This window comes from Rhodamnia argentea, chromosome 9 (genome assembly GCF_020921035.1).
Source record: "Rhodamnia argentea isolate NSW1041297 chromosome 9, ASM2092103v1, whole genome shotgun sequence".
NCBI lineage: Eukaryota > Viridiplantae > Streptophyta > Magnoliopsida > Myrtales > Myrtaceae > Rhodamnia > Rhodamnia argentea.
The window spans coordinates 3371448-3443536 of NC_063158.1; the positions used below are offsets into that span (position 1 = coordinate 3371448).

General features: G+C 39.5%; 4 protein-coding genes across 5 annotated transcripts; all 4 read left to right on the top strand.

Moving 5' to 3' along the window:
- The first annotated feature begins 29306 nt into the window (after window positions 1-29306).
- LOC115737109 (geraniol 8-hydroxylase-like) lies at window positions 29307-31268 on the top strand. Its single transcript, XM_030669084.2, has 2 exons — window positions 29307-30291; window positions 30502-31268. Exons 1-2 carry the CDS (start codon window positions 29353-29355, stop codon window positions 31105-31107), a joined length of 1545 nt encoding a protein of 514 aa, XP_030524944.1. The 5' UTR covers window positions 29307-29352; the 3' UTR covers window positions 31108-31268.
- Window positions 31269-46189: 14921 nt separating this feature from the next.
- LOC115737110 (geraniol 8-hydroxylase-like) lies at window positions 46190-49509 on the top strand. The gene is made up of 3 exons (XM_030669087.2): window positions 46190-46316; window positions 47069-47982; window positions 48702-49509. The coding sequence occupies exons 2-3, from the start codon at window positions 47092-47094 to the stop codon at window positions 49305-49307; spliced, it is 1497 nt and encodes a 498-aa protein (XP_030524947.1). The 5' UTR covers window positions 46190-46316; window positions 47069-47091; the 3' UTR covers window positions 49308-49509.
- A 16639-nt stretch (window positions 49510-66148) lies between these two features.
- Window positions 66149-67943, top strand: LOC115737118 (geraniol 8-hydroxylase-like). Its single transcript, XM_030669100.2, has 2 exons — window positions 66149-67093; window positions 67209-67943. The coding sequence occupies exons 1-2, from the start codon at window positions 66200-66202 to the stop codon at window positions 67812-67814; spliced, it is 1500 nt and encodes a 499-aa protein (XP_030524960.1). The 5' UTR covers window positions 66149-66199; the 3' UTR covers window positions 67815-67943.
- Window positions 67944-69969: 2026 nt separating this feature from the next.
- Window positions 69970-71667, top strand: LOC115737014 (probable sugar phosphate/phosphate translocator At1g12500). Of its 2 annotated transcripts, none has more exons than XM_030668957.2 (2): window positions 69970-71202; window positions 71239-71667. In XM_030668957.2, exon 1 carries the CDS (start codon window positions 70119-70121, stop codon window positions 71178-71180), a length of 1062 nt encoding a protein of 353 aa, XP_030524817.1. In that variant the 5' UTR covers window positions 69970-70118; the 3' UTR covers window positions 71181-71202; window positions 71239-71667. The 2 variants fall into 2 exon arrangements, with proteins under 2 accessions (XP_030524817.1, XP_030524819.1); XM_030668959.2 differs by having other exon boundaries at window positions 69970-71196; window positions 71233-71667.
- The last annotated feature ends 422 nt before the right edge of the window (window positions 71668-72089 follow it).

Below are 72089 nucleotides of genomic sequence, written 5' to 3' on the forward strand. Positions count from 1 at the left end.
ATTGGATTTGCCAATCAAGAGAATTTTCACAAGAATGGTACCGAAAGGGTGTTAATTGAAAAATTAACATAATCAAGTCTCCGAACCTAAAAGTCTGGTTAGCAGAAAATAAAGTATTCTCCCATACTTTATTTAGGTATCTAATCTACTTTCCGAAAAAGATTAGTGGCGGCTCCAAAGATCGAAAATATTTTGAGTGAAATCATATGAACCTAAGTTACGAATTGGTAGAGCTTGGGAGAGCTCGGGCTAGGTTAATTAATTCATTTAATTAATTTGGTAATCCATTAACCCGAAGTTCAATCACAATTTTAGGTCACGACAGCCTTGGCGACTCCACTAGGGATTGAAATGGAAATTTTTCGAAAGAGTTGATCTTAATGGTTGATGTTTGAATTTTCGAAAATTTCATTGTTTTTCAAGAAGACTTAGGCCGAATTCTTGCGATGATTTTCTTTTGATTGGCTTTATTTCCTTGATTATTTAGGTGTTATATGGTTTTGCGGGATAAATTTAAATGTTACTAACCTTTGTTTTGCAAGGTAGTATAATTTAATTTTATCCCCGATTTGTATAATATGCCATATGTCCGCATTCCATTTGCATTGCATTGTCACCGCGATCGAACCTGGATTGCTAGTAACTAGGAAGGTATCGCGCGGGTATCTCCTTGACCTCACCGCCGAGGTACGGGCGACCCCGTCCCCGATCCCGACAATTTCTTTCGTGTTGGAGATTTCTCCCCTCACTATACCCCCATGGCACGGGTAGAATCTTGACCACAGCCGAAATTTTGGAAATTAGACCCGACCAAATCCCATTGGTACGGTCCATTTTTGGAATCTCATGTTGAAAATACCATTAATCAATTAACTTGCATCCATGCGCATGTGGTTGTGATTGTGGTCCCTCGTGGCAAATTCTTAGGTTTCGTCTTGTAATTTACTCATTTTTCATTTATTATTTTGGGTTGGTCCATGGCAATTAGGGTTGTCGAGTCTCTGTCTTGATCATGGGAAGCAAGGATAATCCTAAGAATATCCGGATTCTGGATGCACCAAAGTCGGACTTGAGCGAGTGGCCGACCCGACTCGACCGCACCGCCCGTGCATATGTCGAATCCCGAGTTGGGCGATCGATGCCGATATTGGATATCAAGATTCGTGTGGGGATAGTTCATGCGTTCACTCACTTCTGGAGTCCCGATACCTCGATGTTTATCTTCGGTAAGCATGAGCTTACCCCTACTCGGGAAGAATATGACATGCTTATTGGAAAACCTGTGGATGCGGAGTTGATTAGTCCACCTATTGGGCTAGATCCTGCTATAGCACTAGCCGATTTTTTGAGAATCAAAGTAGAAGAAATTCGTAAGATTTTGAAAGGCGGTCGTGGGAATTGCCCGTTTTTTTTCGTAGAAAAATGCTTCAATGAGGCATCTCCTATTCAAAAGGGCAGAATTTTTCTATTGGCTTTCTTTGGAATGGTCATTTTCCCATATTTTCAGAACTTCTTCAATCCTCATGTTGCTTTTGTTGTTCAGCAAATATGTGATGGGGGAAACTTAGTCCATGCTGTCTTGGCTGAGACTTTTATCTCCCTCACGAAATTCAAGCAAAAAAAAGGAAACATTTTGCAAGCATCGGCCGATCTCTTGCTTTTCTGGTTTTTATCACATATTAGGCCTTGCAAGTATCTCGTCTCAGTTGAGAAAATTAGAAATTTTTCCCACCCCATTACTATTTTTAAAAATAAACAAGAGGAGATTCCGGATTATCATTTTTCGGATTGGATATTGCTTTTAACGGATCCGAGTCCAAGGGGGTTCCGATGGCAAGCTAGTTGGTTCCAAGTAGAGAATGCTAGAATGGTGAGTGGGGGCCAAAAACCCATCACTTTGCTCGGATTTACCGGAGCGACCGAGTATCACCCCATTCGTGTGGCCCGCCAATATGGAGTGGTTCGAGACGTTGCCACCACCTCTTGATGCCGACCGGGTCCAGTTCGATTTTACTCGAGTGTCCCGGAACATGAGCAGGCAAGTGATCACCGTCCGTTCCCTATGGGACTTTTGCCGACCGACCAAGCTCAAGCTACCGACGAAAGCCTTATCGGGCAACGAGAAAGCATATCATGCTACGGCGCTTTACATCAAGAAGCACGTGATTCCCAAGGCAATCCAACCGAAGATTCCTACAGTGTCGGTCACAACCTCTCGTCGGGCCGAGAATGAGGAGCTTAAGCGGAAGTTGGAGCAAGCCGAGGGCACTATCTCAAAGTTAACCACTGCAAATAAACGTTTGAAGAATAGACTTGCTTCCCTGAAGTCATAGATCGAGATGGTCTTGTCGTCGAGTCGTTCAATTATTGGTCTTGCATTTAATTATTTTCTTTCTAATGTCTTGTCATGTTCTTTATTTTCCTAGGTCTTATGTTAGGGGAATCTCGTCAGATGTCAGGCTTGTTATCCTTTGATTACACTCTCAGATTAATAAAACAGTTTTGTTCTTATTCTGACCTTGCTGAGTTGTACGAATTTTTATACCCCTTTCAAGTTGGATTCAATTTCTGTGCTTCAAATGAAAAGTGTTTGTAAGATCTTGAACCATTTATTCAAAAAATTTCGTGATGATCCATCGTGTTTTCTATTTTTTTATGGAATTAATGGCCGGAGTCAGGCAGGCTGGAATTTGACACGTTCTCAGACTACAGATTCATTTTGCGATTTACTACTAGTAAACGTGCCGTATTGTTAAATTTCCAAAAATGAAAGTTGTTGATCTATGTTTCAATTAACAGCCTAAAAAATTTAGGAATTAAATTCACCATTTAAAGGGGTCCTTCGTTCTTTTAACAACAGGTGGACGAAACAGTTTTCTGAATGTAATTTTTCTCAAAGATGCATTAAACTGATTTGATCCACTTAGATCTAGCTCGATCGTCCAACACAAAAGTTGTTAATCAGCCTCTTGTCTATAAGATGATAAATTTTCACACCATTTTCACAATCGGATGATTTTTCATGAATAATTTCCCGAAACCCGACGAGGCTGGAACCTGCAGGTCAAGGCCACGAGTCAATTGCTCATGAGTCTAGTATAGCCATGGATCGACTCGACGTCTCTCATGCATTATACTCATCATATGACCCTCCTTTTTAGGTAATTTATCACGGATCCTCCACACATTACCCGATCGGTGGCTAAGAAAATGGCGGACAAGGCTGAAATCAACAACGCGGTCCAAGAAGCTCTGCGAGAGCAATTCGAGGCTATGAACCAGACGTTTGAGAGTATGATGAGCCGGATGATGGAACGTATGATGGCTGCTACTGTTGCTTCTGCTAAGGACCCGACCGGTCTAACACCTCAGAACGTCGCCTCTCCGACCCTTCCCGCAAGCAATCCCGAGAAGGCTTCCGACCGTGTCCTTGGTTACACCATGCCGCTAGAGGATGTTGTCATTGCGGGCGCTAGCTCGAGCGCCCCATCACCAGCTCTCATCTCCCAAGCCAGCCCCGTGACTATGGGACCGTCCGATGAAATGGCCAAGTTATTGGCCCAAATGGAGCAGCGGATCCATGAGGTGGAAGGAACACACAGCATACCCCAAATTGACCTGTCTGTCTTTTCAAAGGTCACGGTGCCAGAGAAGTTCAAGATGCCCGATTTCGAGAAGTATGATGGGACTTCTAACCCGGTCCAAGACGTCCGGATGTATTAGGCAAGAATGAACAAGCATGCGACCAACGGCCCCCTAATGGTTCGGACTTTCCAGGCTAGTCTAAAGGAAGCTGCCATGAGATGGTATACGGACTACGAGATCTATCGGATGGATGATTGGGAGAAGGCAGCTAATGCTTTCGTCAAACATTTTAGCTTTAACTTGGACGTGCTCACCACCAGAGAAGATCTTGAGCAGCTTGAGATGAAGAAAGGAAAAATGATCAAGTAGTATGCGACCAGGTGGAGGAACATGGCATCTCAGGTGAAGCCGGTCCCTCCCGAGCGAGAGCTCATAAAGTTGTTTGTCTCCACTCTACCTCGGACAATGCGGTCGCGAATCCTTGGATCTGCTGCAACGTCGTTCGGTCACCTCATTGCGATGGCTGAAGAGGTGGAAAGTGGTATGAAGAAAGGTTGGTATGAGGATGTTGGTGCACCCGCTAAACGGTTCGCGGTAAAGAAAGACAAAGAACTCGCCCCACAAGTAAATGTCACGTATACTCAGAAGCCTCAAGTCCAAACACCCAAAGTTCAAGTCCCTAATCAGCAGCCGGAGAATTTTAGTACTCGGGGACAAAGAGGATACAAGTGCAACCGGCAATTTACTCCTTTGCCTGGTACTCTTTCGCAGGTCTTGGCCATCCTACGTAAGAAGGACTTATTGTCAACAGAGTTTATGCGGCCGAATTATGCAACCTTTGCAAGGTACGACCCGACTAAGAAATGTGACTACCATCGAGGAGAACCCGGACGTGATACGGACGGCTGTTATGTACTCAAGAATCGCATCCAAGACTTGCTCGACTCTGGGGCATTCTCGTTTCTGCACAAGCAGCCAGCCAAATGTTCAAAACAACACTCTACCGAATCATTTAGGCGATGTTTGAAGAATCATCATTGAGGATGGGCTCTGGCCCTCAAGAGTAATCATTTTTCGGTTCTTTCATTTCCCCTGCGTGAGAATTTTTACTATTTCTAGGATTTCCCTTTTCATTCCATGTTGCACTTTAGGATTTCAATTTCAATAAAATGTAATTTGATTGATTTAATATCAATAAAATTACAGATGTTTTTCATTATATTTTGAATCTTGTCGAAGTATCTTAAACCGACCCAATGACGATAACCAACGATAAAAAATATGTCATCTATGGTAAGCACCGAGGGTTGGGCTTCTTCAAGATATTTCGTCCCGAGGTTTTCTAAAATCGAAATGTTTTGTAAAGTTTTCGAAATAATATTGTGTGCTTAACCCTGTTTATCTATTTGATTCTTTATTAGATGTTCAGGAATTTCCAAGGGGCAAGCGACAAACCATGCATCAAGCCATTAGACAGTCGAAGCTTAATCATTGGACCATGATCAACGAAAGAAACATCTATCATGAACTCCCAACTTGGGGCACATCCGGGGGCACTTCCAAACCCTAATCGTGGCAACACCACGATCATTGGACATGATCCATTTTGATAGAAAATGGGGCAAATCAACAGCAAACTCCGACTTGGGAAGGGAAGTATCTTTTTCTCTATCTTATATTATTCTCAATATGATACTCTTTTTCCTCCTTGCGGGAGCACATGATTAACGCATGGTCATCTTCGAACAACTGGAGCATGTTGAGTCCTCAATTGACCGATCTCATGCGCATTTCTCTTTATACGGGGGCAATCCACTCTCTCCCCATTCCGTGAGAATTCTTTCACGTTTGAATATGCTTGATTTGCACTTTTTTATGAAAAATTAAATCAAATTGAATTTCATGAATTTCATTTCATCAAATTTTTGTCTGCATTGGTAATTTTCATTGGGAGATAATTTAAATCGGGCAATCTCTGTGGTCCAAATGATCATACTGAATGAGAAAACCTCGGGACGACGAAAGGCAAGCTATTTCCATACACGTCATGCATTTCCAATCCCCAGTGAGCCGAGTGAGGATTTCCATGCCCACAAGGTAAAAGGGTTATCTCGCGAAAAGTATGACGACCAAAATGATGAAAGGCATTCATTTCATCTACCCATACACTACAGGTTTCCCTTTGCTTAACCCCTTTGAACGGTGGTTTTATTTCATACCCCTGTCGAGAACAACCCCACACCGGGGCAATTCTCGGATCAAGGAATGAGTAAAATTTTATTGCTCTCACTTGCATCAATCTTTGAGTGTATTTATTGCATGCGAATTTTGTATTAGTCCAAGTGCCTTAGACATGACGAAGATCGTTTCATTCTCTACATCATACACATTTATCCCTTTGCAAACCCAATTTGAGCGGCGGATTCATTTCTCATAACCCAATTGGTGATCATCCTAGCAAGGAATCATTTCGGATCATCTGACGAATGAGCAAAATGCCTTGGGGCAAACTCGAACTCGAAAGATTTGCCAGCAAAATATGCAGGGCCTGGACGAGACCCCTTCCTTCCTTTTGAAAAAAAGAGAGGCGAGAGAAGGAAGTAAGAAAAGCAAAGGTTTACCACTAAAAAAAAGAAAAGAAAACAGTGGGCAAAATTTTGAACATCCCAAAATCCCAAAAAAAAGGGGAAAAAGAAAAAATGAGAAATGCGGCCCAAAAAAAAAAAAAAAAAAAAAGGGGCCATTTCCCGTAAAAGAAAAGAGGAAAAACTCCCGGAAAATCTCTAAAATAAAGGGGTGTCTCAGTTGGACGCATTAGAATGTTCCCCGGAGAGTCCGCAAGAATACAATTCTAAGCAAAGAGATGGTCACTAGTCTCATCATTATGCACCCTTTGTTGCAAATAAGCCTTTCATTTCTAGGCCTACCCCGAACCTACATTACAAAGGTTACCAAAAGTCTCTTCAGATTAGGGCACTTGGGTTAATGTAGGATTTTGAATTGCTTATAAATATCGCTCAAAGAAGTGTGGGCAAGATCATTTTACTTCATTTTGCGGGGTTCCCGACTTGTAAACCCGATGCGAGCCGACAAGAATCTCATTTCATTTCAAAGCCAAAAATGACTCATATGAGTCCCCTTTGATAAACCTCTGACCAAGCCTAAATTACGGTCCCTATAAAAGACCTCACGGATTGGTCTAGTCATACTGATTGCGAGAATACCTGGACCCTTGTCAAGTGTGATGATGGCAAATTTTTGAGTGATTCTCGTACCAGCATCAATGGTCGGGTTTCAAAAGCCTTTTCATGAGAATGAGTGAAAGTCCTTTCTGATTGAAGGTTCCTCATTCAATTTGTTCGGATTTATCAAAAGAATCAGACAAGCTTGCCTCATTGATAGAATTCCCCAATGAAGCTTTATAATGCAAGCAAAAAGCTCACAAATTTTGTTAACATATGATGTTGCATTTGCTCATAATTGCACCACAAGTCATTAAGTAGGTATGATGCGCATCGGCCTAGCCCATTCATATTCATTGCTCGGAAAATCCAGGTAAGTTTTTCGAACCATTTTCAAAATTGACTTTAGTTGTCATTTTGATCTCTTGTGTATTGACTTGATTCATCTCGGGTGACACATTTCTTCAATACCGATTCGGTTCGGGTAATACACCTCTTATACTTATGCTTTTAGTCCATGATTGACCTGCTCTCATGGTACCTTTATCCAGTTCATAATCTCGATTTGCTCTTGTGGTCTGGGTACATATCTTGCTCATGATCGACCTGCTCTCATGAGGTATTTATCAAACCATGGATGGATTTGTTCTCATGGTTTCAATAAATCTTTATCAAGTTCATTGATGGATTTGCTCTCGTGTTCTTGATTTCTTTTATTCATATCATAATCTCGATTTGCTCTTGTGATCTGAATAGTTTTCCAATCCATCATCTCGATTTACTCTTGTGGTCTGGATATTTATTCAACTCATGATTAACTTCATGAGACAATTTTATCGAACCAGGATGGATTTGCTCTCGTGGTCTCGATAAATTTTTGTTAAAGTCATAATCTCGATTTGCTCTTGTGGCTTTAATATTCATTTAGTTCATAATCTCGATTTGCTCTTATGATCCGAATACTTTCCACTCCATAATCTCGATTTGCTCTTGTGGTCTGGATCTTTATTCAACTCATGATTAACCTCATGTGATAATTTATCGAACTAGGATCGATTTGCTCTCGTGGCCTCGATAAATTTTTATTAAAGTCATAATCTCGATTTGCTCTTGTGGTTTTAATATTTATTCAGTTCATAATCTCGATTTGCTCTTGCGATCTGAATTTTGTTCCGGGTTCATAATCTCGATTTGCTCTTGTGATCCCGAAAAACATATCTTTAACACTACACATATCTTGCATTGTCTCGCGTCGGGGAGAGGTCTCTGATAAGAGATGGGCCCAGTACCTTGAAATCCTCGCATCAGAAGCTTGGAAATTAAGAGAATCATCAGCTTATGAGGTATCTGGTGAAACAGGTATTCTCGTATGCGATCCGTGTGCAAGTTTCTCTAATATGGAAAAAAGAGAAGTTTTGGCACACGTTTTCTATAGTCCCGCATATCATGCATCACTTTCGTTGCTTTAGAAAGAAAAGGGATTCAATCCCACCAAAAATTGCTATCACTCGCATTAGCAAAATTTAGGTTGCAATCTTTGGTCTTTGAGCGAAACCTCTACGAGCTTCCACTCAAAGAGGGGTAGCTGTTGACACCTAAATTTTAATTTTTAGAAAATCATTCATATAAGCATAAAATGAGAGTTATTCATAATTCTCACAAAAAAAATAAATTTTCATGCATTGCATATTTAATTTTCACCGGTCAAGTGTACGTCATGTCAGCTAGGGTCAGAGAAGAGTCAATTGAGCATGATTCCAACGAACGACCGAGTTAAAATCGACTCGAAAGTCACTAGAGAGGTGCAGAATTTTTTACCATAATTTTGGACTCAAAACAGCCCGTTTGAGCTCTTAAAATTGCAAAAAGGCCTTAATTAATTGCCCATTTTATTATTTAAGGTCCAAGTGAGTCCGGGATCACAAAATGAGCCCATAAAACATTGAAAAGTAGCCCATTTCGCCCTCCTCATTCATTTGGCCGAAAATTTGAAGGAATGCAAACCAAGTGAGACTCCTCAAAGTGCAGATTTTTTAATCCAATAGTTAAAAACTCAATCAAAGTCCTACTAGGGCTCCCAATCTAACGGTCAACGTTCAATCCTATCTCCACTAGGTTTAGAATACTTAAGCTCTCTATAAATAGAACCCGAAACCTAGGTGAACAGGGGCGATTTTATTCTGAAAATCAAGAGGGACACACGTGAGATTGAGAGAGGGAATAAGGAGGAAGTATTGGTCATAAGATCGGGAGCTTTCCCACGAGGAGGTTGCGACGACACCCATTGATCTTTGCAGGTGCTGCATCAAAACCGGAAAAAGTACGGCCTCGATCGCATGCTATTGGCCTCGGTTCAGCTATCCCACCAGCGTTAGGTTGGCTTCCCCGTAAAGAAACGAAGATCATCCAAACACATCAGATCAACTTGTTGTCTTCTAGTTTATTGATTTCTTTGCAGGAGACAAATTCTGCTAGAAAAGGACAAGGGGGATTGGCAAGACATGAGGACAATTCCTTGAAGTGGTGCCCTTTCTTTCTTTTTTCTGGTTGCACGTGTTACAGCCCATAATACCAAGAAAAGTCTTCAAGTCCAGTGTTGCAACCGTGTCCTTTGCAAGCTGAGCGTGACTCCCCTTCACGGGCCAGCTGTGATTTTCGGAAGATCGGAGCACAAGACTCAGTGCAAATTCAAGTTTGGGAAGGCAACGTCGCAATCAAGATTGGTGTTGGCTGAACCATCATTGGTGTGCAACATCCCGTAGCCGATTGGTACAATCATCCAAGTTTGGTGTGCAAGTTTTCAATTCAAGCTTGAATTAGGTAACATCTCTATCTCAAGATATTCTGAAAGTTGATTGCATAATTTGAATTTTTAGATGAATGAGACTTTCGGATATGATGAGATTATTATCTAATTTTAAAAAAATCTAAATCGAAAGTTATCTTGTGAATATCTCGAGTATCATTGAATTCGGCTTTGGGATATTGGCATATCTTTGTATATCACGTGATTTGATTTGAATATAATTTGGTTCCCGATCATATCTTTTAGGTTTGGATAGTTATCCAAAAAATCTTTTTTTTTCAAATCTCAAGAGATAATTTTCTAAGTTTAAAAGATATGTGAATCCTTTGCGGATAGGGGCCTATCCTCTTTAAAATTTCGGCACCTACCCCTAGTTGGCCGAGAATTTTTTTTTTTTATACCTTAGTCTAATTCAAATATTTTTATAATCTACCTTGAGTATAATACGTGCTCCCTTGTACCTTGTCCCTCGGAATATGTGCATTGTGGATGACTATCTGACTTCACCCCCGAAGTACGACGTCATCCGCACATGAATTTGTCTAACCTATCCCATAACTTTGGGACCGGACTGACAAATTTCATAATATATAAATTCACTATCCGACCCCACCCCGGGAACGACGTGAATAAATTACCTTCTGACCCCACCTCCCGGGTACGAAGCGAACTCATCGGAAAAATTCGGACTATAAGGTATATTATGCTCAAGGTTTATTATATTCTTATTTGATTCATTTTTTCATTAAAAAAATCATAAAAAAATCATCATATCTTGACCTTAAATGAATTTTTTCGGAAATTATATCTTAAGATCACTCTTAATATAAATTGGATTTTGATTAATCAATTTGTGTTAATTGTCGGACCAAAAATCATAAAACCGAAAATTCATTAAAGGGTTATGACATTCCATGTGCATTTCACATAGTCTAATTCGTCATGCATTATTGTATGTCATTCATGCATTTTCATGTCATCAATATAATCCATATTGCATGCCGTGTAGTTCAAGTTCGAAGTTCATGTTCACGTTCCATCAAATTCAATTTTTCCAAAAGCCATTCATGCAATTTTTTTTATACCACATAACGTAAATAAATCATCTTGCATGTCATATAGGTTAGTTTTCATGTTACACGTCATGTAGTTAGAATTCACTTTCCTTTATATGCATCAAAATACATTTTCTCAATATCATCATTACTCATTTCATATAGTTGCATAGCATTCATCTAATCAAGAAAACCCAAAAATAAATTGCACCTTAATTCATTCATTGAAATCAATTGGATTTGCCAATCAAGAGAATTTTCACAAGAATGGTACCGAAAGGGTGTTAATTGAAAAATTAACATAATCAAGTCTCCGAACCTAAAAGTCTGGTTAGCAGAAAATAAAGTATTCTCCCATACTTTATTTAGGTATCTAATCTACTTTCCGAAAAAGATTAGTGGCGGCTCCAAAGATCGAAAATATTTTGAGTGAAATCATATGAACCTAAGTTACGAATTGGTAGAGCTTGGGAGAGCTCGGGCTAGGTTAATTAATTCATTTAATTAATTTGGTAATCCATTAACCCGAAGTTCAATCACAATTTTAGGTCACGACAGCTTGGCGACTCCACTAGGGATTGAAATGGAAATTTTTCGAAAGAGTTGATCTTAATGGTTGATGTTTGAATTTTCGAAAATTTCATTGTTTTTCAAGAAGACTTAGGCCGAATTCTTGCGATGATTTTCTTTTGATTGGCTTTATTTCCTTGATTATTTAGGTGTTATATGGTTTTGCAGGATAAATTTAAATGTTACTAACCTTTGTTTTGCAAGGTAGTATAATTTAATTTTATCCCCGATTTGTATAATATGCCATATGTCCGCATTCCATTTGCATTGCATTGTCACCGCGATCGAACCTGGATTGCTAGTAACTAGGAAGGTATCGCGCGGGTATCTCCTTGACCTCACCGCCGAGGTACGGGCGACCCCGTCCCCGATCCCGACAATTTCTTTCGTGTTGGAGATTTCTCCCCCTCACTATACCCCCATGGCACGGGTAGAATCTTGACCACAGCCGAAATTTTGGAAATTAGACCCGACCAAATCCCATTGGTACGGTCCATTTTTGGAATCTCATGTTGAAAATACCATTAATCAATTAACTTGCATCCATGCGCATGTGGTTGTGATTGTGGTCCCTCGTGGCAAATTCTTAGGTTTCGTCTTGTAATTTACTCATTTTTCATTTATTATTTTGGGTTGGTCCATGGCAATTAGGGTTGTCGAGTCTCTGTCTTGATCATGGGAAGCAAGGATAATCCTAAGAATATCCGGATTCTGGATGCACCAAAGTCAGACTTGAGCGAGTGGTCGACCCGACTCGACCGCACCGCCCGTGCATATGTCGAATCCAGAGTTGGGCGACCGATGCCGATATTGGATATCAAGATTCGTGTGGGGATAGTTCATGCGTTCACTCACTTCCGGAGTCCCGATACCTCGATGTTTATCTTCGGTAAGCATGAGCTTACCCCTACTCGGGAAGAATATGACATGCTTATTGGAAAACCTGTGGATGCGGAGTTGATTAGTCCACCTATTGGGCTAGATCCTGCTATAGCACTAGCCGATTTTTTGAGAATCAAAGTAGAAGAAATTCGTAAGATTTTGAAAGGCGGTCGTGGGAATTGCCCGTTTTTTTTCGTAGAAAAATGCTTCAATGAGGCATCTCCTATTCAAAAGGGCAGAATTTTTCTATTGGCTTTCTTTGGAATGGTCATTTTCCCATATTTTCAGAACTTCTTCAATCCTCATGTTGCTTTTGTTGTTCAGCAAATATGTGATGGGGGAAACTTAGTCCATGCTGTCTTGGCTGAGACTTTTATCTCCCTCACGAAATTCAAGCAAAAAAAAGGAAACATTTTGCAAGCATCGGCCGATCTCTTGCTTTTCTGGTTTTTATCACATATTAGGCCTTGCAAGTATCTCGTCTCGCTTGAGAAAATTAGAAATTTTTCCCACCCCATTACTATTTTTAAAAATAAACAAGAGGAGATTCCGGATTATCATTTTTCGGATTGGATATTGCTTTTAACGGATCCGAGTCCAAGGGGGTTCCGATGGCAAGCTAGTTGGTTCCAAGTAGAGAATGCTAGAATGGTGAGTGGGGGCCAAAAACCCATCACTTTGCTCGGATTTACCGGAGCGACCGAGTATCACCCCATTCGTGTGGCCCGCCAATATGGAGTGGTTCAGACGTTGCCACCACCTCTTGATGCCGACCGGGTCCAGTTCGATTTTACTCAGAGTGTCCCGGAACATGAGCAGGCAGTGATCACCGTCCGTTCCCTATGGGACTTTTGCCGACCGACCAAGCTCAAGCTACCGACGAAAGCCTTATCGGGCAACGAGAAAGCATATCATGCTACGGCGCTTTACATCAAGAAGCACGTGATTCCCAAGGCAATCCAACCGAAGATTCCTACAGTGTCGGTCACAACCTCTCGTCGGGCCGAGAATGAGGAGCTTAAGCGGAAGTTGGAGCAAGCCGAGGGCACTATCTCAAAGTTAACCACTGCAAATAAACGTTTGAAGAATAGACTTGCTTCCCCGAAGTCATAGATCGAGATGGTCTTGTCGTCGAGTCGTTCAATTATTGGTCTTGCATTTAATTATTTTCTTTCTAATGTCTTGTCATGTTCTTTATTTTCCTAGGTCTTATGTTAGGGGAATCTCGTCAGATGTCAGGCTTGTTATCCTTTGATTACACTCTCAGATTAATAAAACAGTTTTGTTCTTATTCTGACCTTGCTGAGTTGTACGAATTTTTATACCCCTTTCAAGTTGGATTCAATTTCTGTGCTTCAAATGAAAAGTGTTTGTAAGATCTTGAACCATTTATTCAAAAAATTTCGTGATGATCCATCGTGTTTTCTATTTTTTATGGAATTAATGGCCGGAGTCAGGCAGGCTGGAATTTGACACGTTCTCAGACTACAGATTCATTTTGCGATTTACTACTAGTAAACGTGCCGTATTGTTAAATTTCCAAAAATGAAAGTTGTTGATCTATGTTTCAATTAACAGCCTAAAAAATTTAGGAATTAAATTCACCATTTAAAGGGGTCCTTCGTTCTTTTAACAACAGGTGGACGAAACAGTTTTCTGAATGTAATTTTTCTCAAAGATGCATTAAACTGATTTGATCCACTTAGATCTAGCTCGATCGTCCAACACAAAAGTTGTTAATCAGCCTCTTGTCTATAAGATGATAAATTTTCACACCATTTTCACAATCGGATGATTTTTCATGAATAATTTCCCGAAACCCGACGAGGCTGGAACCTGCAGGTCAAGGTCACGAGTCAAGTGCTCATGAGTCTAGTATAGCCATGGATCGACTCGACGTCTCTCATGCATTATACTCATCATATGACCCTCCTTTTTAGGTAATTTATCACGGATCCTCCACACATTACCCGATCGGTGGCTAAGAAAATGGCGGACAAGGCTGAAATCAACAACGCGGTCCAAGAAGCTCTGCGAGAGCAATTCGAGGCTATGAACCAGACGTTTGAGAGTATGATGAGCCAGATGATGGAACGTATGATGGCTGCTACTGTTGCTTCTGCTAAGGACCCGACCGGTCTAACACCTCAGAACGTCGCCTCTCCGACCCTTCCCGCAAGCAATCCCGAGAAGGCTTCCGACCGTGACCTTGGTTACACCATGCCGCTAGAGGATGTTGTCATTACTGGCGCTAGCTCGAGCGCCCCATCACCAGCTCTCATCTCCCAAGCCAGCCCCGTGACTATGGGACCGTCCGATGAAATGGCCAAGTTATTGGCCCAAATGGAGCAGCGGATCCATGAGGTGGAAGGAACACACAGCATACCCCAAATTGACCCGTCTGTCTTTTCAAAGGTCACGGTGCCGGAGAAGTTCAAGATGCCCGATTTCGAGAAGTATGATGGGACTTCCAACCCGGTCCAGCACGTCCGGATGTATTAGGCAAGAATGAACAAGCATGCGACCAACGGCCCCCTAATGGTTCAGACTTTCCAGGCTAGTCTAAAGGAAGCTGCCATGAGATGGTATACGGACTACGAGATCTATCGGATGGATGATTGGGAGAAGGCAGCTAATGCTTTCGTCAAACATTTTAGCTTTAACTTGGACGTGCTCACCACCGGAGAAGATCTTGAGCAGCTTGAGATGAAGAAAGGAAAAATGATCAAGTAGTATGCGACCAGGTGGAGGAACATGGCATCTCACCTGAAGCCGGTCCCTCCCGAGCGAGAGCTCATAAAGTTGTTTGTCTCCACTCTACCTCGGACAATGCGGTCGCGAATCCTTGGATCTGCTGCAACGTCGTTCGATCACCTCATTGCGATGGCTGAAGAGGTGGAAAGTGGTATGAAGAAAGGTTGGTATGAGGATGTTGGTGCACCCGCTAAACGGTTCGCGGTAAAGAAAGACAAAGAACTCGCCCCACAAGTAAATGTCACGTATACTCAGAAGCCTCAAGTCCAAACACCCAAAGTTCAAGTCCCTAATCAGCAGCCGGAGAATTTTAGTACTCGGGGACAAAGAGGATACAAGTGCAACCGGCAATTTACTCCTTTGCCTGGTACTCTTTCGCCGGTCTTGGCCATCCTACGTAAGAAGGACTTATTGTCAACGTAGTTTATGCGGCCGAATTATGCAACCTTTGCAAGGTACGACCCGACTAAGAAATGTGACTACCATCGAGGAGAACCCGGACGTGATACGGACGGCTGTTATGTACTCAAGAATCGCATCCAAGACTTGCTCGACTCTGGGGCATTCTCGTTTCGGACAAGCAGCCAGCCAAATGTTCAAAACAACACTCTACCGAATCATTTAGGCGATGTTTGAAGAATCATCATTGAGGATGGGCTCTGGCCCTCAAGAGTAATCATTTTTCAGTTCTTTCATTTCCCCTGCGTGAGAATTTTTACTATTTCTAGGATTTCCCTTTTCATTCCATGTTGCACTTTAGGATTTCAATTTCAATAAAATGTAATTTGATTGATTTAATATCAATAAAATTACAGATGTTTTTCATTATATTTTGAATCTTGTCGAAGTATCTTAAATCGACCCAATGACGATAACCAACGATAAAAAATATGTCATCTATGGTAAGCACCGAGGGTTGGGCTTCTTCAAGATATTTCGTCCCGAGGTTTTCTAAAATCGAAATGTTTTGTAAAGTTTTCGAAATAATATTGTGTGCTTAACCCTGTTTATCTATTTGATTCTTTATTAGATGTTCAGGAATTTCCAAGGGGCGGGCAGCAAACCATGCATCAAGCCATTAGACAATCGAAGCTTAATCATTGGACCATGATCAACGAAAGAAACATCTATCATGAACTCCCAACTTGGGGCACATCCGGGGGCACTTCCAAACCCTAATCGTGGCAACACCACGATCATTGGACATGATCCATTTTGATAGAAAATGGGGCAAATCAACAGCAAACTCCGACTTGGGAAGGGAAGTATCTTTTTCTCTATCTTATATTATTCTCAATATGATACTCTTTTTCCTCCTTGCGGGAGCACATGATTAACGCATGGTCATCTTCGAACAACTGGAGCATGTTGAGTCCTCAATTGACCGATCTCATGCGCATTTCTCTTTATACGGGGGCAATCCACTCTCTCCCCATTCCTTGAGAATTCTTTCACGTTTGAATATGCTTGATTTGCACTTTTTTATGAAAAATTAAATCAAATTGAATTTCATGAATTTCATTTCATCAAATTTTTGTCTGCATTGGTAATTTTCATTGGGAGATAATTTAAATCGGGCAATCTCTGTGGTCCAAATGATCATACCGAATGAGAAAACCTCGGGACGACGAAAGGCAAGCTATTTCCATACACGTCATGCATTTCCAATCCCCAGTGAGCTGAGTGAGGATTTCCATGCCCACAAGGTAAAAGGGTTATCTCGCGAAAAGTATGACGACCAAAATGATGAAAGGCATTCATTTCATCTACCCATACACTACAGGTTTCCCTTTGCTTAACCCCTTTGAACGGTGGTTTTATTTCATACCCCTGTCGGGAACAACCCCACACCGGGGCAATTCTCAGATCAAGGAATGAGTAAAATTTTATTGCTCTCACTTGCATCAATCTTTGAGTGTATTTATTGCATGCGAATTTTGTATTAGTCCAAGTGCCTTAGACATGACGAAGAGCGTTTCATTCTCTACATCATACACATTTATCCCTTTGCAAACCCAATTTGAGCGGCGGATTCATTTCTCATAACCCAATTGGTGATCATCCTAGCAAGGAATCATTTCGGATCATCTGACGAATGAGCAAAATGCCTTGGGGCAAACTCGAACTCGAAAGATTTGCCAACAAAATATGCGGGGCCTGGACGAGACCCCTTCCTTCCTTTTGAAAAAAGAGAGGCGAGAGAAGGAAGTAAGAAAAGCAAAGGTTTACCACTAAAAAAAAGAAAAGAAAACAGTGGGCAAAATTTTGAACATCCCAAAATCCCAAAAAAAAAAGGGAAAAAGAAAAAATGAGAAATGCGGTCCAAAAAAAAAAGAAAAAAAAGGGGCCATTTCCTGTAAAAGAAAAGAGGAAAAACTCCCGGAAAATCTCTAAAATAAAGGGGTGTCTCGGTTGGACGCATTAGAATGTTCCCCAGAGAGTCCGCAAGAATACAATTCTAAGCAAAGAGATGGTCACTAGTCTCATCATTATGCACCCTTTGTTGCAAATAAGCCTTTCATTTCTAGGCCTACCCTGAACCTACATTACAACAGTTACCAAAAGTCTCTTCAGATTAGGGCACTTGGGTTAATGTAGGATTTTGAATTGCTTATAAATATCGCTCAAAGAAGTGTGGGCAAGATCATTTTACTTCATTTTGCGGGGTTCCCGACTTGTAAACCCGATGCGAGCCGACAAGAATCTCATTTCATTTCAAAGCCAAAAATGACTCATATGAGTCCCCTTTGATAAACCTCTGACCAAGCCTAAATTACGGTCCCTATAAAAGACCTCACGGATTGGTCTAGTCATACCGATTGCGAGAATACCTGGACCCTTGTCAAGTGTGATGATGGCAAATTTTTGAGTGATTCTCGTACCAGCATCAATGGTCGGGTTTCAAAAGCCTTTTCATGAGAATGAGTGAAAGTCCTTTCTGATCGAAGGTTCCTCATTCAATTTGTTCAGATTTATCAAAAGAATCAGACAAGCTTGCCTCATTGATAGAATTCCCCAATGAAGCTTTATAATGCAAGCAAAAAGCTCACAAATTTTGTTAACATATGATGTTGCATTTGCTCATAATTGCACCACAAGTCATTAAGTAGGTATGATGCGATCAGCCTAGCCCATTCATATTCATTGCTCGGAAAATCCAGGTAAGTTTTTCGAACCATTTTCAAAATTGACTTTAGTTGTCATTTTGATCTCTTGTGTATTGACTTGATTCATCTCGGGTGACACATTTCTTCAATACCGATTCGGTTCGGGTAATACACCTCTTATACTTATGCTTTTAGTCCATGATTGACCTGCTCTCATGGTACCTTTATCCGAGTTCATAATCTCGATTTGCTCTTGTGGTGCGGGTACATATCTTGCTCATGATCGACCTGCTCTCATGAGGTATTTATCAAACCATGGATGGATTTGTTCTCATGGTTTCAATAAATCTTTATCAAGTTCATTGATGGATTTGCTCTCGTGTTCTTGATTTCTTTTATTCATATCATAATCTCGATTTGCTCTTGTGATCTGAATAGTTTTCCAATCCATCATCTCGATTTACTCTTGTGGTCTGGATATTTATTCAACTCATGATTAACTTCATGAGACAATTTTATCGAACCAGGATGGATTTGCTCTCGTGGTCTCGATAAATTTTTGTTAAAGTCATAATCTCGATTTGCTCTTGTGGCTTTAATATTCATTTAGTTCATAATCTCGATTTGCTCTTATGATCTGAATACTTTCCACTCCATAATCTCGATTTGCTCTTGTGGTCCGGATCTTTATTCAACTCATGATTAACCTCATGTGATAATTTATCGAACTAGGATCGATTTGCTCTCGTGGCCTCGATAAATTTTTATTAAAGTCATAATCTCGATTTGCTCTTGTGGTTTTAATATTTATTCAGTTCATAATCTCGATTTGCTCTTGCGATCTGAATTTTGTTCCGGGTTCATAATCTCGATTTGCTCTTGTGATCCCGAAAAACATATCTTTAACACTACACATATCTTGCGCTGTCTCGCGTCAGGGAGAGGTCTCTGATAACAGATGGGCCCAAGACCTTGAAATCCTCGCATCAGAAGCTTGGAAATTAAGAGAATCATCAGCTTATGAGGTATCCGGTGAAACAGGTATTCTCGTATGCGATCCGTGTGCAAGTTTCTCTAATATGGAAAAAAGAGAAGTTTTGGCACACGTTTTCTATAGTCCCGCATATCATGCATCACTTTCGTTGCTTTAGAAAGAAAAGGGATTCAATCCCACCAAAAATTGCTATCACTCGCATTAGCAAAATTTAGGTTGCAATCTTTGGTCTTTGAGCGAAACCTCTACGAGCTTCCACTCAAAGAGGGGTAGCTGTTGACACCTAAATTTTAATTTTTAGAAAATCATTCATATAAGCATAAAATGAGAGTTATTCATAATTCTCACAAAAAAATAAATTTTCATGCATTGCATATTTAATTTTCACCGGTCAAGTGTACGTCATGTCAGCTAGGGTCAGAGAAGAGTCAATTGAGCATGATTCCAACGAACGACCGAGTTAAAATCGACTCGAAAGTCACTAGAGAGGTGCAGAATTTTTTACCATAATTTTGGACTCAAAACAGCCCGTTTGAGCTCTTAAAATTGCAAAAAGGCCTTAATTAATTGCCCATTTTATTATTTAAGGTCCAAGTGAGTCCGGGATCACAAAATGAGCCCATAAAACATTGAAAAGTAGCCCATTTCGCCCTCCTCATTCATTTGGCCGAAAATTTGAAGGAATGCAAACCAAGTGAGACTCCTCAAAGTGCAGATTTTTTAATCCAATAGTTAAAAACTCAATCAAAGTCCTACTAGGGCTCCCAATCTAACGGTCAACGTTCAATCCTATCTCCACTAGGTTTAGAATACTTAAGCTCTCTATAAATAGAACCCGAAACCTAGGTGAACAGGGGCGATTTTATTCTGAAAATCAAGAGGGACACACGTGAGATTGAGAGAGGGAATAAGGAGGAAGTATTGGTCATAAGATCGGGAGCTTTCCCACGAGGAGGTTGCGACGACACCCATTGATCTTTGCAGGTGCTGCATCAAAACCGGAAAAAGTACGGCCTCAATCGCATGCTATTGGCCTCGGTTCAGCTATCCCACCAGCGTTAGGTTGGCTTCCCCGTAAAGAAACGAAGATCATCCAAACACATCAGATCAACTTGTTGTCTTCTAGTTTATTGATTTCTTTGCAGGAGACAAATTCTGCTAGAAAAGGACAAGGGGGATTGGCAAGACATGAGGACAATTCCTTGAAGTGGTGCCCTTTCTTTCTTTTTTCTGGTTGCACGTGTTACAGCCCATAATACCAAGAAAAGTCTTCAAGTCCCAGTGTTGCAACCGTGTCCTTTGCAAGCTGAGCGTGACTCCCCTTCACGGGCCAGCTGTGATTTTCGGAAGATCGGAGCACAAGACTCAGTGCAAATTCAAGTTTGGGAAGGCAACGTCGCAATCAAGATTGGTGTTGGCTGAACCATCATTGGTGTGCAACATCCCGTAGCCGATTGGTACAATCATCCAAGTTTGGTGTGCAAGTTTTCAATTCAAGCTTGAATTAGGTAACATCTCTATCTCAAGATATTCTGAAAGTTGATTGCATAATTTGAATTTTTAGATGAATGAGACTTTCGGATATGATGAGATTATTATCTAATTTTAAAAAAATCTAAATCGAAAGTTATCTTGTGAATATCTCGAGTATCATTGAATTCGGCTTTGGGATATTGGCATATCTTTGTATATCACGTGATTTGATTTGAATATAATTTGGTTCCTGATCATATCTTTTAGGTTTGGATAGTTATCCAAAAAATCTTTTTTTTTCAAATCTCAAGAGATAATTTTCTAAGTTTAAAAGATATGTGAATCCTTTGCGGATAGGGGCCTATCCTCTTTAAAATTTCGGCACCTACCCCTAGTTGGCCGAGAATTTTTTTTTTTTATACCTTAGTCTAATTCAAATATTTTTATAATCTACCTTGAGTATAATACGTGCTCCCTTGTACCTTGTCCCTCGGAATATGTGCATTGTGGATGACTATCTAACTTCACCCCCGAAGTACGACGTCATCCGCACATGAATTTGTCTAACCTATCCCATAACTTTGGGACCGGATCGACAAATTTCATAATATATAAATTCACTATCCGACCCCACCCCGGGGTACGATGTGAATAAATTACCTTCTGACCCCACCTCCCGGGTACGAAGTGAACTCATCGGAAAAATTCGGACTATAAGGTGTATTATGCTCAAGGTTTATTATATTCTTATTTGATTCATTTTTTCATTAAAAAAATCATAAAAAAAATAATCATATCTTGACCTTAAATGAATTTTTTCGGAAATTATATCTTAATATCACTCTTAATATAAATTGGATTTTGATTAATCAATTTGTGTTAATTGTCGGACCAAAAATCATAAAACCGAAAATTCATTAAAGGGTTATGACATTCCATGTGCATTTCACATAGTCTAATTCGTCATGCATTATTGTATGTCATTCATGCATTTTCATGTCATCAATATAATCCATATTGCATGCCGTGTAGTTCGAAGTTCATGTTCACGTTCCATCAAATTCAATTTTTCCAAAAGCCATTCATGCATTTTTTTTTTATACCACATAACGTAAATAAATCATCTTGCATGTCATATAGGTTAGTTTTCATGTTACACGTCATGTAGTTAGAATTCACTTTCCTTTATATGCATCAAAATACATTTTCTCAATATCATCATTACTCATTTCATATAGTTGCATAGCATTCATCTAATCAAGAAAACCCAAAAATAAATTGCACTTTAATTCATTCATTGAAATCAATTGGATTTGCCAATCAAGAGAATTTTCACAAGAATGGTACCGAAAGGGTGTTAATTGAAAAATTAACATAATCAAGTCTCCGAACCTAAAAGTCTGGTTAGCAGAAAATAAAGTATTCTCTCATACTTTATTTAGGTATCTAATCTACCTTCCGAAAAAGATTAGTGGCGGCTCCAAAGATCGAAAATATTTTGATTGAAATCATATGAACCTAAGTTGCGAATTGGTAGAGCTTGGGAGAGCTCGGGCTAGGTTAATTAATTCATTTAATTAATTTGGTAATCCATTAACCCGAAGTTCAATCACGAATTTTAGGTCACGACAGACATGGACCCGATCCCGATCAGCAACCGTCCGACCTATTGCCAGGATAGGTAGTCTTAGCAAACCAAAGTGGTTCGGATATGAGTAAGGTACCGATGCCACATCCTAAATAAGGTTGGTTGATCGGTTAAATACAGTAATCAGCATTTCTTCCTTTCCTTGAGACCTAGCTAATATCATGAATTGCATAATTAGATAGAACTGTCATTTGGTTGTTCTTGTCTTAATTCATGGTTTAGTAGCAAGCTGCTAAAGTTGCTGCGAGCAAGCGTGTTAATTTGTGCAGAATTCACTCTTTGCTATGATATCTTTGCAATAAAGAAGTTACCGTTTTGTGCCCCGAAAGTTCATAGGAAGGAGGTGCAGTACCTACTACAAGTTCATTATCACAACCGGTTAACTACAAAATCACGCTTCCATTTCATGCAAGGCTTTTGCAAAACCACAACCCTTTAGCTTCCTTCTGGCCCTTGGGAACTCACAAGAATCATTAGAAGAACCCGTAATGCAAAGATGTAGCGGCAACATTGCTAAGACCGTATTTGAGAGTTCACAATCAAATAACATATGTTCTTGGGATTCACAGCTACGAGCACACGAGAGAAAGGAAGTAGACACAAATTATCCTTGTACTCAATCTATCAGAATTTGGACAGATCATTCGGAGTGATCATCCGAACAACGATCCAACTTTTTGCACCATTGGAGTGACACAAATGAGGCTATGCCAATCAAGCTTAGAAAACTTCGAGTCGGCAACAAGACTGATATTATTAAATTATGTCTCAAGTTTGAATTGTTTACGGATATAGATCGGTTAGTTAAATATGCAAGATTTGCCTGGTCAAGAAGTGAATTCTTTGAATCTCGTGCAATGGAGGACTTGTTCAACAGAAAGTGAATATTGGACACTACAGGACAAAATAGCACATGTGTTATAAATATATGTATTCATTATTTGGGGGTAGAGAAGTCTTTTGCCAGGAAAGAAACAAAAGAACCAGGGTTTCTTGGCTTTTATTTCTATCTTGCGGTAGTCGCCTGCGATAAAAGGTAAAAAGGAGACTTCGTGGGCCCTTCTCCATTTTTGTTACGAATAGCCGCATCGCGAAGAGAAGAAGCGTGCACAGTAACCTACGTGGAAAAGGACGAACAGACGGCCACGTCCTCTTGATTGCCCGAAGGAGTCCGAACACATAAGATTTGTGTGTGAGTTTTTATTATATCCAATTGAGTTGTTTTATTTATAACCACTTTGAGTTTGGATATAATCTAGGGGCGGAAAACATGAGCGTATTAAGCAATTGTAACTCAAATTCTCCTATTATAGTGAATTGTTCTTGCTAGCTCTCTCCGTGGATGTAGGTACCGATATTCGAATAGAACCACGTAATCTTTTATGTCATTTATCGTTTCTCGTTATTTTTCTATGTTTTCACATTGACTTTTTTGCAAGATCATGTGATTGCAATTATATTTGGAATGAAAGCTGAAATTGAAAAGTTTAACTGAAGGAACAACTTTGGGTTATGAAGCCTCAAGATGGAGGCGTTATTAACAATTCAAGGTTAAGCAGAATCATTGGAAAGCAAGGCTGAGTTGCCCGAAACGATGACAAATATTGAAAAGGATGTGTTAATGAGGAAAGCTAGGAGTTTAATCCTGTTGAACTGATCGGATGAAGTGTTAATAGAGGTAGGTGAGGAGAAGGATACCGCAGCGTTGTGGACAAAACTTCGGGCTCTCTATGTAACGAAATGTTTGAACAATCGTTTATATATATATTGAAGAGAATGTCTTAATTTAGATATACTAAAGGTACGTCTATCGGAACCTACCTAGATGAATTTAATAAACTCATGATGGATTTGAAGAATGTCGATAAAACACTTGATGATGAAGAGTAAGGCATGATGTTGTTGGCTTTTTTACCAAAGTCATGGGAGCACTTCACTGATTCACAGTTACGGATGCATACTACGATTACCTCAGAAGAGGTAAAGTCTACCTTATTTTCTAAGGAGTGGCAGAGAAAGTTGCGAGATGACAGTCTAATGTAAGATGAAGTGCGGGGACTAGTGATTCGAGGTAGAGAATAACAGCGGAGATCCAGTAGCAACAAAGGTAAAACCAGGTCTAAATCACGCTATAGAAAGTCCAAGGGATGCATGAAGTGTTTTGATTGTCACGAGGAGGAGCACATCAAGAGAGATTATCCTAAATTGATAAACAGAGGTAATAAGCGGAAAACCACAAGCAGTGTGGCGAATATTGCTTATGAGAGCACTAGTGATGCAGAGGCTATCTTGTATGTGACTATAGGTTTGTCGGGAGACGAATGGGTGCTACATTCGGGGTGTTCTTATCATATGACGCCTCGTAGGGACTATTTTATGACTTACCGGACTATAGATGGTGGTAGAGTTCTGTTGGAGAATAACGCAGCCTGCAAGATTGTGGGGATAGGAACAAGACGGATTCAAATGCATGATGAAGTAGTGTGCACATTAATAGACGTGACGCATGTACTAGAACTCAAGAAAAACCTTATTTCTCCGGGGACACTCGATGATATCGGGTGTAAGTACACCGCTGAAGATGGAGTGCCGAAGATCTCTCGAGGTGCCATGACAGTGATGAAAGGGAAGAAAGTGAGTTCTCTCTATCATCTATTGGGAGAGACCGTGACGGGAGTTGCATCAAGTGAGTCAGATTCTGATTTAACTCGGTTATGGCATATACATTTGGGGTATATGAGTGAGGCATGTATGATGATGTTGAGTGATAATGGGTTGTTAAAGGATCAAAAAACAAGTAAGTTCGACTTATGTGAGCACCGCATCTTTGGGAAGCAGCGCCGTATTAAGTTTACTACAGGTATTCATTCGATTAAGCAACCGATTGAATATATTCATTCAAATGTTTAGGGCTTGTGTCCGATTCCTTCGAAAGGAGATGCCCTATATATACTAACCTTTATCGATGACTATTCCATGAGGTATGGGTATACTTTTCGAAGCAAAAATCTAATGTGTTCGATCGGTTCGGAAAATTTAAAGCATTGATTGAGAAACAATCAAATAAATAAATCAAGTGCTTGAGAACAGATAACGCCATGGAATTACGTGGTAAAGATTTTGCCGAGGTCTGTGAGAGAGAGGAGATTGTGAAACAGTGCACAATACCCGGGACACCACAGTAAAATGGCGTGGCGTAATGAAAGAACAGAACTTTACTTGAGTTGGCTTGGAGCATGCTTTCGCATGCTGAAACATGCAATGAATTTTGGGCCAAAGCAGTAATATAGCATGCTATTTAATTAATCGATCTCCATCATCTGCCATGGTCGGGGAAACTAGATTACTCTAGATTATGAGTATTTGGATGTCCCGCGTATGCTCATGCGAGTGATGTAAGCATGAGCCGAGATCAAATAAGTGCGTATTTCTATGTTATGCACATGCGGTGAAAGGCTACCGATCGTGGTGCACCGATCCTAGATCACCCGATTTTCTAATCATCAAAGATGTGAGCTTCGACGAGACCGCAATACTTTGATAGAGGAGTTTCGAGACACAACCAACAGAGCAAACAGATCGTGGTGTCGGTAGTGAAGTGAAGCTTCAAGTGGAGACTTCGAAGACCTCGGAGGTAACAAAGATTGAGACTGCAGATGAGGTCGCAGTTCCTGAAGTTGGTGATACTGAACAAGCAACACGGCCGCAACGTAGTATAGCCGCAGACGTAAAGAGAAGGAAAATTAAACCACCAGTACATTTTACTTATACAGATATTGCTTATGCTTTGACCGTAGGTGATGAGGTGGAGATAGATGAATCTTCGTCTTACTCTAAGGTAATGGCTAGTTCTAAGTCATCACCGTGGCTAGGAGCTATGAGTGAAGAGATGAAATCACTCCATCAAAATTAGACATGGGAGCTAGTTAAAGTACCTAAGAGCCAGAAGACTATCGGAAGTAAATGGGTTTACAAACGGAAAGAGGGCATTCTCGGTGTCAAGGCAGTGAGATATAAGGCGAAACTTGTTGCGAAGAGGTATACACAGAAGGAGGGCATTGACTACAACGTGGTGTTCTCTCCTGTAGTAAGACATACTTCTATTTGTGTTTTACTTGCCTTAGTTGTTGCACGGGATCTCGAGTTGGAGCGACTTGATATGAAAACGGCATTTCTTCATGGTAAGTTGGAGGAGCAGATTTACATGAGGCGGCTAGAGGGAATTGCTATTTTGGATAAGGAAGACCATGTTTGCTTGTTAAAAAAATCATTATATGGGCTAAAACAATCTCTTAGGCAATGGTACAAGAGTTTTAATGCTTTCATGGCTAGTCAAGACTATTCAAAGAGTCTGATGGATAGCCGTGTTTATTTTAGGAGATTGGAGAATGGCTCTTTGATATATCTGTTGTTATATGTGGATGATATGTTGATAGCAGCTAAGAATATGCCCGATATTGATGTGCTGAAGAGTCGGTTGAGTGCTGAGTTTGAGATGAAAGATTTATGTGCTGTAAAGAAGACATTGCGTATGGAGATTTTGCGTGCCAAGATTGTAGGATTCTTACTTCTGTCTCAAAAAATATATATATATTGAGAAGATTTTAACGCGTTTTAATATGTAGTTAGCAAAGTCTGTAAGTCACCATTGGCGAAGCACTTTAAACTTTTAGTTAAGTTATCACCGCAAACCGAGGAGGAGGAGCATACGTCTCATGTTCCTTATTCTAGTGCAGTGGGTAGTATTATGTATGCTATGGTATGCACTAGGCTTGATATTTCATAAGCGGTCGGTGTAGTCGATCGTTATATGAAGCGTCCTAATAAAACTCATTAGGAAGCTATGAAATGGATCTTTAGATATTTGAAAGGAACAACATATGTTGGTATAGTATACCAAAGGGACAATAATGACAGAGAGACCCATGGTTTTGTGAATTCTAATCATGCAAGTGACTTGGATGAGTGCGGGTCTTTAGCGGGGTACTTGTTTACGCTTGCAGGTGGCGTAGTTAGTTGAAAGGCATCCTTACGGGACCACGTTGCCTTGTCGTCGACCGAGGCGGAGTACATAGCATTGACCTTTATAGTGAAAGAGGCGATATGGTTACAGGATTTGCTATTGGACTTTGAGTTAGAACAGAAAATTATTGATATAAACTGTGATAACCAATGTGCAATATATCTAGCGTATAATCCGGTTTATCATGAGCGAAATAAGCATATCGACATCGGGTAACATTTCATTCGAGATGTCTTAGCGAAGGATAAGGTTGTTGTGAAAAAGATAGGGACAACAGAGAACCTGGCGGACATGATGACTAAGCATGTTCGTTTGGCAAAATTCAAATTTTGCTTGAGCACTATTGGCTTTTGCAAAGAGTAAGCGTCCTTCGAGGCGATAGGAGAGCAACATGAATAATGAGTACTATGAGTTGGCTTCAAATATCAAGTCGGAGAATTGTTAAATTATGTCTCGAGTTTGAATTGTTTACGGTAATAGATCGGTTTGTTAAATATGCAAGATTTGATTGACCAAGCAGTGAGTTCTTTGAATCTCGTGCAATAGAGATAGAACATGTTCAACAGAAAGTGAATATTGGACACTAGAGAACAAAATAAGGAGCACACGTGTTATAAATATATCATATATGTATTCATTATTTCGGGGCAGAGAAGTCTTCTGCCAGGAAAGAAATAAAAGAACAAGAGTTTCTTGGCTTTTATCTCTATCCTGCAGTAGCCGCCTGTGATAAAAGGTCAAAAGGAGACTTCGTGGGCCCTTCTCCGTTTTCATTCTGAATAGCTGCATAGCGAAGAGAAGAAGCGCGCCCGGTAACCTTCGTGGAAAAGGACGAACGGACGGTGACGTCCACTTGATCGCCCAAAGGAGTCTGGACACAGAAGATTCGTATGTGAGTTTTTATTATGTTCAATTGAGTTATTTTGTTTATAAATACTTTGGATGTGGATATAGTCTAAGTGTGGAAAATACGAACGTATTGAGCGATTGTAATTCCGATTCTCTGGATTGCTCTTGCCGACTCTCTCCGTGGATGTAGATATCGATATTCGGACCAAATCACGTATTTTTTTGTGTCATTTATCGTTCATCGTTGTTTTTCTATGCTTTTGTATTGACTTATTTACAAGATCCTGATTAGTTTTCGCGTTATATTACAATTGATATCCCCAGCAGCAAAACCCACTCTCAAATGTCTGATCTCTCCTTGAGGGAGAGGGATCTGTTGTGCTCGATTGAAGGCTGATGGCTGAAGGGTAGAAGTATTAGTAAAACACTGACCCCGTCTCAAATTCAGTTCAGTAGAAATGCAAATCTTATCAAAGAGGATCCGGAGTTAGTTTCTTTATTCATTTGCACCCAACACGTCGCCGAGCACACGTCATTCGAGTTTACTTTGCATAAAATGAGATTTTTTTTTTTTCGTTTGATAATGAATGAGAAAGAACGGGAGCCACATTTTCTGTGATCAAAATCCCACGTCTGTACATTAGTTTATTAGCTATGCTTGTCTAGTTACCAGTTGACTGTTTTATAATTTACCCAAAGGAAAGGAGGTCCACGAATCATTGTAGGCGGCAGCGGCAGGGGCGGCTTACGAATGAAACAAATAGTCTGTATTCCATTCTGTTTTGTCTGCGGTCCATGGCTTCGATGGGGCATGTTCATAACAACCAGTCAATTTCTTGCGCAATTGTGAAGCAATCCATTGCATCGGTCCCTCTTTGCTTCTGTCAAAACGGAGAACGAAACAAAGCCTATCAACTATCACCATCATATCCATTCGCCGAAAAAATCAACTTCTGCCCAGAAGGAGAAGTCGACTTCTAGAAGAGAAGTGTTATCATGCGTGCATCCAAAACCCTGAAGACGTACAGATGTCAGAATTGAGTTGAGTGTTATCAATTCAAAGATTTAGCATTTGAACTTTTGAATGCTTCCTATAATCTGTCCATGAGAACGACCCTCCACTCAAGACCTAAAAGCCTTCAAAATAACCTAGGAGGGGTAAACTTCGATGTCAATCCCAATAGACACATCGCAATTTGTCCGTGGCTTATCTTCAACCGTTGATTGCGGCGAGAATAAAAAAAGATGAAAACTTGTCCATGATTTAATCGTTGAAATAGTAAATAACTTCTGTCTTGATTACTCCTAAAGCAGCATTATTTTAGGGGAAGAGATAATGTTGCCCTAGAGAGAAAAATAAAGAAATGCAGGAGGACCACCGCAATGGCCTCCATATAGTAGAATAAAAAGAGGAGCATACACCTATGTCGATTCAGAAAGAGGCGAGCCTAGTAAGTCATAAGCGCAGAGATATGAATTTCTTTGCCTTGATTTTTTGCCTTTACCTTCTCTGGGGCTTGTTCCGAGCTCTGTCTTTCGTTGTAAAGAGAAGCAAAAGGTCTCCCTCCAACCTCCCACCCGGTCCACGCCCTCTTCCGGTCATCGGCAACCTTCTCGAACTCGGAAACCTTCCCCACAAGTCTCTTGCCAAGCTCGCTGGCACTTACGGACCCATAATCAAGCTTCATCTCGGCTTTGTAACCACGGTTGTGATCTCTTCCCCGACGCTCGCCAAAGAGATCCTCCAAACTCATGATGCTATCTTCGCAAACCGCACGACTCCCGACTCCATCACAGCCCATGACCACCACCAGCTCGGCTTGCCTTGGATACCCGTGTCGCCTCTCTTCCGGGACCTTAGGAAAATATACAACTCGCACCTTTTATCCAGCAGGAAACTCGATTCCAACCAGCATCTTCGCAGCAAGAAAGTGCAAGAGCTCGTTGCCCACGTTGCGAAATGTGCACGCAATGGTGGCATCCTTGATGTTGGTGAGGCAGCTTTTAGGACTACCCTTAACTCTCTGTCTAACACGGTTTTCTCTTTGGACATGACGGACCCTTCAACTTCTGCCAAGGAGTTGAAGGAGGTCATGTGGCAAATCATGGCCGAGGTCGGAAAGCCAAACATTGCAGATTACTTTCCCGTGCTCAAGAAGATTGACCCCCAGAATGTGAAGCGGCGCACTGAATTGCACTTCAGTAAGATGTTTGATATCTTCGATGGGCTGATCAAGGAAAGGTTGCAGCTGAGGGCGCAGTCTGGTGCCGCCACATGCGACGATGTTTTGGATGCTCTTCTTGATGTTGTGGAAGATAAGAGCGAGGACCTGGACATTTCTATAGTCAAGCATCTGTTTCTGGTAATCTGTCCTGATATTCATGCTTGCTTCTCTATGTTATTTTCTGATAAATCAAACGATCTTTGATTTGCACATTTTGTCACCATCGAACTATAGCAGCAACCTGTGCCGCCCGCACATGTTGGCTTCTTTTTCCCCACAAACTCAATCTCAATCAACCCTTCATCAGTACTTATCATGCTATTATATCTCCTGCTGTGATGACTACAGGACTTCTTTGTTGCTGGTAGCGAAACCACTTCGAGTACTCTAGAGTGGGCGATGGGGGAACTACTTCGCAACCCGGAGAAGCTATCACGAGCGCAAACCGAGCTCCATCTCCTCATCGGAAAAGGCAAACAGATTGAAGAAGCCGATATATCTCGTTTACCCTATTTACAAGCAACTGTAAAAGAAACTCTTCGACTGCACCCGCCGATTCCACTTCTTCTCCCTCGCAAAGCCGAAGCCGACACACTAGTAGGGGGTTTCACTATTCCAAAGGGTGCGCAAGTGCTTATTAATGCGTGGGCTATAGGAAGAGATCCTGCCATTTGGGCCTGTCCAAATGAGTTCATGCCAGAGAGATTTCTAGGATCTAACATAGATCTCAGGGGACAAGACTTCGAGCTCATACCATTTGGTGGCGGCAGGCGGATTTGTCCGGGATTGCTACTGGCCACGAGAATGTTACATCTGATGCTGGGTTCGCTCATTAACGCATTCAATTGGAGGCTCGAAGATGGTGTCACACCTGAGAATATGAACATGGAAGACAAGTTTGGGATAACTGTGCAACGGGCTCAACCTGTAAAAGCAGTGGCCGTACCAGCATAACTCACGTAAATATTTTATGTCATAACACGTATTACGTCGCCATTACCAAAAAAAAAAAAATTACGAGACCACTCATCTCGACATATTCCCTTTATGAGATTGTTTCTTTGTATGAAATCATTAATCATTTGATGAAATGAACCTATACGGCATTCCTGGTTCTGTTGCCTAGTTTTGGGGGTGATGCTACATTCCATTGTCAAGAAACCTGTGTAATATAAACTGTTTGCTACTAATTTGATGAGTAAATATAATTTGTACGTTTGTAGTGATTAGCTTTGAAATTGAGAAAGAATATTTCGTTGCTGAAGACATTGCAGAATGGGTCCAGGCAAGTACTTGTAATAAAAACCAACTAACATTACTTATCAGGATTGTGCAAGAACAACAGTTCGCTAAAAAAGAGGAAGTTATAACATATTTCTTAGCATGATTAAGTCTATCCAGCACGGTCGAGCGAATCTGTATAAATCGTTTTCTAGTGTGAGACAATTGCACGAGCAAAGCATTATGTGTTACTCACCTGCATCTGTGCAGTTGCATCTTTAAGCAAGACATCTGAAGATAGAGTAGGAAGACAGGTTATCTGTGACTGTTCTGCTCTTGAACTTCTTTTGCAGCCTCAGGGAAAACAAGTGCCAAAGCAGGAATCTACTCGTGAGCTACGCAATTTGATGGCTATTTGCACAGGGAATTAGCAGTGTTGAAGAAAACTCCTCTAGAATATTTTGATATTGACAAAACCGCCTGTGATTTTTGAATCTGGTAATTGTCACAGGTAATAAATATGAATAGATGAGCTTATATTGATCTTGGTTGGTATTCAGACTCAAATTAAAATTATCGTATATCTACTTCTGAAGGAGTTGAATACGAACATCGTGCATAAATATCGACATTTGAAATGTCTTTCTGTCCAATTATAAACCTTCCTTACAAATTCAGTGTAACCATACGATTGGCCTAGCTGGACCCATTATCTTTCCATCGCTTGCTCTGACATCGACAGGGCTAGTGGCTCTTGTTTTCTAGTATATTCAAACTCGTATGTTTGCCCACATCCCAGTTGCTCATCCCAAAACAACAATTTTCATTTATTTCACATTGTTGTCATACTTATTTACACATCAGCAAAAAACCAAAAAGGACGTGCGTCGTGCACATATTACTCACTGACAAATTTTGAGGTCGGCATTGGTAGGGTGAAAGGCGAAGGCAAGCTGCGAGAAATCCCAAAGAGCATCCCATAAAATTTTTTAGCTCCACGACTTCTCCCCACGACAAGAAGACAAGTGCTAGTGGGACACAGCAAACCGCACTCAATTATTGACAATTTCCCTTGTCCATTGTCTAAAGATCGAATTATTGACAATTACCGCAACGCCGTGCGATGCGTGGGACGTACTCGACTATTAGTTTTCCAAATTCTTTGATTGACATTAAGTTAACTAGTCCCACTTTCAATCCTGGTTATGCTTTATAGATGAACGACATTAGCGGCAACTCTAAAATCATCTTGCAAGATGACTTCCATTGATAATAATGTTGCTCCTGACATAATCATCCACATTGAAGTTTATAAGTATTTAGTTGTGCTCTGGTTAAACCTTATGGATGGAAGTATTAGTCAGGAGTTACAAATTTTCTCGTCTTCCTTCGTTGTCCTACATGTATCTATGTCTTGTTTTATTTGCATGTAGACTCAGATATGTGTTTGCTAGACATTGCCACATGTGAATTATCTCACGACGGGTAGAGTTATAACGGTGCGTCTGCATAAAAATTTTTGTAGCTGTTAATGCTTAAAACTGTAGTCTACTTTTTTAAAAAAAAAAACACAAACTGTAGACCTACTTTACCTAAAGAGAACCATGCGCTTTAGAAATGTTTTCACTCTATCTCCTAGTTTAGAAGCTTTCATTAGTACCCTAAATTCTAAATTCAGTTTAGACCTACAGTACGTGCTCGACAAATTAAGTTGTTGATATCTCAAGTGAAGATAGTATGGTCTCATACTAGGTTCCCCGTTTGGATCCCGACAACCTCAACTGCAAATGCATTTAGTTACAATTTTAAATTTTAATGACATTTACATGAATCAATGGTTGAAATGATGAAGACATCATAGGGGAATACGAGGAAATAAAGGATCTTTTTCCTAACAGATGGCTAAGGATCTTTCTCATTTGATAGTTTGTGGCCCAATAATTGTTGTAACGGCTCGGGCCCCACGCGCTTCCACTGCGCCACTTTGCAAGATATTGTCCACTTTGGACACACAGTCCTCACGGTTTTGTTTCTCCGAGCGTCGCCCATACAACGCCCGGAAAACACGTCTTGCAAGTCTAAGGGCACCCAAGCCTTATAAACAAGCCCAAGGCTCTCCTCCTAGGCGATGTGGGACGGGGATGTCACAATTGTCGTCTCCAGTCAATCATGACGGCAACTCACCTTGTCGCCGCACATGGTACGACCTATGATGTCCCTAGAAAACTGTCGCCGGAAGTAAGATTTTCGTAGACAAGAGAGTTTGTAGCAAGGGTCCACCAGCCTCCCTTCACGCAAATTTGGAAAGTAAAGGAGTATAAAGACAGAAAATTGAAATTTATACTTACCGTATGTGTATATGGATCATATTGTGCATATGTTGAAGTTTGTTTGGAAAAAAAACAAAACAAAATAGTGCCATTTTTACATCCCACATTGGATGGAAGGTAGGGAGCAAATCTCTTTATTAGTTAGAAGGCTACTATACTCTTTCAAATAAATAAAAATGGCTAAGTGGGCTAGACCGCACCATACCCGTGCGCGTGTGATTGCGTGATTTTGGGGCGATTATTAGGCGCACTTTCGAAATTATAATTAAAATAAATTGTTCATTTCTAACTAAACGGTGCAACCTTACATGTAAGACTTGCAATTATTTTATTAAGTTTATTTTTTGAAATTTAATTAACTGTTTATGTCTAAGAGTTGCAATCTTTGGAACAAGGCAGTTTTTCGGAAATATGGAATGCACTTGACTTCAAGTAGAAAGCGGAGGAGCATGGTACGAACAAATATCTGATTGCTAAGTATTTTGACTTCAAGTTTGTTGATACTAAACCTTTGTTGGAGCAAGTCCACGAACTACAAGTATTAGTCAATAAAATTTGTGCTCTCAAGATAGATATTCCAGATTTTTTTCAAGTTGGAGCAATTATTGCGAAATTGTGTCCAAGTTGGAAAGATTATGGAAAAAGGATGCTGCATAAATTTGAGGACATCACTTTGGATCAAATTCAGAAACATTTTCACAATGAGGAAGGGTCACGTTTACGTGATAAATCTGTTTTGTATGATACTAAAGTGAATTCTGTGGAGGGAAATGGATTTCAATCCAAAACCTACCAGAACTTAAAACACAAGAGATGGCAAAATTTTAAGAAGCCACAGAAGAAGAAGAAAAAGGGTTGCCGCTTTGTTTGTGGCAAGGAGGGTCACTATGTAAAGAAGTGCAGACACCGCAAAAGCACATTTAAGGACAAGAACCCTTCAAGAGTTAAGGCAAATGCAAATATAGTTGAAGAGAACTACGTGGTCATGGTTTCAACCAAGTTTTCGAACTTGAATATTTCTGAAAAGGTTAAGGATTCTGTGGCCATGATTTCTGAGATTAATTTTGCTTCTGTCGAATCTACCCGGTGGATAGATTCTGGTGCAACAGTTCACATATGCAAGGATCGACCAATATTCAAGCAATTCGAAGAGACTGTTGAAGTGAATCTCCAAAAAGTTGAGATGGCAAATAAAGCTCTTGTGAAGGTTGCTAGCAAAGGCAGAGTAATTTTAGATTTTCCTTCCGGAAAGAAGTTTACCCTTCTTTGTACACGAAATCAAAAGAAATCTGGTTTCTGTTGATTTACTTTGTAAAAGGGGGGTTTCAAATTTTATTTGAGTCCGACAAGGTTATCCTGTCAAAGAATGGGCTGTTCATGGGAAATGGTTATTCCAATGAAGGCATGCATCAACCGAGTGTTAATAATAATATCGTCTCTTCTGTTTATGTTGTTGATTCCCCTAATTTATGGCATTGTAGATTATCGCATTTAAATTTTCGCTATTTAAAGAAAATGAAGAAATTAGACTTGATAAGTTTTCATGGCGAATTAAATAAATGTGAAATCTGTGCTAAGTCTAAGTTCACAAAGAGACCACTTCCTAGTGTTAGCAGAAATTTGAATTTATTAGATTTGGTGCATAGTGATATATGTGAATTCAATGGCATGTTAACACGTGGTGGTAAAAGGTATTTCATTACCTTTGTGGATGACTGTAGTAGATATTTATATGTCTGTCTCCTAAGATCAAAGGATGAAGCGTTTAAGAAATATAAGGCTGAAGTGGAAAATCAATTAGAAAGGAAAATTAAAGTTCTACGTTCAAATAGAGGCAAAGAATATTTCCTAAATGATTTTTCAGCCTTGTGTGAAGAACATGGTATTATTCATCAAGTTTTGGTACCGTATACTCCACAACAAAACGGTTTGGTAGAAAAAAAAATAAGTCTTTAGCAAAAATAGTTAATTGTATGCTTTCGAATTCAAAGCTACCAATTAATCTTTGGGTAAAGGCATTGCTTACTGCATGTTACATTCATAATAGGAAACCATCCAAGAAAAATAACATTAGTCCATATGAAGTTTGGAAATGTAGAAAACCGAACTTGTCATATCTTAAAGTATGGGAGTGTTTAGCATATTATCGAGTACTAGAACCTAAGAGAACAAAACTTGGCCCTAGAGCTATGAAAAGTGTATTTATTGGATATGATGAAAACAGTAAAGCTTATAGGCTTCTTGATTTAGATTCAAATGTTATTGTAGAATCAAAAGATGTTGAATTTTTTTAGAATAAATGTTCTACGGATTTTGAAATTATTGAGAATAATGCTTAAATGGTAGATACGAATAATTCAAAACTCATAGAAGCACACATAGATTCTCAAGAGAAAATAATAAATGATTCCGAAGACAAGATTGAAACTAGGAGAAGCACCAGAGCAAGAAAAGCGAAGAATTTTGGTCTAGATTTTATTACCCATGTTTTCCTCATTGAAGAAGACAGAGATAATAACGTGGTAAATAAATACCCTTTAGTATTAAATTTAGAAGACGATCCTAAAAGTTTTAGTGATACTATGTCTTCTAGAGATGCTTCTTTTTGGAAAGAAGCTATAGATAATGAAATGGACTCAATCATGTCCAACAATACTTGAGCATTAACAGACTTACCAAAAGGATCTAAACCTATTGGGTGCAAATGGGTTTTCAAAAGAAAATACAATTCGATGGTACTTGTCCAAGCTTTTAAGGCTAGGTTAGTGACTAAGGGGTATAGGCAAAAAGAAGGAATATATTATTTTGATATTTATACTCCTGTAGCACGTATAACATCTATTCAAATTCTTTTTGCTCTTGCATCCATTTATGATCTCTGTGTTCATCAAATTGATGTCAAAACTGATTTCCTAAATGGAGATTTAAATGAGGAAATTTACATGGAACAACTAGAGGGTTTTGTTCTTTTTGGAAATGATAGGAAAGTATGTAAATTGGTTAAATCTCTTTATGGGCTTAAGCAATCACTGAAATAGTAGCATGAGAAATTTGATTCAGTCATATTATCTAATGGTTTAAGCATAATAATGCTGGTAAGTGTATTTATTCTAAATTCACTAAAGACTATGGTATTCTAGTTTGCTTATATGTTGATGATATACTTATCTTTGAAACTAATATGATTGGAGTCATTGAGATCAAGAAGTATCTAACTTCAAATTTTAAAATGAAAGATGTAGGCGAAGTAGATACTATCTTAGGTGTTAAAGTTAAAATACATAGTGGGAGTTATTCTTTGAACCAATGTCATTATGTTGAGAAAATGTTAAATGAATTTAAACATCTTGGTTTGAAAGAAGTGAGTACTCCGTTTGATCCCAGTATTAAATTGAATTACAATACTGGTAGAGCAAGAGCACAACTTGAATATGCTAGTGCTATAGGATCTTTGATGTATGCGATGCATTATACGAGACCTAATATTGCTTTTTCCGTATGTAAGTTGAGTAGATATACTAATAATCCAAGTATAGAACATTAGAATGACATTTCCAGAATTTTTTGTTATCTTAAGATAACTAAAAATTTGAAATTGTTCTATAACAATTATCCGGTTGTATTAGAAGAATACACCGATGCTAATTGGATTTCTAGCGTGGGAGATAAACATTCCACTTCTATATGGATCTTCACATTAGGTGGATGTGTTGTGTCTTGGGCGAGCAAGAAACAAACATGCATAACTCACTCAACGATGGAATTGGAATTCATTGCTTTAGCAGCAACTGGAAAAAAGACTGAGTGAATTAGAAATTTGCTGTTAGATATCAAATTATGGCCTAGTCCTATGTCTCATATTTCTGTTTATTGTGATAGTCAAGCTACTTTAACAAGAGCTTATAGTAGCACTTATAATGGAAAGTCTAGACATATTAGTTTAAGACATGAGTATGTGAAACAATTGATTTAGGGTGGTAACATAATAATTGTTTACGTGAGGGGACAAGACTTTGAGCTCATACCGTTCGGTGGCGGCAGGAGGATTTGTCCGGGATTGCTACTGGCCACGAGAATGTTACATCTGATGCTGGGTTCGCTCACTAATGCATTCAATTGGAGGCTCGAAGACGGTGTCACACCTGAGAATATGAACATGGAAGACAAGTTTGGGATAACAGTGCAACGGGCTCAACCTGTAAAAGCAGTGGCCGTACCAGCATAACTCACGTAAATGTTTTATGTCGCAACACGTATTACGTCGCCATTACCAAAAAAAAAAAAATTACGAGGCCACTCATCTCGACATATTCCCTTTATGAGATTGTTTCTTTGTATGAAATCATTAATCATTTGATGAAATGAACCTGTACCGTATTCCTGGTTCTGTTGCCTAGTTTTGGGGTTGATGCTACATTCCACTGTTAAGTAACCTGTGTGATATAAAATGTTTGCTACTAATTTGATGAGTAAATATAATTTGTACGTTTGTAGTGATTAGCTTCGTAATTGAGAAAGACTATTTTGTTGCTGAAGAGATTGCAGAAAAGGTCCAGGCAAGTACCTGTCTTGTAATAAAAACAAACTAACATTACTTATCAGGATTGTGCAAGAACGACAGTTCGCTAAAAAGGAGGAAGTTAGAACATATTTCTTAGCGTGATTAAATATATCCAGCACGGTCGAGCGAATCTGTACAAATTGTTTTCTAGTGTGAGACAACTGCACGAGCAAAGCATTACGTGCTACTCACATGCATCAGTGCAGTAGCATCTTTAAGCAAGAGATCTGAAGATGGAGTAGGAAGACAGGTTATCTGTGATCGTTTTGCTCTTGAACTTCTTTTGCAGCCTCAGGGAAAACAAGTGCCAAAGCAGGAATCTACTCGTGAGCTACGCAATTTGATGGTTATTTGCACAGGGAATTAGCGGTGTTGAAGAAAACTCCTTGAGAATATTTTGATATTGACAAAATTATATGTGATTTTTGAATCTGGTAATTGTCTCAGGTAACACACATGAATGGAGTAGCTTATATTGATCTCGGTTGGTGTTCTGACTCAAGTTAGAATTATCGCATATCTGCCTCTAAAGGAGTTGAATTCTTTATTCAGATTAAGTAAAGCGTCACTTATGTAGATTCAGCTACACTTTTGTATGAAGATTTATATGCGAGCATCAACAAGTACTTTATTAGGCTCAATTTCAGTGTTCTATCTGTTCGGATTCTGAAGACCGATTATGTTTCTGAAGACTAATGGGTACGTGGGAATATGTTAAGTCTCAGAAAATGTCTTTATCTAAAGACCCACATATGACTTATACCATATAAGGCTGTAGATTTCTTTTAAAGGAGGTTTGTAATCTTTAATTTATAAGATAGATCTATGCATAGTAGAATATCTTCCTTGGAGATTACCATTCTTGAGACAAGACAACTTTCATATATGAAAGACTTCACTTATGGAAATCGAAGATTGAGTTGTATGTGCGAATGAATCTGAAGGGTTGTGATTCAACACCAACGATCATCAAATCTCAAACAATATAATCTCGTTCGATTAAGATTGATGACATCCGATCAATAATTGAAGAGTGACCTGTTGAAGACCTCTCCAATGGTTAGTTTGGAAGAAAAGGAGTATAAAATGAGATCAATGATGCCGTTACTAGTGTCCGATCAGAATCATTAATTCCAAAGTACTAGAGTACTTAAGATTCAATACTTGTTTCTTATGAGCTAAAATACTACAATCCTTGAGAGACTTTGTAAGAGAGAGAGTGTTATCACTTGAAAACCCTCATTGATTTATTTAGTGAAATTCAGCCTGTCAGTTGTTAACGTGGGAGAGTGAACGTAAACTTGATCTAAGTCGAATCACTATAATCACCGTGTGCAAATTTTTCCATCCCTAAACTCTTTCTACCTAGTCTGATAGAATACTACACTTGCGCTCGTAACTAGAAACTGCATATCTTCACATTCTGATTTTTTGCGATATTTGACGTGATTATTTTAATTTCGCAAATTCTAATCAAAATTGATTAAAATCACTTATTTACCGCCTCTAAGTGATATTGCTGGATACAACAAACAGTTCCAAGTCCATTGGCTCCGATCTAACCAATCTTTAATTTATATGCAGACGATTGTTGTCCTTTTCTAGTCGATCTCTGATGTTTCAGGAAGATTTTGTTGCTCTCAAATTGACTACGCAAATAGATAGCTGCACCAATCACTTCACTAGTGCAGATTCAAGGGGAGCCCGTGAGAATGACAGGTCATCTTCCCGTGAAAAAGGAACCAAATGAACGTATCAACTGCGTGGATAACAAGGTTTGATCCTTGAATGTCACATTGTCTAAAGAAATGATCGGATGTATAAAGACTAAAAATATCTGACATTCAACTAGAAATATAAGAAACTAAACTGCGTATAATCACAAAGAGGATAGCCTCCTCAACCCAGAGACATGGATTTCCTAGGCCGGTTCCAAGCTCTTTCTTTCATTGCAAACAGAAGCGGAAGAACTCTTTCCAACCTCCCGCCCCGTCCATGGCCTCTTTCAATCATCGGGAACCTCCCTGAATTTCCCCACAAGTCTCTCGCCAAGTTGGATTTTACTTTCAGCCCCACAATTACACTTCAGCTAGGTTTTGTAACCACACTTGTGATCTCTTTGTGGATGCAAGATGGCCTACATGACACTGCCGGCATTGACATGGACATTTTTAATGATATTTTTATTTTTTTTCCTTTCTTTTTTTTCCTCCTCTTTCCTCCGATTCGCTAGCGATGTTCCTGCTATTTCCTTGAACTTAATACTAGTCCAACGCAATTGTTCCAAGTGCCGACGCCAGCCTCGGTGGAGGCATCGAAAGAATCACTACCATATTCATCTGGATGGACCACGTCGTTGCCCCACTCGATTGGATGTACTGCGAGGGCGCGTCATGGTATAGAAAACGTCTCGAAGTAGCGACGTCTGTCGTCGTTCTAGCGCAGGTTCATATGGCATAAAAACGTGGAGCTTTAAGTCGTTTTCTTGTGAAAGTAAAATGGCCGGGAAGAAATTTCTTGGATGGATTAAAAAAATATGGAATTGATACATCTACATCGTATCAACTTGAAAAACAACAATCGCGTGAGAAAAGAAATGTTATGTCATTTTGGGGCATATTTGCTTGCCAGGGCATGTGAATCTATTATATGGAGCTAATGACAAATCTATTGTAATTGTGCCAATTTGATTATGAACTTTTCTGTTTGTCAATTCAGTTCTAAACTTTTTGCATTTGAACCAATTCATTCTATCCGACCAAATATGATCGGCTAGCGCTGAAGTGAAATTTTTTAATAGTACTTCAAAACCTTTTTTGAATTATTTTTTTCTTCTTCTTTTTCCTCCAGTTGGTCGTTGATCCGGCAAACGGCTGGAAGAGGAAGAAGAAGAAGAAGGGGAAAAAAAAAAGAAGCAAGAAAGAAAAGGAAAAAGGAAATGAAAAATCAAATAAATATTTTAGAAAATTATTAAAATATTACTAAAAATTTTCACGTCGCCTTCGGCCGATCAAATTTATCTAGATAGACAGAATAGACACAAATACAAAAGGTTTAAATGATAATTGATAAAAAAAAAAAAAAGTTTAGCACTGAATTGACATAATTGCAATATGTTTATGACTTTTTTGGTAATTTTTCCAAAACCAAGCTCCATCAAGTCATTGGTGAAGGCAAGAAGATTGAAGAAGCCAATATTTCTTGCTTACCCTGTTTACAGGCTATCCTGAAAGAGGCTTTCCGATTGCACCCCACGTTTCCTTTCCTGCTTCCTTGGACATTTGGAGAAGATTTCATTGTAGGCAGCTTCACCATTCCAAAGGGTGCACAAGTTCTCGTTAATGTGTTCACGATAGGACGAGATCCGAGCATTTGGGATGATCCCGACAAGTTTGTGCCCAAGTGATTTCTTGGATCCTATATCGATGTTAGGGGACAATACTTCGAGCTCATACCGTTCGGCGGTGGCAGGCGAATTTGCCCGGGATTGCCATTGGCCACGAGAATGTTGCCCTTGATACATGGATCGCTTATTAACATGTCTAGTTGGAGGCTCGAAGATGGCATTACCCCTGAGAACATCAATATGGACGACAAGTTCGGATTAACAGTCCAAAGAGGTCAATCTCTAAAAGCTTGCCCAATCCTATATGAAACAAGAAAAAGAAACGCACGTACGGGTTACATTCTAAATAATTTTCGTTGGTTGTGTTGATAGCCTATTCAATATTTTGGGGAAATGCGCATTTTTTCTTGAACTTACATCCAGGCCAAACAAAGATATATTAGCGAGGGATGAGAATTTCCCAGTTTCCATGGTGACAAAGATGAAATTTAGCAAGATTTTCGATCTGTCGTGGCATATATTGCCATCAACTAATGTCGCAGGTGGCTAACTGTCAGTATGTCATTTTGTTTCTTACTTTAGTTGTTTATCACCTAAATCGTTTATTTGGTTTAACCTCGTATTCAAGACAAACGCTGTCCAGTAGGAATAAAAACGGCATCACATAATTTTCTGTCGATAACCTGATTACATCATTAGCTTAATTTGTTTCGGATTCATCTGCAGAAGCTTCATTTCATATCCTAACAAATTGCCTCCCTCGCCAAATTGAACATCCATTCTTCTATAATTGCAAAAGGGAGCTGCTAGCCTAACAATACTATCAGTTATTTCTGATAGCACGATATTCCAATCAATTAGTATTTTATACAAAATACAAGGTAATGGTGTGCGGGTTTACGGTGGAGAATGTACCGTTTCTAACAATACTATTACGGAAGTATTTCCCATTACAAAATTCTATCATTCGGTGCCTAAAAATACGATCTTTTTTAAAATCTGTAAATTTCAAGAAGTATTGATTAGTACATAACAGTGGGTGTAACAGCGACTTTCTTTTTTTTTATAGATTATTAGCAATTTACTAATAATTTATGATGTTAAATGTTTATAAATTATACATGTTGGTACTATTTTACTAACTTTTGTTTGCATGACTTATTAAAGTTTCGAATTTTCTACTCTAATATAAAATAACTATGAGACATTTTTATTTAAAATAATTTAGTGATATGGCTTTTTTAAATAAAAAAATAAATTCTACGTGTGTAAAGAGAACGGCATTGCTCGGTCGACTTGGCACTTAATAGATCACATTTTATTACTTATTGCACTTAAGTGATCATTTTCACACAAAAAAAAAATGGCACTGAAATGATCATAATTTACAACTTATGGTAATGAAAGTCACTTCGTGAAATTGGCTAAACGACGTCATTTAGTCTTCGGAAGTTGACTAGGATTTCTTGCGAGCCACATAGGATTACTTAATTAATAAAAAAAAATTATCATGTATGATTTCTGACCAGGCTTACCGGAAGAGGCACTGAAATAATCTTGTTTAAAAAAAATTAATACTTATATTAAAATTAATACGAACGTCGTATATGAATATTGACATTTAAAGTGTACTTATGTCGATTATTAACCATCTTTACAAATTCAGTATGACCGTACGATTAGCCTAGCTGTAGCCGTTGTCTTCCCATCGCTTGCTCTGACATCGACAGGGCTAGTGGCCCTTGTTTTCTAGTGATACTCAAACTCATATGTTGGCCCACATCCCAGTTGCTCCTCCGAAAACGACAATTTTCATTTATTTCACTTTGTTGTCATACTCATTTACACATCAGCAAAAAACCAAAAGGTGTATGTGTTATGAGGTCGCCAGAAGCGTCAAAGACGAAGGTAAGCTGCGAGAAATCCCAAAGAGCATCCTAGAAAATTTTTTAGCTCCATGACTTCTCCTCGCGACAAGAAGACAAGTGCCAGTGGGACACAGCAAACCGCACTCAATTATTGACAATTTCCCTTGTCCATTTTTGTCTAAAGATTGAATTATTGACAATTACCGCAACGCCGTGCGATGCGTGGGACGTACTCGACTATTAGTTTTCCAAATTCTTTGATTGACATTAAGTTAACTAGTCCCACTTTAAATCCTGGTGATGCTTTATAGGTAAACGACATTAGGTGCAACTCTAAAATCATCTTGCAAGATGACTTCCATTGATAATAATGTTGCTCCTGACATAATCATCAACATTGAAGTTTATGTGTATTTAGTTGTGCTGTGGTTAAACCTTATGGATGGAAGTATTAGTCAGGAGTTACAGATTTTCTCGTCTTCCTTCTTTGTCCTACATGTATCTATGTCTTGTTTTATTTGCATGTAGATTCAGATACACATTTGCTAGACGTTGCCACATGTGAATTATCTCACGACGACGGGTAGAGTTACAGCGGTGCGTTTGCATACAAAATTTTGTAGCTGTTAATGCTTAAAACTGTAGTCCTACCTTTTTTTTTTTAACACAAATTGTAGACCTACTTTATCTAAAGAGAACTGTGCGCTTTAGAAATGTTTTCACTCCATCCCCTAGTTTAGAAACTTTCATTAGCACCCTAAATTCTAAATTCAGTTTAGATCCATAGTAAGTGCTCGACAAATTAAGTTGTTAATATCTCAAGTGAAGATAGTATGGTCTCATACTAGGTTCCCCGTTGGATCCTGACAACCTCAACTGCAAATACATTTAGTTACAATTTAAAATTTTAATGACATTTACGTGAATCAACGGTTGAAATGATAAAGACGTCATAAGGGAATACGAGGAAATAAATGATCTTTTTCTTAACACATGGCTAAGGATCTTTCTCACTTGATAGTTTGTGGCCCAATAATTGTCGAGTCAAGTCAATCATGACAGCAACTGACATGTCGCTGCATATGGTGCGATCTATGATGTTCCTAGAAATTTGTCGCTTGAAGTAAGATTTCGTAGACAAGAGAGTTTGTAGCAAGGGTCCACCAGCCTCCCTTTTCGCAAATTTGGAAAGTAAAGGAGCATAAAGACAGAAAATTGAAATTTAGAATTACCGTATGTGTACATGTATCATACCGTGCATATATGTACAAACTGGAATCTATTGAAAATCTCATGGGAAGTAATGAGTTGCATCGATTATTGTCCTATGATGTCCTTGTGTACAAATCTTAAAAGGAAATTTCACTTTCCGACGTACCTTTTAAAATAGTCTTCACATTTTTTATTTTTCGTGACAAAACTATTCCGTGTAAAAATTGAGATGCCTGCTGCTGCTGGTACATCATAGAAAATATCTTAAAATGCCTCATGTTGATGTCGAAAGGGACAGCCCCCACTTGATAAAAGTTTTGATCGCCATCAGAAGTAAGGGTATGTATGGTCCGGGCCGGTCCGGTCTGGTCCCGGCATGGAACTGGGGATTGGACCGTAGTCCCGGTCCCCATATTTTCGAGACCAAGGACCGAACCGGGACCGGCAGTCCCGGTCTGGGCCCGGCCCGGTCCGATCTCGGTCTCGGCCCAATAGGACCGCTAACTATTGAAAATCTAGTCAACTTAATAAATTATGCTATGGTAAAAACATAGCGACTCGCTATGACTTTTATGATCGACGAACTTGACCAAAATGTTCGAATTCAATACAAAATCTAGCCATTACATGATAAAAACATCACCAACCGCACTCAAAAAAAGCTGCAGAAAGAAAAGATAACCAAAAACAAGATGGAAAATAAGACTAAAAAGAGAGTCTTGAGGAGGAGAGTGCAACCGTGCACGGTTGGGAAAAAAATGGGCAGTGAACTTTTATTATTATGTTTTGTTTTAAATTTTCTTTTGCAATTGTATATATTTATATATAAATAATTATATATTATTGGCGGTCCGGTCCCAATACAAGAAACCCGAGGACCGGACCGCCCATCCACCGGTCCCATTTATTGGGACCGGGGACCGGACCATCCACCTCAAGGACCGGACCAACCCGGCCGGTCCGGGCTGGTCCCGGGTTGGTCCGGACCGGTCCGGTCCAGTTTGCACACCCCTAATCGGAAGGGGCGACGGTCAAAGTGGATTTGCGAGAAAAGTCAAAAGGAGCCTACCAATTAGCCCCTACGTATAGAGAGTCTAGATTCTAGAAATCTATGACTAAAATAGTTATCAAATTTCATTTTTTTTTTTCAATTCTTAGTGCTCGATAAGACATGATCTAAATTTAGTTGTCAGTCGAAATTAACTTACTAAATTTCTTATGTTGCGTGCCGCATTTGCACGCGATCTGGTAAAATCTTATGGCTGGACGGATCTGTTGTAGCACATGAATTTTCTCCATATTCCCCTTTTGTCCTTCATGTATTCACGTATCTTATTTTAATTAACCAGATATGATTTCGTATGCGTCTTCCCATGACGTTGCTACATGTCTAATTACAAGTAAGAATTTCCGAAACTTTACAATTTGTGTTGCTTAATGAGATGATTTAAGATAATGTGTGTTTTGAGAGCATTGGGAGCTATGATTAATTAGTTTATGTTATCTTATGATCAGAGCACGGGGAGAAATATTCTACTCATATCAGTACTCAACAGATGTCCTTCGATGGACGCAAGTTAGAAACCCTAGCTGAAACAAATAAGAGAGAGCATCACCTTGTAGCTTTACTGTTGAACAAGTCTGACGCAGCGTTCGTCGAAAATTGCAAGTAAATCATTGCTAGAGAGAGAGCAATCTCGAAAAGTCTGTGAATATTATTAATGATCTGCTCCCAAAAATGTGATAAACACCTTTTATAAGATGTTATCCTAATCCTAGTCCAACTAGGATTCGAAATATCCAAAAAAAAGAAAATTACAGAAGTGTCATTAAAATAAAATTAAGCCCGAAAAATACTAAAAAAAATAGGAAAACCCATCTAGACATTCCCGAATCGCCAAAATCCATCATTAGTCAAGGCCAAAGGCATGAGTATTGATCGGGACGCCGTTTCGCTTCGGATGGTCGAATTTGAGCTCAATCCGACGTCGCTGACCCGATTCGCAGGTTCTAGCTGCAACACCGTTTCGCCTTTCGATTGGATTTCTGTCGATCCAATCAATCCAGGGACGCACTACTAATGACATCCGCATCAAAGTCAAAGTCGTCTCAACAAGAATCGGTTAAGCCGTCTCAACAAAGAGATATTTTCGACTCCTCTCATTATCCATAACTAATTCAATTTCATTCAAACTTTAACTGAATTTATTATACAGATTCTTTGTAAGTGTATATAAACATATAATCTCTTTGTAGATGATCAACGGGAGAAATCAATACAAGCATCAATTCAAAATCTCTCTTTTGTTCTCTGCGTTATTTTTTTTCTTATTCATGAGTCAAGTCTCACTTTTTCTATTCTTCTGCACTTCGGTTCTTACACCAAAAGCCTCCTTAGTTATGGACGTCTTGGTCTTATTTCTCTGTCTCTGCTTTGTATGGGGTTTGTCCGAAGCTCTTTCTTTCATCAGAAACAAGAGCAAAACGACTCGTTTAAACCTCCCTCCGGGTCCTCCGCCGCTTCCGGTCATCGGCAACCTCCTGAGCCTTGGCTCCCAACCTCACAGGTCCCTTGCCAGGCTCTCCCACACTTATGGCCCCATCATCAAGCTTCAGCTTGGTTACGTAACCACGATTGTTGTTTCGTCCCCAGCAATCGCGAGAGAAATCCTCCAAATCCACGACGCGATCTTCTCCAACCGCACGATCCCCGACTCCATCACCGCCTTGAGGCAAGACGAGCTCGGCTTGCCTTGGATCCCCGTCTCGCCTCTATGGAGGAACCTTAGGAAGATATGCAACGTGCACATATTCTCCCACAAGAGGCTCGAGTCCGATCAACACATCCGCCACGAGAAAGTTCAAGAGCTCGTCGGCTACGTCAGAAGAAGCCTTTCCACAGGCGATGCAGTCGATATTGGCGAAGCGGCTTTCAAGACTATAGTCAATCTATTGTCGAAGACCATGTTGTCCGAGGATTTGGCAAACCCATCCGACTCGGCGAAGGACTTCAAGGACCTCGTTTGGCGTATCATGGTCGAAGCCGGAAACCCTAACCTCGCAGATTACTTCCCCGTGCTCAAGAAGATTGACCCGCAAGGCTCGAGGCGGCGGATGACGGTCTACTTCACGAAGGTTTTCGAGGTTTTCGACGGCTTGATCGAGAAGAGGCTGCGAGACAGGGCAACGGCTGGTTCTGTTAGGAAGAACGATGTGTTGGATACACTGCTGGACGCAAGAGAAGACGAGGAGGAGGACGTGGACATTTTCCTCATCAAGCACTTTCTCTTGGTAAATCTTTAGCTACTTTGATCACGCTTTATTGCGTTAGCTATCATCTTCATCAACTGACCAATAGATGGAATATTAGCAATCGTCTCGACTCATCAACTTTGGTTTGGCTTTTCATTAGTTTTTACTTTTTGTTTTCTTTTTTAATCTTGATTTCACGCAGTTTTACTCTAGGACAAAAACTTTATTCATATTAGGATAAGCCAAGGGTCGGTCTTTTCGTAATTATCACTGACCAACTGGTTATATCAACGAGAGGTGGAGATTGAGTTTTCGCAATAATTCTCTGAATGCTAAAATCTGATTGGACGATTAATCAGTTGATTTAATGTATGTCATGGACATCCTGTTGGCCCACGAGGATCCTATACACGTCGGATTTTGACGAGGACGCCGACGTGGACTGTGAACCGGACCCTGGCAGTAACTTTCGCATTTGTCTTTCCTTTCAAAAAGTGCAATAGAGCTGAAAAATTGATTGACAAAGTTGATTTACAGTATAATTTTCCAAGTTGTTATAAGTGTGTATGTATGCCCAACTAGTTACAATAGCAATTTCGAGCTTATCGTATCACTTTATAAAAGAAATTTGTGAATGCGACTTTGGATCCCTAGTGATGCTCTTGCTTTCTGTTAGCAATATCCAGAGATACAGATTATTCGCTTATCTTGGACAATGACGGTGTATCGTTTAACAAAACTGTGGTGGACAATAATAGGACTTATTTGTTGCGGGAACGGAAACTACCTCGAGCACATTGGAATGGGCATTGTCCGAGCTACTCCACAGTCCCGAGAAGCTGTCCAGAGTGCAAGCCGAGCTCGATCAAGTCATCGGTAAAGGGAACCCCATAGAAGAATCTAAAATCGCTCGCCTTCCCTACTTGCAAGCCATCATAAAGGAGACATTCCGGATGCACCCCCCAGTTCCTCTCTACCTTCCTCGAAAATCAGGATTGGAAACCAAGATCGGCGGTTTCACTGTCCCAAAGGGTGCGCAAGTTCTTGTGAATGTGTGGGCTATAGGAAGAGACCCTAGCATCTGGAAAGACCCCGACATGTTCACGCCAGAGCGATTTCTGGGGTCTGAAATCGATGTGAAGGGACAAGACTTTGAGCTCGCTCCATTCGGCGCCGGTAGGCGTATATGTCCTGGCTTGCCGTTGGCCTTGAAGATGTTGCATTGGATGCTCGGTTCGCTCTTAAACTCCTTCAACTGGGAGCTCGAAGGCAGGGTCAAGCCAGAGGACATAAGCATGGAAGAGAAGTTCGGGATCACCTTGCAAAGAGCTCAATCTCTGAGAGTTATTCCCAAGCCAGTGTGAAAAGAAAGTAGTAAATTTTTTTCTATATGAACGAAAACAAGACGGTACTTATTCTGGGTGCATGAAGGGTTATGAACCGACTCCAAGTCAAGTCCTAGCTGTGATGATGGAAACATCGTGTAGATCTTCATACCTAAATTGCTCGTGTACTTTAGAAATACTCTTTTAAGTGTATTTCGAAGGTCGAAAACTTTCATTGTTACTGCCCTGAATGCCCAACTCATTTTCAGTTGTAGGCTTATATCACGAGTGACTGTTCAATGTGGCTTTAAGTTGTTAATAGGGATAAGGGCGTCAAAACTCCTAACATGTGTCAAAATGTAATTGAATTTTAAAATTTTAAAAAAAATATAATCAAGTTCTAAAACTTGTCAAATTGACACAATCGAGCCCTTCCATTACCACCGTCAATTTGTCTAACGGAAAATACCGACGTGGCATTTTTAAATTAATTTATCGGGCCTATGTAGCATTTTTAGTATTTTATTCTATAAATCTTGTTAAATTAGATTAATAAACAAAAAAAAAGCTAAAATCTTATTTATTTAAAATAAAAAAAAAGGAAAAAAAATAGCAGGGTCCCGCCGATGAGGTGCCACTACCTATCGCTAGAGGGATGGCAAATGTCACCAGCCCAAGGCGATGGTGGCTGGCCTTTGCCAGGCCCAAGGAGGCCTAGCTGGCCCATGCAAGGGCCAGCGAGGCTTGCGCAGGTCCGGGTTGAGGGCGCCCACATTTGGGCGACCCCAACCCTCACCTACCGACGGCCCTGGACAAGGCTTCACTAGCCTTTGCCTAGAGCTAGCGAGGTTCCCCTAGATTTAAGCGACACCTGGCTAGCCCTCACACGGGCCGGGCAACCCTTGCTAGACCTGAGCTCGAGCAAGCTTCGCTTGTGCCTAGCATGGCGAAGCTCGCCGGCGAGGACTTGCTCGGTGCTAGCAAGGGTTGACCACCGTCTTCCAGGGCCGGCAACTTTCGCCAGCTCCTTTGGTAATGGATGATAGCAGTGCCCCACCGGCGAGGCCTACCAATTTTTTATTTTTTACAATTTGTTTATTTCAAATAAAAGTTTATTTTTTAATTTAATCTAAATAAAATTTGGAGAATAAAAAAAGCCACGCAGAAAAGAGAAACTAATTTAAAATGGCTGCCAGCATTTTCCGTAGAATACATGTTCTCTCACACACACTCTAGTGACAATGTAGACAGTAGCTGTACTAGGGGCAAGGCTTAAAGTGGATCGCCCAACACTTGCTCGTTTACTAGGATTTTAAGTTTGGTTTGTTTCACTGAAAATAATTTTTTAAAAAAATATTATTCAAATTTTCCATCATTTAGTTCACGAAAACAAACAAGTCAAGGAAAATATTTTTCATCCATGAAAAAAACACATTCAAAAATGAGGGAAATATTTTTCTCCTTTTAAGAAAAAGAAAAAAAATTCCCTCATCTTTCCTCCTTCACTCTTTCACATTTGTTTTGTACTTAATTTCAAATTATTTTATTTTATTTTTTCCCTTTTTTTCTTTATTTCTTCTTCTGCCGGCCACGAGCGAGGCTCCACCTCACTAGATCCGGCGAGGTCGAGCTCGCCCAAGGCCGGCGAGCAACGCCGAGCCTCTCTAGAGAACAGTGACACTTGAGGCCTCACCGGATCGACGAGGCCCGAGGCTCCACCTTGCCTGGGCTAGTGACCGGCCCAAGAAGAAGGAAAACGAAGAAGAAAAATAAAAGGAGAAACAGAATAGAAAAAAGTTAAAAATAACATAATTAAAAATTCCATTTTTAAAAGAAAAGGAAATAATAAAAATAAAAAATTATTAAAATGAGTTCAAGGAGGAAAATCAAATCGAATTTTTCATACTATACGATGGAAAATCTTTTCTAGTTCATTTTTAGATTTTAGCAAAACATTGGAAAATGTGGTCATTTTCCCAAAACATGACTTGGTGGAAAGCATTTTTCATAAATGCGACATTTTTCATAAAATAAACGGAGTGTAGAACATGTTTTGGAAATTTATTGAAGGGCCTCGGGACAAATAGTGAACTCACGCAAGTCTAATTGTCGAGTTCATATCAGCAATTTCTAACCAAAAGGTATTCAAAAGCAGAGTCCTAAAGAAAATGCAAGGGTATAGATCTATGATTTTGATTATCTTCAGGTCGAGACTCTATTGCAAATCTGTTGCTTATGTTGTCCCCCCTTGGCCTGTTCTCTTTTTCTGTTTTTTTCGGTCAAACCCTTGGCTTGTTTTAAGTTTCCCGAGAAATGGTGAGAACAGCTTGATGCTGAAATCGCTAGGTTCCGATGGGACAACAGAAAAAGGACAGAATGGTTCATTGGAAGAGTTGGGTCAAGCTGGCTGAGTCAAAAGCATATGGTGTATTAGGATTCAGGAATATCGTGAAATTTTTAATTTTGCTATATCATTATCGTTACAGCCGAAATTATTGGGATTAGCATTATCACCTAGAGGGGGATGAATAGATTTTTCGAAAACTTGTTTAGAAAATATTGTGGAATTAATAGAAACAAGCTCAGTGTTTGAATCAAAGTCCGATCAAGAGTCGATTCTGAGATGCCTTCTGAGTTTGTCTGTGCACAATTCAATTATCAAGTATAAAAGCAAAGAGTTTAAGAAATAAAGAATTTGCACATAGAGTTTATAGTGAGTTGGCTTTGTTCAAGTGTACGTCCAATTCTTCATGCCGATAGCCAATTGGCTAGACTCCACGAGTAAATAACTCATAGGCTACAACTCGATGATTCTTAAGTCACTAAACTCTCTGTCTAGCACTCGCTCACTTGATATGAACCTCTAAGTATTACGGTGTTGCATCGTGAATATCCAAAGGGCGTTGAAGCTTTTCTTGAACTTTGAAATTATAGATTCTAGACTATTTTTTTCTCTTCAGCCTTGAGATCTCCTTTTATACTCCTCCACCTTTAAACTAGCCGTTCAAGGTCTCCAGAGGGTCACTCTCCAAACTTCCCATTTGCACAAGACTGTATACAAAGTATTTCATAGTTGTCGAGATTACCAAAATTAGAATCTCTCGTTAGATCGGATCGCTCATACAATCGTGATCGGGATTTCCAAAGATGGAGTACTCCATTTGGTAAGCCATCTTTGTTTTCCTTAAACCACGTCCTTGATAGATATAATAATCTTCGTGATTAGATAATCTTCAAGAACGAGTTCAAGTTGATGTGGTAGTCATTGTGATAATGCAAAATCTCATATATATTATCAAGAAAGCATTTTATAATAATCTGATCATTGCATCCGAAATACTCTCTTAGAACTTGAGCTTTACGACAATGATCGAGCCTTGTCTACAAATCAAATCTTATGTAACTATTTCTTAACAATTGAATATGCAAAAGGACAATTTACAAAATAAGTATTCCAATGCATTAACTCAGTTATTAGAGATTATGGATTGTTTTGTCAACTTCAAAATCAATTAGGGATTTTTCTCAATAGGAATTACCTATGGGTTCAGTTGTTAAAGGGTCTTTACTTCACTCAATGTGAATCATGCCGGAGAGGCTTTTAGGGTTGGAAATGGATGTGAAGGGACGAAGATTGGAGCTGATTCCGCTTGGCAAAGGTCGGTGTACGGATCCGAGTGTGATGCCAAAATCTCAACCTCTAAAACCTGTGCCCTTGATTATATTGTGAGTAGAGAGCATTAGGAAATAATTACCAAAATAGTCCTAAACTTATTGCAATCGTGTCAATTCAGTCCTAAATCTTTTTTTTTTTTTTTTGCCTATTCAGTCCTCAATCTTTTGCATTAATGCCAATTTAGTCTATTTGACCAACCGAAGCTAATGTGGCATTGTCAACGCTAACATGGCAAATTTTTAGTAATATTTTAATTATTTAATATTTTTAGAATTTTTTAATTGATTTTTTATTTTTGTTTTTTGTTTTGGCCTTCCTTTTTGTGGCCGGCGAGCTGGCCAACACCCTTGCTCGGCGTCATCCAGGTTTGGGCGAGGCGCGCAAGGCCACGACTGCGACCACGCCTCGCAATGGGTCGCAAAATGCGAACTATGCAGAGAGAGAAACTTGAGAGGGCGAGTTGAAAGGGTGAAGAGGTGTAGAGGAAGTGAGTAATTAGAGAAAGCATGAACTGAGTGAGGAAGACGGAGATGCGGGAAGTGATGCAACGTCCGATTGAGCTCGTGCTAGTGTCGCGCTTCCTCTAGTTGTCGATCTCATCCATTTTCTGCTACGATTCTTCATCTCTCCGGCAAATACTCGCACAAGACTCTCACCCAATAACCAGCGAGCTCCAGCGACCCTCGCTGGCCGTAAAGAAGGAAGACCAAAAACAGAGAAAAAAAATTAATTAAAAAATTGAAAATATAAAATAATTAGAATATTATTAAAAATTTACCACTTCACGCTGGCAGAGCAAATGGACTAAATTAGTATAAATGCAAAAATTTTATGACTAAATTGGCATAATTACAATAGGTTTAGAACTGTTCTGATAATTTTCCCAAGCATTAGAGTGTTCGAATCAATTCGATTAGAACCCTATCGGTTATACAAAAAATTACAAAAATAAAGATGGTCCAAAAATGGTTCCCAGCTCTCTTACGCTGCCTGTATAAAAATATTCAGCCTCCCCATTAAATATTTTGGAAAATTTTCAAATAAGGGCTTGAAGTGAGCATTATTTCAAATAAGGGCTTGAAGTGATCATTGTTGCTTCAAATAAGGGCTTAGCTGGCCAGCCAAAATTTTTGGTCGATTAAGGGTTTTTTCATCAAAAAATAATTTTATCATATTTTTTAGTTAACTTAAATAATAAATAAAAAAAATTTAGAAAAAAAGTAAAACAGATAAAGGAATACAAACCGGAGGCCCTCCCGCCTATGGAAGCCGCCCACCGCTGGTGGGGCGGCATTGGTGGTCGTCGAGGTCACCAATGCCTCGGCGGGGGTCGGCAAGCCCTCGCCGAAGCCAGGTGATGGCGGCCGGCCCTCACCCGAGTCCGAGGGAGGGCCGATAGGCCCTCGCCGGAGCTAAGAGAAGGCCGTAACCCTCTCCCGGATCCGGGTGAGGGTCGGCCCGTGGAGCGGCTTCCATATGCGGGAGGCTGCTCTCCCACCTGTTGTTCTTTTTTTTAAAAATTTTTTTTTGTTTTTTATTAATTTTTAAAAGATAGAAGAGGAAAAAAAAAGGATAAAAAAGGATAAATGACGAAAATGCCAATAAAAGACTAGTGAGAGACCCTTTTTTAAGACCGATATGGTCACTTCAGGTCTTTTTTTGAAACAATATCCACTTCATATTTTTATTTGAAATAAGGTACACTTTAGACCCTTATTTGTAAAAATCAGGGCACGCACTTCGGGCCCTTATTTGAAATTTTTCCTAATATTTATGCTCAAATGGAATTTTCCTTTATTTATTTCCTACAATATCCCATTCTCAGAAAACAAAGATAGAGCCTTAATATTATTGCAAACCCTATCTGTGGACCAGTTATCTAACGAGAAGGGAAAGAGAAAAAGGAAACAGAGCACATCAAATGGAGAAAAATTAAAGAGAGGAGCATCATGCTGGGAAAAACAATGGATAAATTTCCCTCTTTAATTGAACCTATGAGAAAACGAATTGAGCACAACCAATGGAAATATACGAACCAGAAGAAAAATAACGCAAGAATTTTTTTACGTGGAAAACTCCTCCAATGTGAAGGATAAAAACCACGAGATTGTTCACGGAGTCCACTCGAATCTTCACTATTAATAGTTTAGATACAAAACCTCACTGATTTCAACAACAATGAAATATCAAAACTATAAGTGAAGATCAAGCATCAACATCATCTTTAACAAGAGAAACGGATGAAAAACACCCCAAAAATGCAATCTGAAACCACCCACCAAAAGCTATAGTAGACACCTTCAAAACACGATCCAACCGTTCAGAATCAAGACCAATAAGTCTTGAAGCCGTTGACAAAATTTCAGCCCAATCGGACCACAGATGGACTTCCAATCGTCAAGTTGATCACTACTAGACAGATTGGCGTTTTCCCAGAAAAATTGTGCGCTACTGCCATTTTCACTTTTTTTTTTCTTTTTTTTTGGCTTCTCGTTTCTCACAATCTTGATGCTGCTATATATCCCTAGGTATGGCAAACCCTCTCCAACAAAATAAATGGGCTAGACCGGCTAAAAGGCCCAACAAATCTCCCCCTTCAGCCCATTGAGGGAGATTTCGAAATAGAAGAACTCAACAAAAATCCATGCCGGCCTAGCGACGACAAAAATCATACTTCTCTCTAGTGAGAGCCTTTGTCATCATATCTGAAGCATTATCTTCTATGTGTACTTTCTCAAATTCCAATCATTTGGATTCCAAAGTTTCTCATATCCAATGATATCTCACATCAATATACTTTGACCTGGCATGAAAAGTGAAATTCTTTGCAAGATGTATAGCACTTTGATTATCACAAACTAAAACATACCCTTTCTTGAGTGAAACCAAGTTCCTGTGTGAACTCTTTCATCCAAAGCAATTCCTTGCATGCTTCGGTTGCTGCGATGAATTCTGCTTCTGTCGTCGACAAGGCAATACATTTTTGCAACCTTGGCTACCAAGCTACAGCTCCCTCTAAAAAAGTAATCAAATAACCTAAAGTAGATTTCCTTGTGTCAATATCCCCGCCATGTCTCGAATCAATATAACCTACAAGAATTGACTTCTCACTCCCAAAGTAAAGTTTCAAACTAGAAATGCCTCGGAGATATCTTAAGATCCACTTCAATGCATTCCAATGCTCTCTACTTGGATTTGACATAAAACGGCTAACCACTCTAACTGCGTGAGCTATATCTGGCCTTGCACGGACCATTGCATTCATTAAACTACCCACTGCAGAAGCATACAGAACTTTTTCCATGTTTTTAAGATCTTTCTCACACGTTGAACATTGTTTATGACTAAGCTTAAAGTGTGTAGCAAGAGTCGTACTTTCTCTATGTACTTCTCTTGAGATAACCATAGCCTCTCCGCCTATCTGTCATGAGTGATCCTCGTACCAAGAGTTTGCTTAGCCGGTCCCAAGTCTTTCATCGAAAAAGACTCGCTCAAATCTCTATGTATCAACGTGCTCAAAGCCTCACCCCAAAAAGATTTTGGCAATTTTACATCTAAAATCAAACATCTAACTCTCTCAACCAATGTTATGTTCATTCTTTCTGCTATGTTGTTTAACCGATGTGTTTTAGGAGGTGTCTTCTGATGTCGAATCCCCTGTTGCCTACAATATTCATCGGAAGGTCCGATGTACTCACCACTGTTATCCGAACGAATGCATTTCAACTTTTTTCCGGTCTGTCTTTCAACCGAAACTTGAAACCGCTTGAATGCACCTAACACTTGATCTTTTCTCTTCAAAAAATAAACCATAATTTTCTCTAATAGTCATCAATGAAGGTTACAAAATAGGTTGCACCACCAAGTGATAGTGGTTTTATTGGACTACAAACATCTTAATGCACTAGTTCTAGCAACTTTGATTTTCTCGAAGGCGGATGACTCTTGAATGAAACTATTTGTTGTCTTCCTGCTAAACAATGTGCACACTTCTCAAGTCTTGCACTCTTTATTTTAGAGAGTAAACCCTTTTTAGCTAACAAACCAATACATTTCTCACTTATGTGACTAAGTCTCTTGTGCCATAACGCAGTTGCATTCTCATCTTCCACAACATTACACGTGTCCTTGGAAATCTTGGCCTGAAACAAATACAAAGAGGATTGTTTCATGCCTCTAGCCACAACTAATGAGCCTCTTGTGAGTTTCCACCATCTATTATTAAAAGTACTGTAAAATCCTGCATCATCGAGCTTACTAGTCGAAATCAGATTCAAACAAATATCCGGAACATGTCTAACATCTTTCAGAATTAGTTTTGCTCCACTATTAGTCTCCAAACACACATCTCTTATACCCACAATTGTAGCTAAACCGTCATTGCCCATCCTTAAGGTGCCAAAATTTCCCGACCTGTAGGATGTAAAGAACTCCTTCCTAGATGTAATATGAAGGGAAGCTCTACTATCAATAACCTAGTTCGAATCATCACAGGCAAAATTAACATTGTCATCATAGCAAATAATAACAAGTTCCTCAAGAGCGGTGGCCACCCGATCATCATTACCATTATTTTTTTTCTCATTGTTGTCATTGCCATTTTTCTTCTCATTTTTCAGCTGAAAATATTTTTTTCTAATATGACCCATCTTATCGCAATGATGACACTCAACAGTCTTTTTCCCCGATCTTGACTTGCTTCGGCTCTTGTTTCTACCTTTTGGACCTCTACTCTAACTTCTACCCATGTTTTCAACAACTAAAGCTTCAGAATGAGAGGAAGAACCATGTGTTTTTCTTCTCATCTCTTCATTTAGAACGCTACTTTTTGCAAAATTCATGGTTACAATACCATCAGGTGTGGTATTAATCAACGATATACGAAATGTCTCCCAAGATTCCGGTAAGGTACACAGCAGCCAAAGTCCCCGCACTTCATCATCAAATTTAATATTCATGGCAAAAATTTAATCTATCACTCCTTGAAACTCATTCAAATGGTCTGATATAGATTGGCCATCTTTTTAATGCAACTCCATAAATTGTTTAATCAAACTTATTTTGTTGTTACCAATCTTCTATGCATATAATGACTCTAGCTTAGTCCACAAAGTTCTAGCATGTGATTCTTTGCTGATGTGATTCAAAACATTATCATCGACAAATTATCGAATAAACCTACACACAATTTTGTGCTCAAGATTCCAATCGGCATTGGTCATATTATCAGGTTTAGCATAAACAAATGCCTATAAATGCCAGTGCTTCACATATAGTAGATCTTCCATTTTTCCTCTCCATACATGATAATTCTTTCCATTCAAACTAATCATCCTGCTCATATTCGGTTCCATGGTTCGGTCAAAAAACAACGCTCTGATACCACTTTGTTGGGAAAAACAACCGATAAATTTCCCTCTTTGACTGAACCTATGAGAAAACGAATCGAGCACAACCAATTGAAATATACGAACCAGAAGAAAAATGACGCAAGAATTTTTTTACGTGGAAAACTCCTCCAATGTGAAGGATAAAAACCACGAGATTGTTCACGGAGTCCACCCAAATCTTCACTATTAATAGTTTAGGTACAAAACCTCACTGATTTCAACAACAATGAAATCTCAAAACTATAAATGAAAATCAAGCATCAACATTACCTTTAACAAGAGAAACGGATGAAAAACATCCCAAAAACATAATCTGAAACCACTCACCAAAAGCTGTAGTAGACACATTAAAAAAAAACAATCCAACCGTTTAGAATCAAGACCAATAAGTCTTGAAGCTGCTGACAAAATTGCAGCCCAATCCGACCACGGATGGACTTCCGATTATTGAGTTGATCGCTGCTAGACAGATTGGTGTTTTCCCAGAAAAACTGTGCGCCACCGCCGTTTTCACGTTTTTTTTTTTTTTTTTTTGGGCTTCTCATTTCTCACGTTCTTGATGCTGCTATATATCCCTAGATATGGCAATTGGCAACCCCTCTCCAACAACATAAATGGGCTGGACCGGCTAAAAGGCCCGACACATCCATGGTTTCCACTTCTTGTTCGTTTTTTTCCCAGAGGAACTTCAATGGTTCAGTTTTTATCCATCCAAGCTGGAAATTCTGATCTTTGAAAACAACCGGATAACACATTAGATGGGACTCATACGGGAATCGCATAGCATTTATTAATGTTATACGATTTAATTTTAGGGTCGATGTTGAATACATAGCTGGTGTAACTTTCTTTCGACACGTCTCGGGTCCCACGTTTCTAATTATTGAGATGGGATTACACTGCCTATGTACCTAACATATACATTTGTTTTAGTGCATGCATAGATTCATTGAATCAGTTGCTTCATTTCACCGAAATACCGAGGTGTCTAAAGTATAGGGAAAAATATCAAAAAAATCCTAGACCTGTTGTATTGATATCAATTTAGTCCTAAACCTTTCAATTAAACTAATTTAGTCCTAAACTTTTTTGCATTGATACCAATTCAGTTCATCCAACTAATTTTGACCGAAAATTGTTGATAATGGATGCCGGCAATGCCACATAGGACGGCGGGCAATATTTTTCCAAAAAAATATTTTTTTAATTAGTTTTTTCCATTTTTTTCTAAAACTTAGGGTTTAGCCGGCCCTTGCCTAGGGGCCGGCAACGGTTGCCGGCGACCCTCACCGGCCAAACCCTATGTTTCAAAAAATAATTTAAAAATAAATTTTTTAAAAAATATTGTTAAATAATGTCCACGTTAGCGCCGGCAATCCTACGTGGCATCACGGGCGTCTACGTCAGCGATTTCAAGACAAGATTCACCATATGGACTAAATTATTACCAATGCAAAAAAATTTATGATTAAATTGGTCCAATTGAAAGGTTTAAGACTGAATTGATTCTAATGCAATAGGTATATAACTTTTTTGGTACTTTTCTCAAAATATATAAGTGGCGGTAGGTCAAATTTGATAGGGTATGCGCCCCGTCCCAAGCTCTAGTATGGCTTAAGACGGGTCTGGGAGCATTGGAATTTGTCTTGCAGATTATTCGAAACTCGAACCTAGTAGACATTTCGCTAAATCATTATTATTTTTCTCTCCTTTGAAGAACGTAGGATCACGTAGGTAATTCCAGATTCTGGAAAATAGCAATCAGTTGCACTGTCAGCTACATTCATCCACAAATGCTAGACTTAGAAAGTGGGTGGCTCTATTGTCTCGTTTTTCATGATTGCGGTTGCATAATTCAAGTGTTAGTCACTAGGCATTTAGATGATTCTTTCGATAGAAAATCATGTAGAAATAACTAGCGAATGCAGAGATAACAAAAGTTCGCCGAGACTCGGCGACTATCACCGTAACTCAAGTGACCACAACGAATTTGAGATATTATTCATCGAAATGTATAAGATTTGGAATGAGGTTCGAAAATAAACATATGTAAGCAGGTTGGGTCCAATACCGGATCGGTCCTCCCATCCCTAATGGGTCCCCTTTGACATCGAAAAGGTGAGCAGAAACGTGCCAAAACACGTATTGCTAATTCTAGCTGGGCATTCGACTGCCTAACATTACCTTGCAACATTTATAATAACCCGAAGAGGACGGGGAAGGTAAAGTCTAGCTTTTTCATGAAGATTTATCGTAAATTATGTTGGTTGATCATATTTTAATTTTCAAGATTGGTTTATAAGAAAGCAGAGTAAGGAGGTACTCCATTTGGGTAGCCAAATATATGTAAGAAGAGGAGAGATATGGAATAACAGAAAGTCAACTGCACCAATTGGTTAGGCCAATCTAGTAAAATTATGATTTGTGAAAATATATTGGTCTCAGAGAAACGAAAGAAAATTTAAGCAAAGTGACACACACAAGAAACGGCTCGAGAAGAGTGTCGTCGCCTACGGTGAAGCTTTGCCTTTGAGCGGGCACTATTTCCATCCCCATTTTGACTAAGCTACTCCTTTTTTCAATCAACAGATCGAAATACACTTCTCCCTCTTCAATTTATCAATTTTTTTTTTTTAGAAAAAACCACCAAAAGCCCTGAACTATGTCTGTTGACACCTAAATTTTTGTTTTTTTTTTTTAAATCAGTCATATTTCATAAAAACGAGAATTAAATTTAGTTCTCGCCAAAAATAATTTTTATGCATAACATATTTAATGTTTTTCAATGTTATTTTCACGCATTTGCATTAGCATTTATCTGCATCGGCGGTGCGAGATTGACTTAATCGGACGAGCGATGAACCCGAGTTCACACAAAATTCGGCTGAGCCCATTATTATAGCCAAAATTTTTATAATGCCAATTAGCAAAATAAAACTTGGAGGATAATTCAGCATTTTATTATCAAATCTTGAGATTTCTTTGAGAATATCCTTTATCTCAAGATAGGAAATGAAATATTCGCTGAGAGCTCTAAACCTAGCATTAAATAAGACTCGTGTTCATGTTGAAAGGGGGGCTCCAGAGGCTCAGAAAATAGACAAATAAAAAAAGAGCGTACGTGAGGAGCTTTTGGGGCAAGAGAGAGAGCTTTAAAGAAAAGTGAGGGGGACGGCTCAAGAGGTTTTCAAGAAGATTCATTTGCAAATTTGCACCAGTCAATTCCTCTCCTTCATCCGAAGTCTCAAGTAACACAAAAGGCCAAGGTGAGTGGGGGAACAAAAGAAGATCAATCCACGTGCAAAATAGAACGAGCAAGTCCTTTTGTTTGGTTTTTCCTCGTAGCTGCTGCTTCCTCACTTCTTTTGGCCACGTTTTCACCGACAACTAGCGACTTTCGACCGTATAGTTGTGTCTTCGAGCGAGTCCTTTACCACCGACGTTCTCATCCCTTGCGACAGCGGAGGACGAATCCAAGCCGAACCGAAGACCACAATGTCGCTGATTCGGCGCTTCCTGTCCGTGCGACTACTAACGTTTTTTTTTTTTAGCTGTTTCATTCACTTTTCAAAGGCTGTTTTGCTGCAAATTGGGGTCCGAAAATTCTTATTTGCCTAGTTGAACTGCCCCTGCATTGCGGCTGTCCTCTGTCGATCACGGGCCATTTAACATCAACGTTGGGTTCTCTTGCCCGAACGTGTCCTCACTAAACCGATCCAAGAAGTGGAAGCTTGGAGTGCAAAATTTGGTCTGGTCCAAATTAGGAAAGCATAAATTTGCAAGACAAGGTAAATTTCCTATCTTGAACTTTGATATATTCACTTGCTTATTTTGTGATTTATTTGCATATCTTGAATATTGCATCGAAGTGGATATTTTTTCAAAATACAGGTTGATTAGGAAAAATTTCTTTCCTAATCCGCAACTTGTCACACGATCGAGAACGTCCATCTTTAGGATTATTGATGGAATACTCGATTAGACAAGGATTTGGGTTTAATCGTTAATCGTAAGATTACAAATTAAAGATTGACTCAAATATTCGCGAAATATTTCAAAACTTGATTGATATATCCACTTTCTTGATTGATATTGATTGGCATATTCATTTTCCTCATTTGATTTGAATTGTTTGATTGTCATATTTTTTAGAATATATCCGTCGTATGATGAAATCTCAAAAATTCTAAAAAAGATTGCATTCATTCATCTTCTATATTCAAAAATTGCATATCTCCAAAATAGTAGCATGTAGATAATTGCATATCTAATCCTTTTTGTAAATAATTAGATTAGATTGCATCTTAGGATATAAATTGCATGTTTAAATAGAATCTTATGTTTAAAATAATATAACTTCAATATATTAGGGTTTAGGTCAATGTAAACTCTAAAACATACAAGATAAAAATTGTTTTGACATAGTTCTATTTTAGGAAATTAATTCATCCGAAAATATAAAAAAAAAAAATCATTCATCATTGTCATGTCATCCATGCCATGTCATCCTTGCCATGTCATTCATGCCATGTCATCCATGCCACATCATCTTTGCCATGTCATTATTTCTTGCCATGTCATATTAGGTTGCATTTTAGCTTATATTGCCTATTAGAATTGCATGTCTAGGTTTTAATTAATATGTCATGTAGTTAATTTAATTAAACCGTAGTCTTACTTGTATATTAATTTAATTTAATTTGCATGTCATCTTGTTTAGTCTTGCATTTGCATCACGACATTGCATCATATATAGTCTTTCATGCATTCATATAAAAATCAAAAATATAAAAAAAAATTTGTGGCGCATGCTCTCTTGATTATATTGACTTCCGGATGTTCATTAATTGATTGTGCACCCCGCATGAGAACCTTTGTTTGTGACTTAGGTTTAAATCAATTAATATTGCCTTCTCAAATGATTTTTCATGAAATAAAATGGTACCGAAAGGACGTTAGAGTAATACGGTGTAATCAAGTCCTCGAACTCTTAATCTACGGTTCGTAGGAATAAAATAGTTCTCCCGCTATTTTATTTAGGTTTCTAATCGACTTACCATAAACGATTAGTGGCGGCTCCAAAATTAAAATACATTGCATGTTAATTAATTAAACCTCAAGTTGCGATTTGGTATGGACTTAGGAGAGTCCGAGTTAGGTTAGTCAAATAATTAACCTAATAATCCATTAGCCTGGAAATTTTCTGAATTTTTAGGTCGCAATAATGTCAACAGTGACACATTTACCTCAAATTTTTTTTTTTTATACCAAAAACCCCAAAATTTTACTCATGTGACACATTTACCCTATACTTTTTCTTGCGACATCGAAAACCCTAAACTTATACTCGTGTGACATATTTACCTCAAAATATTTTTTTGTGACATCAAAAATCTTAAATTTATATCAATATGACACATTTACCTCAAATTTTGGGATAAATGTGTCACATGCCTATAAGTTTGGAGTTTTTAGTGTCACAATAAAAAGTTTGGGGTAAATATGTCACACGAGCACAAGTTTGGGATAAATATGTCACATGCATACAAGTTTAGGATTTTTTGTGTCACAAAGAAAAGTTTTGGGTAAATGTGTCACAGCGAGCATAGTTCGGGGTTTTTGGTGGCTTTTTCCCTTTTTTTTTTATCATCCTAACCAACATAATTATCTTTACTTCTATTTTCTCTCTTAAATTATCAATTTCACAATTGTAAATGTCAAATTAAACCCAATTAAATATCATCTTTTCATGCATCATGTTATCACTTTGCCTAAAAAAAAGGTTGTCATTTTTAATTTATATTCTCACATTTTTAATTACAAAAGTTATATAAAATGTTATAAATTTCTAGTTATAACAGCTTATGAATACACGATTAAGTGCCTATTATTTATGAAATAGTTTGAGGGAAACTTTATTTCAAAGTTGAAAAATTATAATTCAATCTAATTATCTAATAGATTTTGACCTTGTGGATGATTTTTTGGAATAAATGTGTGGGTTTCTAAAGTTAAACATCACTAATTCTCATTTTAATATGAATTGCAAGATGGGGTTGAAAATTTATTTACACATTTTGCACTTTCAAACTCACATAAGATTTTGTTTGGGAAGGCTTTAAGCATATTTTAAAGTTTTGAACCACTTACTATGAGATTGAATTTATAACCAATATTAGTTACTTTCTTTAAAGCAAGATTTGAACAATAAGAAGTTTCATGATTTTTCCTTTATGCGTTTATCCTTTGTTATTATTTAGATATGGTTTAACTATAAATATATTTGACATTTGATCATGCTTTTAACAAACTAACCTTTCATATTTTGACCAATTTTTTTTTCCATTTTTTAATCAAGATCGGCTAAATAATTGAATTTAATTTTGATTTTCGGCTTTGAAATATAGTTTCACTCATACTATTAAGAAGAAAAGCACTTAATTGTGTTTCATAAGCTATCATAAATAGAGATTTCTTGTGAATGAAAATATAAGACCATTAATTAAAATTGACAATATTCTCTAGTCAAAATGATAATAATGTATGATAAACTAATATTTGGGTGTAATTGAACATTTGTATTGTGAAATTAATGAAAGATAATAGAAATAAAGACATTTTTGTGGATTAGGATGATAAATAAATAAAAAAGAACCAATAAATTGAAGAGAGAGAGAGAGACATAAGGGTATTTCGGTGAGTTAGCTCAAAGAAAAGAGCGTCTTAGCTAAAATGGAGATGGAAATAGCGCCACCCATTCTTAAAAGCTCCAGAACCCTTTATGATGGGATAAAGAATCAGGTAGATAGAGACATGGAGCCCCGCCATCAAGAGAGAGAAATTTACATTTTGAATTCATATTGCCTCATTTTTGTTGATTCATATTATTTTACATGCTCAAAATATTGTACGTACTTATATTATGATTTTTTGAACCTACAAGATAAGATGCGAAATCACTTACTCTAGGTGATAATTTGATTTGGGCAAAAGTTCACAAAGATAGCATTTAAAATAATAGAACTAATGCAATGTTGGACTCAGGCGGCGGTATGGGCATTTTTCTAGTTACCGTAATAGAAGGGTTATTCATTAAGTAGTATTGGGTTGGATAAGATTTGGAACGTTGCAATTATTCACAATGTGAGCAAGATCGAGGAAAAATTGTCCAGAAAGTCCTAAACTTATTATACGACAGTCAAATTAGTCATAAACCTTTTAATTACATCAATTTAGTCATAAATCTTTTGTAGATTCGTCAATTTAGTCTTAAACACTTCAATTATGTCAATTTAGTCTTAAATATTTTGACGATTTAGCAATTTAGTTATAAACCTTTTGACAATCGATCAATGTAGACCTTTTAATCAACTACCCAAAAGGATCAACCCCTGAGAGCTGTGCCAACGATGGTGTAGGTAGTGAGTAATGGTCCAAAAGAAGTTTCTCAAAGAATTTTTTCCTTCACGTGTGGGAAGTGCAGTTGTCCAACTACTACGTCACGCTAAGCCATAGTCTCTTTGGCTTAAAAACATATGGTGGGTGGTCTGGAGAAGATACATTATACCAAACCTAATCACGTGGCGTGGGATTCGGCATTAGCTATGGATGAAGTATGTTTTGACTGTTTGGTATGATCTGTTTAACGGACTTCGGAAACTCGCGAAATTGAATCGGTGATACCATACATCTCTAAATTACATTTCATGTGTAATATAAGAGTAATTATTAGTAATTACATTGCTAATTTTCTATAACATAATATGCTATTATTCAAGCAATGCATTTCATAATATGCTTATAGAATAAAAAGGCCACGAACTTCCTCGAGTGTGAGAGTGAGAGAGAGAGAGAGAGAGGGGGGGATGGATCTTTTGGTGTTGATACTGTGTGCTTACCTCGCTTGGGGTCTAGTCCAAGCTCTTCGTTTCATCACCAGGAAGACCAAACCAAGTCCCTCCAATCTCCCGCCCGGCCCGCCGCCTCTCCCGGTGATCGGTAACCTCCTCGAGCTGGGAAACCTCCCTCACCAGTCTCTCGCCAAGATCGCCCGCACTTACGGTCCCATCATTAAGCTCCAGCTAGGAGCCATAACCACCGTAGTCATCTCGTCGCCCGCATTATCCAAAGAAATCCTCCAGACTCATGACATTTTGTTCGCCAACCGCACGATTCCCGACGCCGTCAATGCCTTCAATCAAGGCCAGCACAGCTTGCCCTGGGTCCCCGTCTCGCCTCTATGGCGGAACCTGAGGAGGATATTCAATCTACACCTTTTCTCCAACATGAAGCTCGACTCCACTCAACACTTGCGCCGCAAGAAAGTTCAAGACCTCCTAGCCCATGTAGAGAGAAGCGCCCGCGCCGGCGATGAGGTGGAAATCGGCGAAGCGGCTTTCATGACGTCCATAAACTTTTTGGCTGACACCATGTTCTCTTTGGATTTGGTGGACCGTTCTTCGGGTTCGGCGAAAGAGTTCAAGGAGACAGTCTGGCAAATCTTGGTCGAGGCTGGGAAGCCCAACGTGGTGGATTTCTTCCCGGTGCTTAGGAAGATCGACCCGCAAGGCACGAGGCGTCGAATGACAAGGTACTTCAGGACGATGTTCGATTTGTTCGATCGATTGATTGAGGGACGGCTGCGGCGGAGGGAAACGCTGGGTTCGCCGAGGATGAACGATGTGCTGGATACACTTCTTGACATATGTGAAGATAAGGAGGAGGACATGGACATGTCCCAACTCAAGCCCTTGTTACTGGTAGGTGTGCACATGTTGTTTGTCATTGTTGACTGTTTGCTTGGCTCAATATGTAATCAGAATGCATGCTTGAGATTCAGATAATTTGAACCGCCGTTCATTTCACGAAATGCAGGATGTGTTCGTCGCCGGAGCCGATACCACGTCCAGCTCAGTGGAATGGGCGATGGCCGAGCTACTCCACAGTCCCGAGAAGCTATCGAAAGCCCAGGCCGAGCTCCATCGAGTCATCGGCAAAGGCAACCTCGTCAACGAATCTGACGTCGCCCGCTTACCGTACTTACAAGCCACCGTCAAAGAGACTTTCCGAATGCACCCGGCGGTGCCGCTCCTTCTCCCCCGAAAATGCGGGGCGGATTTGGAGGTGGGCGGCTACACGGTCCCCGAGGGCGCGCAGGTCTTTGTCAACGTGTGGGCCATAGGGCGAGACCCGACCTTATGGGAGGATCCGGATGTGTTCTCGCCGGAGAGATTTCTAGGGTCCGAAATGGATGTGAAGGGGCATAACTTTGAGCTAACGCCGTTCGGTGGAGGCAGGCGCATATGTATAGGCTTGCCTTTGGCCTTGAGGATGTTGCACATGATGTTGGGCTCGCTCCTTAATTGCTTCGATTGGAGGCTTGCGGATGGGGTTATGCCGGAAGATATGAACATGGAGGAAAAGTTTGGCATCACCTTAGCCAAGGCTCAACCTTTGAAAGCGGTGCCAGTGTCGGTGTGAGTTATGCACCGGGTCATGAGCCGATGAACCATTCATGACTCTGTGATTCTCGGTAATAACTTATCGTTTGAAATTATGATTTCATCCTTCTTATAATTATAGTAATCGATGATCTGATGTAGTTATATCGGATCTTCCTGGTGAAAAATCAAGTTTTAATTGGATTGTCCAAATGGAATAGCTTTCACATCGAATGGATCTAATTTATCTCTCGCCTCGAAGAGAGACAGATAAATTTTGATTTTATTTTGATCAATTTGGTCCTCAAAATATTTCAATTTCAACTTCTATTGTTAATCAATTCTTCTTCTTCTTCTTCTTTGTCTTTTTTAGAAATTGGCACTTATTTTGAAAAGTCCTCGAAAAAGGTTTGACGTTATTATAATATAACCCTAACATAGTTTTGCTGTAGTTCTAAATTTTGTGCATATCAATGATTCTTGAAATGTAACATCATATCCGACCAAAAACAAAACGAAATGTTACGTTATTAATTGACTAACGAAAAATACAAAATAATTTCAAAATTGGAGTACTTTTATTCGGGTATAATGTGAAATGCGTGCTTTCGACATATAAATATATGTTGATTCGCTCGTAAAAGGACGAGTATATTTTCGTAAAATTAGAAACATATGGGAGGGAGACGGAATTTCATTAAGAATGGCATTTCTACGTTAATTATGCACGTAGATACGAGTATTTTACTAACAGAGATCATTGCCATAACGACAGGTGTCCTGTGCTCCTGATAGACACAATCATCACCTATTTGAAGCTGGTTATAACTAAATCCAGTCGTCAAGATATAAACATCCAAAACGACTAAATCCAATTGTACGAGATTTGCTTAAATCGGGACCGTGCGAGGACGTATGTACTTGTTTCTCCTTAAGCAAGGCATTACGGAGACCGCTCGAGCTCCTAGCCTCACCCGCCCCACCCGTTTGCCACCCGAGGCAGGTTGTCGGACCGCCATCTTCCGGAGTCGGCGGAGATTGGGGCGGTGGACAATGGATGAGAACCGAGAAGCCCACGGGCCCATTGTCACGTCAGATGGGCCAATTCCACGGAACTGCTAGAAACTCACGAGGCAACCTAGAGAGGCTGAAATTCTTCCATGATGAGCGTGATTGGACGGCATTTGAAAAAATTGGTAGCGGGAAATACTCGATGGAGTCAAATCGATGGCACACTCAACACAGCTCTCCAAATGGACCCTCTAAGATCTTTAGAGAACATTAATATGTAAGGAAGCCCCTTATAAATTAACGATTTAATGAGGCTAATTTCACATCTCATACTTATTTTAGGAAATGTATTTGAATGACTGTCGAATGAATTTGCTACATCCCGCTTTCATGGCCAAATGGAAAAATGTCGGAGCTCGGTGTCCTTTTTCCTTATGATCCTTGCCGGCTTTGTAATGGGTATTGTCAGCCCATTTCACTTGGTTTTGAGCTAATCAAGTCGACTTATTCAATATTTACTGGCAAAAAAAAAATCACGTTTTAACTTTTCCGCGCCCATCACTACCTAACTATAAACATACACAATTCGTTGAAGTAAGTTCAATGCTGTCATAGTCGTTAACACATATTGACGCATTAAGTGGGTGTGCGTCATTTTCGATTGGGGGTAAATTGAACGACACAAATGAAAGTCATATGACGTCAAAATAAAATATTTGAGTCTAAATCTTTCTAACCCCTCATTTGATTATCTAGTTATATAAAATTCGGCTTACATATGAGAAGAGGCGTTAGAATATTTAAATATCAAATCATGCATTCGCTTGAAATTTAAGTTTTTATAACAGTTAGATTTTAATTAAAATGTCAATAACAGCAACAACAACAACAAAAAATTGGAGGGCAAAAACTTAGCAAAAGCACAAAGCGTAAAGGGAAAAAAAATTGGAAAAAAAAAAGGGAGAAAGAAAGAGTATCCAATACCGACACTCTGACTCGACCATGGACACCATAAAGCCCGCTTCACGAGGAATCTAATGATGTCTTGTTCTCAGCCATTGACAACTCTCCCAATCCAACGCTCCACGCTCCATCTCCTCCCCAAATCTGAACCTCCGCCGTCCGATCAAATCCCACGCCTCCTCCTCATTCCTTCGCCATCACATCTCAAATCGCTATTCGGCCCACTCCCTCGCTCTCTCTCTAGATCTCAGAAGACCAAAAGGCCATTAACTCTCTGTCTCTCTCTCTCTCTCTCTTTCTGCGCCGAAAGAGAGAGACTTGGGGGAGGAATTTTTACTCCGTGACTTACGGTTTCGCCCATCTAGCGGCCATGGTCGAAGCCCAGACATGGACGACCCGCCGGATGAGCAACCCGAGGCTGGACCCCGCCGCCGCCGCCGACCAGGTGCTCGACATCCCGGCGACCCCTCCCGGCGAGGCCCGCAACGCCGCCGCGGGATCCCACCTCTCCCCCAGCATCCTGACGGCCCTGATCATCGGCTCCTGGTACCTGTCCAACATCGGCGTCCTCCTCCTCAACAAGTACCTCCTTAGCTTCTACGGCTATCGGTACCCCATTTTCTTGACGATGCTCCACATGATTTCTTGCTCCGTTTATAGCTACTTCGCCATTAGTTTCCTCGAAATTGTCCCTCTCCAACACATTCTCTCGCGGAAGCAGTTCTTCAAGATCTTTGCTCTGAGTGCCATTTTTTGCTTCTCAGTTGTTTGTGGAAATACCTCACTGAGGTACATTCCTGTTTCGTTCAATCAGGCCATTGGGGCGACCACGCCGTTCTTCACCGCGATCTTTGCTTTCTTGATTACTTGCAAGAAAGAGACCGGGGAGGTTTATCTCGCTCTCTTGCCTGTGGTCTTTGGGATTGTTCTGGCCAGCAATAGTGAGCCCTTGTTCCATATGTTTGGCTTCTTGGTCTGTGTTGGTTCCACTGCCGGGAGGGCTTTGAAGTCAGTGGTTCAAGGGATTTTGCTGACTTCTGAAGCTGAGAAGCTTCACTCCATGAACTTGCTACTATACATGGCACCGATGGCCGCTATGATTCTGTTGCCCTTTACTCTCTACATCGAGGGCAATGTGGCGGCGGTCACAGTCGAGAAGGCACGGGGCGATCCATTCATTGTGTTCCTGTTGGTGGGAAACGCAACGGTGGCATATTTGGTGAACTTGACGAATTTCATGGTGACGAAGCACACCAGCGCGCTCACATTGCAGGTGCTTGGGAATGCCAAGGCGGCTGTGGCGGCTGTCGTGTCGGTTTTGATATTTAGGAACCCCGTGACAGTGATGGGGATGACAGGGTTTGCCGTCACAATCATGGGCGTGTTGCTCTACCATGAGGCGAAGAAGAGATCAAAGGTCATGAATCGCTGACAGAGTTAATAAGGTGATCGAGAACACAGTGCAGCTCTTTTATTTCCTTTGTATTCTATGATGGCATTGGAATTCATCAATTCTTATTGATGCTTTAGTTGATTGGAGGGGAATATGATTTGAGGAAGGAAGCTAATGAGATTGAATTGTATAGGACGGGGATAGACGGAAAGAGATCTGAGGAGATCTGATTTCTTGAGTCCTCTTTTCTTGCCTTTAATTGTTCTTGAGGGGGTAGAATAAGAGAATAAAGTTCTCTCTTTTACTCTACCCTGCAATGTTATAGCTTTTTGTGAATTTTTTGTTGTGACTCCGCAAACATCATTGGCGACGCATTATGTGGGAAGAAAAGTCTTCCCCAGTTCATGTTGTTTTTTGGATTTCTTACAAAATTTGTCTCTGCTGACACTTCTTAGTCCTGTTCTCTCAGAGTATACATGAATCCTTCTGACACTTATGAGCCATGTAGTTGGTTGTGAATGTCTTTTATCATTTGCTTTCTGTTTCCTCTTGAATTTCCAGTACTCAGAACTTCCGGATAGTCCGGTGGGACGGAAAACAACCTGCTGTTCTCTAGTTGCTTTGTGTTTGATGTGAGAAGATTATGTTTAGATTTCATTGGCTCGATCTTTGTTCTATCAGATGGCCATATTTTCTAACAATAGTTGGTTTTCGTTTGATGATATGCAAGATTTCATTAAGAAGGGTAGGCATTTTCCTAACAATGACTCGTGAAATTTCTACATTAGAAGTTTAAATTAGTGAATTTTGGCTTCACCCATTTGTGTTAGTTTTGGCAAGCATGTAGGTCATTGCTATTGACGGTAGAATGTGTATTCTGGTTTCCTGAATCATCAGGTTCCATTCTGTTTTAGCTAATTGATTTTACAAAGATTAAGGTCAATCATT

Coding starts and splice junctions, on each gene's coding strand:
- LOC115737109 (XM_030669084.2), top strand. CDS start 29,353: ATGTCGATTCAGAAAGAGGCGAGCCTAGTAAGTCATAAGCGCAGAGAT. Junction 30,292..30,501: donor TAGTCAAGCATCTGTTTCTG/GTAATCTGTCCT, acceptor TGATGACTACAG/GACTTCTTTGTTGCTGGTAG.
- LOC115737110 (XM_030669087.2), top strand. CDS start 47,092: ATGGACGTCTTGGTCTTATTTCTCTGTCTCTGCTTTGTATGGGGTTTG. Junction 47,983..48,701: donor TCATCAAGCACTTTCTCTTG/GTAAATCTTTAG, acceptor GGACAATAATAG/GACTTATTTGTTGCGGGAAC.
- LOC115737118 (XM_030669100.2), top strand. CDS start 66,200: ATGGATCTTTTGGTGTTGATACTGTGTGCTTACCTCGCTTGGGGTCTA. Junction 67,094..67,208: donor AACTCAAGCCCTTGTTACTG/GTAGGTGTGCAC, acceptor CACGAAATGCAG/GATGTGTTCGTCGCCGGAGC.
- LOC115737014 (XM_030668957.2), top strand. CDS start 70,119: ATGGTCGAAGCCCAGACATGGACGACCCGCCGGATGAGCAACCCGAGG.